Raw genomic sequence first — 72,089 nt, 5'->3', positions numbered from 1 at the left:
TTTCCTGAAGAAGAGGTGGGCAGAGGTGGGGGTAAACATGTCCTTCAGTCCAGCAACAAGATCAGCATCAAAAGTCCAAGTCCAGCCATGGGTTCTTGGAATTGAGTGAGGTAGGGTCATGCAGGGCTAGGATTGCAGAAAGAGAATCCTAGCTGGGGGTTAAAAGTGTGTCAAAAAATAAAATCTTCTTCTTAATATTTAAAGTTAACTCTGCCATGTATTAAAGAAAGATTAAGGATTTTTTTTTTTTTTTTTTTTTTTTTTTGCAATTACTAAGAGAGTCCAAGAGACTGTAGTCATTGGGGACAAGCCATTCCTGTTTTGGCTTCAAGGATGCCTTTCAGAACATTCAAGACTGTTCAGTCTCACGTACTCTTCAGTGTCCAAGCCATTTTATATATTTGCCAGCTGCCTGGAGCCTTTCTTCCCTTTAACAGGATAAGTTATTTGCTAGGAATTTTGTTTGTTTGCTTGCTTCATTAGTCTTTATGAGGATAACTTCACGCATCTTCTGAAATATTGCCTCTTGTGAGGAGCAAAGCATAGTCTTCTCCCATTGTCCTTTCCCATCCCCCAAACTGAGTTACTTGTTTCTATCACACGCATCCTGTACTTCCATTATGCTATTCCTGCTGTAAGTTCTTATTTGATTATCCCTCTTCCCCGACAGAGTGTCAGTTGTACGAAGTCAAGGGCCAAGGCTATCTTGTTAGCAGCCGAATCCCCCTTGCCTGGCACAGTGCGTTGACATAGCAGGCATTCCAAACATACTTGTTGAATAATTTGGACACAGCCCCAAAACTTAGGCGGTGGAAGAAGTGAAAAGCAGGCAACTCAAATCATAGTCTCGTACATCGGTTACACCTGGCTCAAATTGTTCACATTATTGAGGAAGAGATTGACATTAACATTAGAAATTTACTGTGCAGTATTTGTAATACATAATATATATTGGGGCTATAGTAAGCTATGTTAGAGTTCTCATTTTTGTGGTCAGATTGTAGTCATTTTCACCTCTGTGGGGTATATTATCCTAAAATTTCCTGTTAAGGAATCTGAACAAATAGTTTCCTGGAGTAAGATCTGTGGCCCTCACCTGATTATTGTTGTCAAACTTTGTCCCCAGAATGAAGACTATCATTTAAGTAAGTTCACCTTACATAAGGCAGCCATGACTAAGAAATTGCCAATATTATGAACGCAAACTCGTAGTTGTTGAGTACTTACTGTGGTCCAGGCACTGTGAAAGGTTATTTACATCAATTATTGAAGATCACAGCCCTCCCCTCAATGAGGTCAACACTATTATAATCCTAATTCATTCACTTGTATACCAGACATTTAACTGGGTTCCTGATACACATGAGACATTGAAATAGGCATCAAGGATACAGTAGGGGGAAAACATGTAAAATTTTGCCATCCTGGGACTTATGTCTTATTGGAGGAGAAGAGATAAAGACAAAAATTGAGATTTGACCAAAGAGAAAAGAGATAAGACAAAAATCAGTTATGTTAGATAGTAAGAGTGTTGTACATAAGTACAACAGGGAAGGGAAAAGGGTGTGTTGGCGTATGAGGTTTTCCATACAGAATCCCAGGAGGACATCACCCATAAGGTACAGGGAAGCAGAAATTGTGAGAGGTAAGAGAGAGAGAGCCATTCAAATACTGGGGGTGGGGAAGAATATTCCAGGCAAGGGGCAAAAGGCATCACATGTACAAAATCCCGAGCTAGGAGTATGTTGAAGTTTGGGGAGCGGTGATGAAGTTGATGTGGTTAAAATAAAATGAAGTAGGCAAGGGGGAGACTGTGGAGGAGGGGCCAGGCAATATGGCACCTGACAGGTTATTTTGAGCATCCAGGATTTATTCTGGAGACGTTGGAAGGCTTGGAGATGAAAATGACATGATCTGGTTTACATTTTAAAGGGGTGCTCTGGCCGCTGTGTCCAGAATGGACTGGATGAGTCAAGGGTAAAAATCGGAAGACCAAACAAAAGGTATTGCAATAATCCAGAGAAGCAGGCATGGCAGCTCACAGCAGTGTTGTCCTCAAGCAGGTGATGAGAACTGGCCTTGTTTGGCATGTCTTTTTAGGTGGAACCCAAAGGATTTGCTGATGGATTGGATGGGGCCTCTGACAGAATGAGAAAAATCAGGAATGACATCAAAGTGTTTGCCCTCAGCAACTATAAATACAGAATTTCTATTTACCGAGACAGGAAAGATTGAAGAAGGGACAGATTTAAGAGAAAAGATCAAGGGTTTGGACGTGGACACATTAAGTCTTAGGCTTCTATTGGATAGCCAGCAGAGATGTTAAATAGGAATTGCATGTACGTTATCTGGAGTTCAGAAGATCTGGGAGTCACACATTTGAGTCTTCAACGCAGAGATGGTGTCAAACCCCAAGAAACACAGAGGGCTTATCCAGGGACTGAGTATAGGAAGAATAGCAATTCAAGGGCCAAAGCCCGGGACAGCCCAGTAAGAAGATACTGCATCCACTTGGGGAAACAGATAGATGCTTACGCAGTGCAGGAGGCTTCTTAGGCATTTGCCTGTGAATGAGAAAAAGGAAGGAAGCAGGACTGGGCAAAAAAACATCTTCAGGCCACAAAGCAGATCTGACACCCCAGAAAAGGAAGAGTCTGGAGGAAGCAGGGTGGGTGAGTGAGCCTCTGACCATGTTGCTTTGGCAAAGCCTTTGCAAACCCAACCGGAGACGCAAAGCAAAGCTTGCCTTTTGAGCAGACGCCCACTTCGGACAAATATGGCCGGGGCTCAGTCTTTCCACTGTGGCCTGTCATTGAGGAGGGGCTTCTGGGAGGAGTGTGGCCTGAGCTTGAATTCTGGAGGGGACTCCAGGGGCACTGCAGCTAAAGACCGATCGCGAAGGACACTACTTTCCGCTGAAGACTAAATTCTTGCTTGAAGAAGGTCTGAGCAGCGTACTTTCATGACTCCCATACATATCGGTTTTGTCCATGAGCACTCTGAAGCACAGAAAGATGAGGCAACTAGACCAACATCACACAGCAAGCAGGTGGGCTTGAGCCCTGGCAGTCTGACTGCGAATCTTAGTGCTTAACCACGATGTGAGATGGCCACTCTCCAATGCACATATTTGAAAGGGTCAAACAGCGAATGAGATTTTATTTGGCATCGCACCTAGAACTCACTGAAAGGACTACCACAGTTGGTTTGAGGGAGCCTCATTGGGCGGGGGGTGTGGCCTTTAAAGGCTCCTCCTTTGTCTGTGGCCTTTAAAGGCTCCTCCTGGTCTTTGGCGAGGTCACCTTCTCCTCTTTCTTCCTCGCCCAGCTCAGCACACTCAACCACCCAAGCCCCACACTGTTGAGCCCCAGGCCAGACTCATGACGTAGTCAGAGATAACTCAAACGTGCTCCCTCCCTCACGAAGCTTTCTCCAGTTCTTGAAGCAGAAACAACCTTTGACACCTCGAAGTTTCTAGAAGACTTCATCCTCGTTGTCACCCAGGACTTTCTATTTTCTGTTAAACATCTGCGCCCTGCTTCCCCTCTCGACCTCATCAGCTCTCAGTCCTGGGACGGTAGCTTGAATCCCAAGGGGAGGTAACACAAGCACAGGCCACAGGACTTGGGGGTCTAGACGCGGTTCTCAGTCCTCTCTGCCTTTGTCGCCAGCCACTCCTTCTCTTGGAATTGTTGCTGCCTTTTCTCCAAGACTCAGATTAAGAAATTCCTTCTTCAGAAACCTTTTCCGTTTCTGCCTCCTACTCGTCTTATCTACACGCCTCTTCCCTGAGTTCCAACTCGCATCACGTTGGCATCTTCCAAACATGTCTGACAATGACCTAGAGTAGGAAACGGAGTTTACAGCACGACTTGGTACCCGGACCTGCACATACACAGCCTCCCACACAACTGAAGCACAATCGTTGCACCGGGTTCTTACATCTTTACTGCTGTGCAATGCACACTGATATATTCTGGTCTATTTTCCCTCTTTCTTTTCTTTTTCTTTTTCTTTTTCTTTTTCTTTTTCTTTTTCTTTTTCTTTTTCTTTTTCTTTTTTTTTTAAAATGCTGTCTGCAGCCCACTAAATTGATTTAATGACTTGCCAATGGGTCTCAGCATACAGCATGAAAAACACTGCCCTCTATGGACCTTCATTAATACACTCTGCTCACAATACTGACATCATTAGTATACTTGTCTGTTTTCCCCGGCAGGCAGTAAACTCTGAGGGTAGGGATCATATCTTCTTCTTCTTTTTTTCTTCTATTTTAGCACCAGTAAATGTCTGAGGAATGAATAAGTGAGCGTGTGCATGCTCTGAAGTCTGGACAACCACCTATTTTCAGTTTGAAAACATAACAGAGTTCTCGGGACTTGAAATGTTTACCTTAGACTTTCCAGAAGCTTCTCTCTTGCCTGTTGACCGTGCATCTCCATTGTGTCCCGGATGTCAATGCTGTTGTCAGGTCAGTGGCCTCCTTGTTCAAAAAAATACTTTTTTTCTCCACTTCATTTGTTCTTTTTTTTTTTTTAAGATAATTGTACATTTTTTTTTAACGTTTATTTATTTTTGAGACAGAGAGAGACAGAACATGAAAGGGGGAGGGGCAGAGAGTGAGGGAGACACAGAATCGGAAGCAGGCTCCAGGCTCTGAGCCGTCAGCCCAGAGCCCGACGCGGGGCTCGAACTCACGGGCCGTGAGATTGTGACCTGGCTGAAGTCGGACGCTTAACCGACTGAGCCACCCAGGTGCCCCTCCACTTCATTTGTTCTGTTGGCATAGGAGCTACCGTGATCTTACAGAAGTACTTCTATGGCCTTAGGTGATGGCCTGAGGGTGGGCACCCAACACAGGGCAAGCTGATTTCTAAACTTGGGACCAGAAGGTGCAGTAGTCCATCCCTCTCCAGAGATTGGGAGACATGTGTCCCTGCCAAGAAACATGTCTTCCAGCCTCCAGAGAACAAGAGTAAGGATGATGGAGAGGACTCGGAAACAAGGAGAGGTAGACCAAGAGAGGGTGTGTGTCTCCTGGCATCATTCTTGAACCCCTGGTTCCAGTTTTCATAAAGACCAGCAGATGTGACTTTCCTCCCATTGGGTTACTCAGGCCTCTGTTCAAATGCCCCAACATTTGGGTGTCCACCAACTTCCTCTTTCACGTTTGCCCCTTTGACATAGGTTTCTGTCCCTGGGAAACAAAGGTCCCGAATCGCCCATATGACTTGTCAAAGAGTCCCAGACCAGCGCGCGGTCAGATGCGCCGTGACTCGTGGTGGCAAACGAAGCTCTGTTCTAGACACACCATTACCTCAGTGCTATCAGGAAGAGGCCACAGAATGACTGGCGTGGGAGCGCGACCACTCTGTGGATTAAACCCAGGGAAAATCAGGGTTGTGCCAGGAAGGGTGGGAAGGCTGTTTCTCCTTCCCATGCATACTCCGGGAGCGCTTGGGGAAATCGTTTTACTTCATGGGTTCTGGCATTTGGGCTCTCAAGATTTTCATCTTATAAAGTCAACACAGTCTTAAGTTTTGTAGTGAAGCTTAAATCATGAGTGTGAAGGATGTAGCTCAGTTTTTGACATGAGGTAATCCATCAATACACCTCTTTTGACCCCTCTTTATCCCATAAATACCGTGGCCTAGTCTTCTAATTTTAAAATTTTCCTTCTTTTGAAAAGTTAATATCGTTATTTATTTATTTATTTATTTATGTAGTTAGTTAGTTAGTTTTGAGAGAGGCAGAGATAGCGTGAGCAAGACAGGGGCAGAGAGAGAGGGAGAGAGAGAATCGCAAGCAGGGTCTGCATTGTCAGCTCACAGCTCGACGTGGGGCTTGAACCCACGAAACCAGGAGATCATGACCTGAGCTGAAACTGAGAGTTGGACGCTTCACAGGCTGAGCCATCCAGGCGCCCCAAAGTTAATATCTTTTTTTTTTCTCATTTGTTTTGTTTCTTAAATTCCTCATGTGAGTGAAATCGCATGGTATTTGTCTTTCTCTGACTGGCTTGTTTCTTTTAGTGTAATACACTCTAGTTCCATTCATGTTGCTGAAAATGACAAGATCTCACTGTTATTTATGTCTGAGTAACCTTCCATTGTATATGTATACCTCTTCTTTATCCATTCATCTATGGATGGACGCTTGGAGCTGGTGGAGGGAGGGTGAAATACATAAAGGGGATCAAAGGTACACTTCTTGTTGAACACTGAATAAGGCACAGGATTATTGAATGAATTGAATTCAATTCATTGAATTCATTATGCATTGAATGAATTGAATTCAATTCATTGAATTCACTATGCATTGAAGTTAATAAAACACTGTGTGTTAATTCTTCTTTCTTAAAAATACTTCTTCAGTTAAAAAAACAAAATAACGGATTTGGTAAAGCAGAGATTTCCCACGTCCCAATTGTTGTTTTCAGTTAGCTTTCTAGTGTCTTCTCATTTGCTGATTTGCTCAGTCTCCCAATGACTCGGATGTTTGGTTTGGGCAATCAAGAGTGCTGATGACGCCACAGCAAATAAAGATGATTTCATTTTTAGAGCAGTCCTAGAAATGACTTGTTAACGGTCCACCATGGCACTAGATGACAAACATTTCCCTGGAGAGAGCATCTCCTACGGTCTGCCGTTACCGACTCAACAAAACTGTCTGTCCCTTCCTCCCAGACAGATAATGAAGCAGCTTGTCTTGTCAGGGGCTGATGCTCGATTGTCAGGGAAAATTGAGTTTCCGAACCTGCCGTGTTTTGTGGTGGCCAGAATGTCACTATGGGAGACAGCAGATTGTAGCTGCCGGATTTGGCTTCTCACTTCAGCGTATTTGTCTGGGACTCGGGGCTTTACTTTTGAGGCCTGGGGCAGCCTCTGTTGCCCAAGTGTGCCAGACCGAGGCTGCCTCAGGGCTGGGAGAGTGCCCTGAATTCTAGATACGCCTGGCGGCATCGAATCCTCTCTGTGCTCTGGCCCAGAGAAAGACAGTGGGTGGAACACAGGGGAATGATGGCAATTCCACACTCTCTCCAGTGTCCGCCTCATTCCTACACGTGGTAAAGCAGAGCATACAATGGAAAGTAGTGAGAAAACTGCAAATGTAGAAAACTAGAAACATGATCTAGATCGTGGTTCTCAATGGGCAGAGGTAGGGCTGAGGAGGCGTTGGGGAATGGGGATGATCAAAATCCCCTGCAAGGCTACTGTCACATTATCCAAGGCCCTCTACAGAGGGACATCAGAATGAATTTGGATTGCCTGGGGAGGGCGGGCATGGAGGAGGAGGGACAACGCTGAGATTATTCTCCTTGGAATTTTTAAAAATCCTCAGGATTACTTTAACATACCTCCTCGATCACTACCACCCTCATGAAGATGATCCTTTTCCGCAGCCCATTTTCTCGCTAAAGGCCTCCTCCTCCGTGCTTCCCCGGGATTCAATTATGCGGTTGTTACATTACATAGGTAAGAAACTGGGTGATGGTGAAGTTAATCCTGGAATTTAGTGCTTCTGGTCTTTTAATCAGATTTGTTTCTCGTATTGTCCCAACATCCCAAACTCGGAACCCTTCAACCGACCTGTCTGCCTTCTCCCTGTGCCCCAAAGATGTTGCTGCAAGTCCTTTACAATCAAGGCCACCACTATAGAGTGATTCTAGAAGATGGTTCTGAGCTCACTTTATCCATTCAACTCCTGAGACCCTGGAAACTACGAAATCAAGACGCAAAGGAAGACACCGTCTGCAAGATGAACAAGGGTGCTCCTGCAAGAAGGCCCAGCACTTAGGTTGACCTCACTGTTCTGTGTCTGTGACCCTGTTCACTGCTGGTATCCGATACTTTCTTGTGTTGCGATGCGTACTAATAGAAAAATAAGTCACCTCCACCTTATTGCTATCCCAACCTCACGCAAGTCCAGGATGAGGACTTGTTATCCTTCTGGAGAATTACTCCTCCTCCATTCCCATCCACACGATGCTAGCACTCTGGAGGGGAAAACTGTGAGCGAAGGTTGGTCTAGTAGTTGTCCAGGTAGAGCTGTGACAAATTATCACAAACTTAGTGGTTTACATTTCAGGAAGTCCGAAGTCCAAAATGGTTCTTGGGAGGCTAAAATCAGGGTGTCAGAAAGCAGGGCTAATTCCTTTTGGAAGCCCTAGGAGGAGAGTGTGTTTCTTATCAATTCCAGCTTGGACAGCATGCCCGAATTCCTTGACTTTAATCTCTGAATCCCTGGACACAATCGCCTGACCTCTGACTCTCCTGCCTCCTTCTTATAAGGATCTATGGGATTACATTGGGCCCACCCACATAATCCAGGATAATCTTTTTATCTCAAGTCCCTTAGTTTAATCACATCTGAAAAGTCTCTCTTACCATATAAGCTATCATAGTCGCAGCTTCCTGAGATTAGGGTGTGGGCATCTTTGGAGGGCTATCGATTAGCCTACCACAACCAGCCCATCAAAACATCATATTCTCCCAGCAGCAGTCATTGTTTTGGGTGAGCAAAGGGACCCAGGTTGGTCCAGTCAGTGAGAATCCTGGGACAAGTACAGGTGCTAGCCGAAGAGGCTCTCTCTGCTGGCCTTGGAATTGGGCGGGTTGGGCTCACACCTGGTCCGTGGCAACTATCGTGCTACTTCTGGGGAAGAACTGATTCCTGAGCCAGAGGCACCACACTCATGGAGACACTGGCTGGGTCTATGTCTGGACTTTCCATTTTGAAAGTAAATGTGTTTCCATTTGCTAAAGTCAGTTGAGTTTTGTTTTGTTTTGTTTTGTTTTGTCATTTACAATGAAAAAGAAAGTCCTCCTAATTATTAAAAACAATAATAATTTTCACTGAATTCTTACTTTCTACCTGGTACTCTGCTAAGAGTTTGACATGGATCATTCTCTGTCTTCACACAGCCCTATAACGTGCTGGTGATTTATATGCAAAGGGTTGAGGCTTAAAGAAGTTGAGGACCCAGCTCAAGGACGCAGATATTACAGTCTGCTTTCAGGGATTTAGCCACGGAGCTAAAAATTACTTTGAGACATTGAAGGAAAAGGCTGGGTATAAATGGCAGATACATAAAATTACAATACAATAACATTATTAAAAACACCCCAATGTAAACCAACTCTGTAAAACAACCATAACAAGAAGAGGAGATATTTATTGGGAGCACTAGGACTCTTTTTTTTTTTTTAATTCTATTTTAATTCTATTTAAATTCTATTCTATTTAATTCTATTAATTCTATTTAATTCTATTTACACATTTTTTTTTATAATTAGAATGTATCATCTTTTAATTGGAAGCTTGTTGGTTTTTTAACATTGTTTTTATTTAAGCAGAGGTGACCTCTTCCCCTGCAGAACGGTGTTTAAGTGTCAGTTTTGTGAAGAAAGAATGGCCGGTAAGAGTGGAAGCTTATGATCTCATGCTGCTAATTACTGCGTTACAACTCATTCTTCTGGGACTCGGGCTGGACGTACACATGTGTGCATCACCCATGGTGATCACATCATCTCATTTAGAAAATTCTATGAGTTGGAGAAAACTTTATTTTTTAGATGAGGAACCTGCAGCCGGGAGGTTTCACAATTTGACATACCAAGTGAGGGTGAGGGCTGAGACCCAGAATGGGTCGGTCTTACGTCCAAAGAACAGGTGCCCTTGACTCTATGTTCCTTGGTCTATAGTTCTGAAATCCTTCAGTTTTACACTAAGCATCCCAGGGCTTAGTAGTCATTCAAACGTAAGCTGTCGTGCATCCTCCTTATTGTTTCATTTATGTTTTTATGACCATACAGCTTTGTATTTATACAGCACCTCATACCGAGAAGAAGTAAGAATTAAGGGTCCATGTGAACTTCAGAATTAGATCTGAGGTTAGGTCCTGGCCCTACTAAACCCTAGCTATGTGACACTGGGCAAGTTATGGAACCTGGCCAAAGTCTGTTCGCTTATTTGAAAATGGAGAACATACAGGGGTACCTGGCCAGCTTTGTCAGGAGAGCATGTGACTCTTGATCACAGGGTTGTGAGTTTGAGCCCCATGTTGGGTGTAGAGATTACTATAAATAAATAAATAAATAAATAAATAAATAATTTAGAAAATAAAAAAAAAAAAAAGAAAATACAGGTAACCTTCAGAGATATTGCAGGGTCAGTTCCAGACCATGGCAACAAAACCAAAATCGCAATAAAGGAAGTAAAATGAACTCTTCAGTTTCCCCGATCATGTTAAAGTTATGTTTACACTACACTGTAGTCTATTAAGCGTGCAATAATATCATGCATTAAAAAACAACGTACAGACCCTAATTAAAAGAAAATATTTTCTTGGGGTGCCTGAGTAGCTCAGTAGGTTAAGCGCTGACTCTTGATTTCGTCTCAGGTCAGGATCTCATGGTTTGTGAGATCGAGCCCTGTGGCAGCATGGAACCCGCTTGGGATTTTCCCTCTCTCCCTTTCTCTCTCTGCCGCTCCCCAGTTTGCTCTCTCTCTCTCTCTCTCTGTCTCTCTCTCTCTCAAAATAAAAGAAAATACTTTCCTGTTAAAAAGTGCTAACAGTCATCCAAGCTTTCAGTGAGGCATAATCATCTTGCTGGCGAAGGGTCTGGCCTCCATGTTGATGGCAGCTGACCGATCAGGGTGGGCGTTGTTAGAGGTGGAGGGGCTGTGACAATTTCTGAAAATAAGGCAACAATGAGGTTGGCCTCATCAGTTGACCCTTCCTTTCACAAATGCTTTCTCTGGAGCATGCGATGCTGTTTGACAGCATTTTACCCACAGGCGAGCTTCTTTAAAAATTGGAGTCAATCCTCCCAAACCCTGCCATTGTTTTATCAACTAAGTTTATGTGATATTCTAAACCCTTTGTTGTCATTTTAATAATCTTCATAGCATTGAGAGTAGATTCAGTAGATTCACCCACCAGGAGTAGATTCCATCTCAAGAAACCAACCACTTTTTTTTTTTTTTTTTTTCTCATCCATAAGAAGCAACTCCTGATCTATTTAAGTTTTATCATGAGCTAAGTGGATGCAGGTTCCACTTCGGATTCTAGCTCTCTTGCTATTTCTACCACATCTGCAGTGAATTCCTTCACAGAAGTCTGGAGCCCTTCAGAGTCATTCTTTAGGGTTAAGATCCACTTCTTCCAAACTCTTCCTCATGTTAAAATCTGACCTTTTCTCAAATAATGGATGTCCTTAACAGAATCGAGAGTGGCGAATCCTTTCCAGAAGGTTGGCCACTCACCTTGCCCAGATCCATTGGAGGAATCACTATCTATGGCAGCATTAGCCTTACAAAATATATTTCTTAAATAGTAACACTTGAAAGTCAGAATTGCTCTTTGATCCATGGGAGGCAGAATGGATTCTGAGTTGGCATGGAAACATTAATCTCATTGTATACCCGCATCTGAGAAAATTGGTTCACCAGGTACGCTGTTAGTGAACAATAATATTTTAAAAGGAATCTCTTTTTTTTCTGAGCCATTGGGTTCAAGTGGTCTTAGAATATTCAGCAAACCATGTTGTAAACAACTATGCCATCGGTCAGGCTTTGTTGTTCCATTTGCCGAGCACAGGCGGACTAGATGAAGCATCATTCTTCAGGGCCCCAGGATCTTCAGAATGGTAAGTGAGCATTGGTTTCAACTCCAAGTCGCCGGCTGTGTTAGCCTCTAATACGGAAATCAGCCTGCCCTTTGAAGCCAAACATTGACTTGTCCTCTCTAGCTATGGAAGTCCTAGATGGCGTCTTCTTCCAATAGAAGGCCGCTTTGTCTACACTTAGCCATCCCTGTTGTTTAATGGAGCCACCTTCATGACTGATCTGAGCTGGATCTTCTGGATAATTTGCTGCAGCTTCTACATCAGCATTTGCTGCTTCCCCTTGCCCTTTGGTGTTATGGAGCCCATTTGCTTCCTTATACCTCATGAACATACTGCTGCCGGCTTCCGACTTTTCTTCTGCAGCTTCCTCGCCTCTCTTAGCCTTCATAGAATCGAAGAGACTCAGGGCCTTCCTCTGGATTATGCTTTGGCTTAAGGGAATGTTGCGGCTGGTTTAATCTTCTAGGGAGACCATTAAAACTTTCTCCCACTCGGCAATTAGACTCTCTTGCCTTCTTACTTGTGTGTTCGCTGGAGCAGCACTTTAATTTCCTTCCAGAACGTTTCCTTTGGATGCACACCTTCTCTAGCTATTTGATGCAAGAGCCCTAGCTTTTGGCCTCTCTTGACTTTAGACACGTCTTCTCCTTAAGCTTAGTTGTCTCTAGCTTTTGATTTAAAGTGAGAGACATGGGACTCTTACCTTCGCTCAAACACTTACTGCCCATTTGGAAGCTATTAACTGGCCTAAATTGTTGTGTCTCAGGGAACAGGGATGCCTGAGGAGATGGGGAGAGACCCAGAGAGTCTGGTCGGTGAGGCTGTAAGAACACACATTTATCAATTAAGTTCCCTGTCTTATATGAGTATGATTTGTGGCACCTTCAAAAAATTACAGTAGGGACACCTGGGTGGCTCAGTTGGTTGAACATCCAACTCTTGATTTTTGCTCAGGTCATGATCTCAGTATTGTGGGATCAAGCCCTACATTGAAGTCCATGCCGGGCATGGAGCCTGCTTAAGATTCTGTCTGTCTGTCTGTCTTTCTTCCTCTGTCTCTCTCCCCTACACACACACACTCTCTCTCTTTCCCTCCCGTTGCCCCTACGCCCACTCATGATCTCTCTTTCTAAAATAATAATAATAATAATAATAATTACAATAGTAATATCAAAGACCACTGACCACAGATCACCATAACAAATACAACGAACGTGAAAGAGCTTGAAATATTGTGAGAATTACCAAAATGTGACACAGAGACATGAATTTAAGAAATGATAGTGGGAAAAAGGCATCAACAGACTTGCTCAATACAGAGTTGCCACAAACTTTCAATTTGTAAAACACGGTATCTGTGAAGCACAATAAAGTGAGCCATGCCCTTAAGGGCTTCCTTGGAAGGTTGCTGTGAACAGTCAGAAATGCATCCAAATTTTGTCATATCGGAAGCTGGGTGAGTGCTTGCTTTTTTTTTTTTTTTTTTTTTTTTTTTTTTTTTTTTTATCCTTTCAGAATAGTTCAGGGCCCATGGCCTGATGTATTCGCTAAATTAAATTCGATTTTAAAACCTTCTTTTCTGTTCCCTGATTTCATCCGTCTTTCACAAAGAATCACGCACAAGACAAGGAAGAGCTGGCATTCTGAACGCAAATACTCCATCTTTCTGGCAAAGACAGAATTCATGCCATAGATCAGAACTGTGTGGCAGGTTCCATTTTTATAGCCTGGTGAGTGGCACATTTTGCTTCTCTTGTTTGCTTTTATCTTGAGGTCAAAGAAATGATGCAATACATTATCACAAGTGCCTGCCCTTCTCTTCCTGAACATCTGTGTTCAGAGCATATGTCTGCAAGACAAGTGGATTCATCTTGCTGCTGTCTGGTCTCTTATGTGCTGGCTCCTTTGAAGCATGGTGCATTTATTTTGACTATTTCTGCCAAATAATGACACGTTTAAGGGGAAATCTGAAAAAGGAAGTCTTTGTTTTCCATCGGGCAAGACCTCTGAGATGTTTATTAACCACCTTCTCCCTGTTCCCTCACAAGGCTTAAATACGTTCAAGAACCACCGGGCCTGAAGTTAAGTTATTACTACTGGCTTATCTTGAGCACATTTTGGCTTGTAGACAAATACCCATGTGGTTTGAATTTCGTCCATAATAGGCTTAAAATATGAGAGTGTAATTAGTGAGTCTTGAAGTTGAATGTATTTGTGAGCATGAAAACTCTTGAGATAAGCCAAGTGCCCGTGGCAATACCCCATCCTAATGAGAGGCTTTTCAGGGATTTTCTTACAAAGGATTCTCGTCACTACCCCCGCATGGTTGTTAGAAGCTCTCTTTAGTGCATCATGCAGGTAAGAAGTTTGACATCCTGGAGGTGTCCTTGATATCTCCTTCTTTCTCTCCCCCAAATCAAGTCCTATGGGTTTTACGCATTTCCGTTGTCTGCCAGTTAGGCATCCAATCTCTTTCTATGGCATGCTGTTTTACCCTCTGATCCACTCACTCTGCAGCCAATTGCGAGTTTTTCCAAACAGAAATACTACCATACAGCAAGCCACTCACTATTGCACCTCCGTTATGCAGCACCATGCCTGGCCCCTGTTAGATACTCAATAACTAATCGAGGCATGACTTACGAATGGCTGAATAAGCAAACTATGGCATTTCAGGCAAATTTCACCTTCCTGGTCCTCATCTGAGGTGACTATTGATAGATATACCATCCACATGGATTGAGGAACATAATACGCGTGATCTAGACTCATGTGAAAAGTACCCTAGACCAGCACGGTTACTGAACTCAATAACAGTTTGATATTCCAATAGGATGGATCTCTCTTAAAGACTTTTATAAAGAAAAAGAGCCTCCTCTAGTCTTAAAATAATCTTCATTCTGGTGGGCCAAGATGATACCTTGAGATTCAGCTAGAGATTTTTGAAAAAAAGAGCATATGTACTCAAAGAATCCATGCCAGCTGGCAACGAGTAAAGTCAGTAAATGGAGATCATGTTAAGACGGGTGTCTGAAACTCTGTTATACCAAAGGGTACAGTGCTGTGTGTTGAGGTAGACAGGGCTGGGAAACGGGACATACGAGGCTCAGGGATAAAATTCGGCACCTCTTCCTGTGTAACAATTTAAGTTGAATGATGCGGGAAGTGGGGAAAACATGTAATGTCTGTGCTTTCCAAAGTTTATGTTATATCCACCAAATCCTTATTTTAATTCTATGCCATTTCTTGTTGAATTTATTTTATGTGCCTTGTTTCCATTTCGATAATAAAACAAAATCATTAACTCCTACACATCAGATCAATTTCCTACAGCAATCGCTCCGATTTGACTTTTGTTTTACAAACACGTAATTCTGGTAAGTTTCATTTCCCTCCTCAGTGAATTTTCTGAGTAAGTTTGGGCATTTGTTTTATGTGATTTCAACATCGTGCTTTATTTACGTCTTTGAATTGAAACATCCTCAGTCTTGCCTTGTTCTTCCACATTGTGGATGGATATATGTGAGAGGCGTGTTTGGGGCCCCCTTAAATGTTCTTCTTGAAGCCTACTGAGTGGTCCAATATTACAGGGTTGCTTCAAATAAATATGGATTATGATTACTGATTCATGTGTCATTTTTTTTTTCTGAAAGTTTCCAGTGGCTCTTTAAAAAAAATTTCCTGAAAATTATGCTCATCTTATGACCAATCTTTCTCAGTTCCTGTGGTGCAGGGAGTTTCTTCACCCTCACCTCCAAGTTCTAGAATTTTCTTGATGGTGCTTTGTCCGTGAACAGTTGTTAGCTGTTCTTGTGAGGTGGAGTGAAGTCAGCAGCTACTGACGTCGTCATCTTGGAGATACCACACCCCACTCGATGTCTTCAAGCATTTTTCTCGCGCCAATTCATCCTTTCCACCCCCAAGACCCTTCTTTCCATTATCCTGATTGAATCTGGACACTTGGTTCCCTAAAATGGCTTCCTAGCACCTACTTTGTGGGCTTCCATTTACTGCTGTCTTGGGTTAAATTCACCACTTTCTGGAAGCTACTCTTCCTCTTGGTTTCTATCTTCATTTTCACTGGTATATATCCTCAAATAACTTCCTAAGGGTGGGTGCAAGGGTTATAAATTTCATTCATTGTGATCTATCCAGACAGTTTGGCTGCATATAAACTTCTGAATCGGAAAAGTATCATTTCCTTCATAACCTTGAAATCCTTTCTCTATTTTATTTTATTTTATTTTATTTTATTTTATTTTATTTTATTTTATTATTTTATTTTTTGCCTCCAGTGTTTCTGATGTATCTGAACATGCTCTGGCCTTTATTCCTTTATAGAGAACCTAATGTTCTCTCTATAAGATTTTAGACCCATTGTTTAGTTTAGTTATTAGTGTTCTGAAATCTCTTCTTTCTCAAAATTTTATTTTACTGTGGTGAGAATATTTAACATGAGATCTGCCTTGTTAACAAAGCTTTAAGTGTAGAATACGTTGTTGTTGACTAGAGTTACAGTGAGTCTCTAGAACTTATTAGCCTTGTCCAGCTGAAACTTTATTCCTGTTGGCTAGTAACTCCCCATCTCCCCCTCCCCCCGGCCCCTAACAACCACCATTTCACTCTCAGATTCTATGAACTTGTATATTTTACATATGTCCTATAATTTTTGTCTTTCTGTGCCTGGCGTTTTGTCACTTAGACATTATGTCTTCATGGTTATCCACTCTATCACATATGGCAACATTTCTTTCTTTGAAGGATGAATCGTATTCTGTTGGATGCATATACTATATTTTCTTTATCCATGTATCTATAAACATGCATTTAGGTCATTTCTAGATCTTGTCCATCGTGAATAGTCATGCAGTGAACATAGGAGTGCTAATATCTCTGTAATATCCTGATTGTCATACTTTTGAATAAATACCCAAAATGTGATTGCTGGACAAGATGATAGTTCTATTTTTGATTTTTTTGAGGAACCTTCATACTATTTTCCATAAAGACTACAACATTTTGCATTACCATCAGTGATGTGCAAGTTTCCCATTTTGCCACATCCTCACCAACACTTGTTTTTTTGACAACCTTTCTGACAGGTATGAGATGATACCTCATTGTAGTTTTGATTTACATTGCCCTGATGATTAGTGACATTGAACTGTGTGTGTGTGTGTGTGTGTGTGTGTGTGTGTATTTCACTTCCTGTTGGCCATTTCCATGTATTCCTTGGAGAAATGTCAATTTAAGTCTTAACCCATTTTTCTTAAAGATCAAGTTATTAGGGTTTTTTTTGTTAAATTTGTTTTTGTTTATTATTTTACTATTGAGTTGTAAGTAGTGCTTATATATTTTGGACGTTAACTTCTCATCAGATGTCTGTGTTATGGTTTGATGTCCAAAATTCATATGTTGAAATCCCAGTGCTTGGAAGGTGCTTAGATTATGAAGGTGGACCTCTCATTAATGAGATTAATGCTTTTATAAGAGAGAGTCCACAGAGGTTCCCAGCCCCTTCCACCAAGTGAAGATAAAACAAGAAATTTGCAACTAGCAGAGGGGCCTCATCTGACCAGTCTTGCACCCTGATCGCCAATTTCCAGCCTTAAAAAGTATGAGAAATAAATTTCTGTTTTTTGTAAGTTACTCAGTCTGTGGTATTTTGTTATAACATCCTCAACAGACTAAGACGTGGTTTGCAAATATTTTCTCTCATTCCATAGTTTATGTTTTTACTTTGATAAGTGTTTCCTTTGTTGCACAAATTTTAGTTTGACTTAATCCCAATTGCTTATTTTTGTTTTTGTGGTCTGTGCTTTTGGTGTCATATCCAAGAAATCATTGTCAAGACCAGTATTATGAAGATTTCTCTTAGGAATTTTACTATCTCAGGTCTTTTTACTTATATTATTTTTATTATTTTTCAGATGTTTAGTTATTTTTGAGAGATTGTGAGCAGGGGAGGGGCAGAGAGAGAAGGGGACAGAGGATCTGCTCACTGCGCTGACAACAGTGAGCCTGATACAGGGCTTGAACCCACAAACTGTGAGATCATGGCCTGAGCTGAAGTCAGATGCCCAACCAGCTGAGCCATACAGGGGTTCCTTCAGGTCTTATGTTTAATTCTTTAATCCGCTATTAGTTAATTTTTGTGTATGGTGTGAGATAAGGGTCTGATTGCATTTTTTTTTTATATGTATCATTTGCTGGGGAGACTTACTTTCCCCCATTGTGTATTCTTGGCACTCTTGTAAAAGATTAGTTGACCATAGATGCATGGATCTATTTTGGCCTGTCTACTCTGTTCCACTGTTCTATATGTCTGTTTTTATTCTAGAACCGTGCTGTTTTGATTGTTGTAGCTTTGTAATACATTTCGAATTCAGGAAGTGTGATGCCTCCAACTTTGTTCTTCGTTTTTCAGAATCATTTTAGTTTATTCATGATCTTTTGTGGTTTCTTAAGAACTTTAGAATTGTTTTCTCTATTTCTGTAAGAAATACCATTGGGATTTTGATAGGCATTGCACTAAATTGGGAAATCACCCTGGGTCATATGGACATTTAAAAAATATTGCCTTCCAACTTGTGGACATAGGATCTTTTTCCATTTGTGTCTTAAACAAGGAAATGAAACAATTTTCTTTGTCGATCTTTTCTAGTTTTCTATTTTAGCCTTTCACTTCCTTAATAAGTTCATTCCTAAATATTTTATCCTTTTTTGTGCTAATGTAAATGGGATTGTTTTCCTATTTTTCTTTCCAGGTAAGTTGTTAGTATGTAGATGTGTAACTGATGTTTGCGATGTTGATTTTGTGTCCTGCAACTTCACTGAATTCATTAGTTCTAACAGTTTTGTTTTGTTTTGTTTTGTTTTTTAATTTTTTTTTAACGTTTATTTATTTTTGAGACAGAGAGAGACAGAGCATGAACGGGGGAGGGTCAGAGAGAGAGGGAGACACAGAATCTGAAACAGGCTCCAGGCTCTGAGCAGTCAGCACAGAGCCCGACGAACTCACATACCGCGAGATCGTGACCTGAGCCGAAGTCGGACGCTTAACCGACTGAGCCACCCAGGTGCCCCAGTTTTGTTTTCTTTTTAAGCAGAGTCTAGGTTTTTAAATAAGATCAGGTCATCTGCCAACACGGACAGTTTCACTCCTTTCTTTCTGGTCTATATGCCTTTATTTCTTTTTCTTGTCTAATTACTCTAGCTAAGGTTTCAGAAGAATACTGACTGGACATGGTGGAGATGGGCATCCTTGCTTTGTTCCTGGTCTTAGAAGAAAAGCTTTCAGTTTATTGCTGTTGAGTATGATGTTGGTTGTGGACTTGTCATGTATGGTCTTCATTATGTTGAGATCATTCATTTCCATTTCTAGTTTATTGAGGGTTTTTATCACAAAAGGTCAATGAATTTTGTCAAATGCTTTTTCCATACCTGTTGGGACAATAGTGTGATCTTTATCTTTTGTTCAATTTCCTGTGGTGTATTGCATTAATGACTTTTTGTCTGCTGAACCATTCTTGCATCCCAGTGATAAATTTCACTTGGCCATGCGGTATAATTTCTTTAATGTGCTGTTGGATTCTGTGTGCTAGTATTTTATTCAGGAGTTTTGTATCTCTGCTTATCAGAGATACTGGCCTGTAGTTTTCTTTTCTTGTAGTGTGTTCATCAGGCTTTGGTATCAGGCTACTGCTGGCCCCATAAAATGATTTTAGAAGTGATTCATCCACTTCAGGTTTTTGGAAGAGTTTGAGAGGGATTCAATGAGTTATTTAAATGTTTGGCAGGATTCATCTGAGACGCTGTCACGTCCTCAGGTTTACTGTGTTAGGAGTTTTTGATTATGGATTTGGTCTCCATACTAGTGATGCCTGTTCAGACTTTCTATTTCTTCCTAATTTAGTTGTAGCAGAATGTATATTTCTTGTAATTGTTCATAGTACTCTCTTGTGATTCTTTTTATTTCTGTGCCATCAATGGTAACGTCTGTTTTTAGTTTCTGATTTTTTAAATTTGAGTTTTCTCCCCTTTTTTCTTAGTCCAGCTAAGACTTTGTCAAATGATTCCTATATTTTCAGAGAACCGTCTTCAGTTTTGCTGATTTTTTTCTTTAGTTTTCTTAAGTTTTCTATTTCATTTATTTCTGCTCTAACCTTTGTCATTTATTTCCTTCGGCTAATTTTGGGTTTAGTTGGTTCTTTTTCTAGCTTGTTTAGATGTCAATTTAGGTAGTTTATTTGAGATCTTTCTTCTTTTTTTTAATGGAGGCATTTATTGCTATGAACTTCCCTCTTAATACTCTTTTTGCCGCACCCCCTACATTTTGCTATTTTGCGTTTTCAGTTTCCTTGCTCCTAAAGTATTTTCTATTCCCTTTTCATGTCTTCTCTGATTCATTGTGTGTTCAAGAGTGTGCTGTTTAATTTCCACAGTACCTGTGCATTTTTCAGTTTTCCTTCTGTCATTAATTTTTACTTTTAATCCATTGTGATCAGAAAAAAACAAAAAACCAGAAAACACTTGATGTGATATAAATTCAATCGTCTTACATTTGCTAAGATTTGTTTTGCGACCTAACACGTTACCTATCCTGGAGCAAGTTTCTGATCATATAGTGCTCCGCCAGGGGCAGGGCCTCTGTTGAGAGGCTGTCCTCAATCTCCCCACTGGTTTCTGTGAGTCCGGTGTCACTTCTCCCAAGGCGCAGGAGGCTTTCGGTTACTTTTTGACTTCCCAGGGGGGATTTTTCCATGAATTGTTGCTGGATTAGATTGAGTGTAGGAGGAAGAAGATCCCAAGCCCTCCTACACTACCATTTTGTTGACATCGCTTCTGGCATTTCTTAAAGACATATCTCATGTGGGGATTTTAAAAAATTCTTCGCTTGTCACTCAGTAGGCCTTTTCGTTTATATCGAATTACAGATTTATTGAAGAGAAATTCACAAATTTATCCAGTCTTTTGAAGTATATTTTCGTAAGTTCTCATAGGCATGTAACATTATAAATTGACCACCGATGTCAAAATATGGGATATTTGCAGCACTTCATACTCTTCCTTTCTTTTTTAATGTTTATTTATTTTTGAGAGAGAGAGAGAGAGAAAAAGAGAGAGAGTGTGTGCAGGGGAGGAGCAGAGAGAGAAGGGGTAGAGGATCTGAAGAGGGCTCTGCACTGACAGCAGCGAGCCTAATGTGGGACTCAAACTCAGGAACCATGAGATCATGACCTGAGCCAAAGTTGGATGCTCAACTGACTGAGTCACCCAGGTGCTCCCCTTCATGCCCTTTCTTAATCCCCACTCCCTCCCCTCCGGTTCCTGGCAAACACTGGTTTTACTTCTGTTACCATGGTTTCGGGTTTTTCAGAATGTCATACAAATGGAGTCAGACAGTATATAGGCTTTTATGACTCATTTCTTTAACTTAGCATAAGGTTTCCCAGATATATCCATGTTGTTGAATGTATCAGAAATGTGTTCCTCTGAGTTGCTGTAATTCCCTATTGTTTGGACGTACCGCAACTTGTTTATCCAGTCACCTGTTGATGAACTGATGGTCATTTGGGTTTCTTTGACTTATATTATTCTTTCTATTATTTATTTTTGAGAGAGAGACACACACAGGGTACAAGTGAGGGAGGTGCAGAGAGACAGAGAGAGAGACAAAGGATCTGAAGCAGGCTCTGAGCTGTTAGCACAGAGCCTGACGCGGTGCTCGAACCCATGAACCGTGAGATCATGACTTGAGTCGAAGTTGGACGCTCAACCGACTGAGCCACCCAGGCGCTCCTCATTTGGGTTGCTTTTAGATTTCATATAAATAAAGCTGCTGTGAACATTTACTTACAGATTTTTCTTGACTGTATGCTTTTACTTCTCTAGGACAGGTAACTAGGAGTAATATTCTTGGGTCCTATGGTAATCACATATTCAACTTTATATGATGGTGCCAACTTTTTTTCCAAAGTGGAAACACCGTTTTGTTTCTTTGCTAGCAGTGTCTGAGAGTACCAGTTGATCTGCAACCTCCCTAGCAGTTTTCCATTTTTATGTGTATTATTTATATTATATATATATTATATATTACATATATTACACATATTATATATATATATTATATATATAATATATATATATATATATTATATATTATATATTATATATATGTGTGTGTGTGTGTGTGTGTGTGTATATATTTTTTTTTTCCCTTAATGTTAACTATTCTATTGTATGTGTAGCTGTGTCTTGTGATTTGGACCCTTCCTTTTGAGGATTCACATTCCCTTCAGGTCAGGAAACTTTTCTTGTATTATTTCTCTGGCAACATCCTCCCAGTCTTTCATCATTGATACTCCTTTCTAGAATTCCTTTTCATCTGATGCTGGACCCAGTGGATTGTCTCTCATATTCTCTATCTTTTTGGCTCTAGGTTCTGTGCCATTTCTTTGACTTTATCCTCAAGCTACGCATGTATATTTTTTCCCTTAAATTTATTTGCCATTTTTGAAAATGGCACAGAACACTTTCTTTTTCTCTAAGGGCTTCTTTTTCATGGCAGCCAGTTTTTCTTTTTTGAAAGAAATGTGTCCTTAGATTTCTGTCAGGATATTAATTAGATTCTGCTTCCTGGTTAGAACTATCTATATCTCCTAGGGTCTTTATTTTCCAATCAGTTATTCTTGGTCTTTCTCCATCACAGTTTCCTCAAACTTCAGGTGTTTCTGTATTGTCTAACCATATTTAGCAATTAGGCACATGGATGTTTTCTGGAAGTTCTGTGTGCCAATGGGTACACATGTTACATATGAAGCAAAGGCGAGCACACATTGCTATTATCCCTCTTTAAAATGCTATTAGTATCCCTCTTTAAAAATGAAAAAAAAATTGAAGAACAGAATGGTTAACTAATGTATCTAGGTTTGCACAACTAATGAGTGGCAAAGCTGTGTTTGAAACACAGCAGTCTGGATCCTGTGTCTTTTCTCCTAAGCAATACGCTATATGCTCTGCAGACTTTCTGCCACTGAATTCCTCCCTGAACCCTTCCAACCAATGTGTGAGGTAGGCATTATCGATGTCACTTTTCCAGAGGGAACTTTGAGGCCCAGACAGGTTGAGTGACAAACTTCATTCCACACAGCCCGTGAGGGAAAAGTGTCTGACTCCAGAGATTACAGTACGTCGCCTCAGATTTGTTCGAAGCAAAATAATTTCAAACACTTACAAATAAAGATTTCTTGATAATTAAATCAATGTTTATGTGAAGCAGGGTAACATTTGAACTCAGTATTTTGGCTTAAATGGCAAGAACAAAAAACTCGGTTACTAATGATCTGTACAAACTGTCTCTTTCACTTTGGAACCAACAATTAAGATCCGAAATATCAATTATGTTGTTTCTCAATAACACAACGGATCAATAACCTTCATTTGGTGTTCTTCTTAATTACTGCGTGGGGGTTTCCGCAGAAACATTCTGAACCAGATCTTGCATATTAACTCAGCACACAGTTCTTGTTCTTCACAATGGAGCAATCAGACCTTGATTAATGTTAGCATTAAACTAACTGCTATCTAATCAGTTGACAAAACGCTGGTTTTGACTCTAGTTTCCGTGGTCTGTTTGTTTCAGATGCTTCTGATTGGTATTTGCTATGGGGAAGAATAAGGAAATAAGACATACATTATTCATTGAAGTGAATAGAAGGATTTTGCGATATTCCCTCTGGCTTTGTCAGAATGACAGAGCAGTAACTCAAGGTCTAAATGTAAGCCACGACTCTCCCCATCCTGCTATTTTTTGAAGAACTGGGAATTTCAACCAATCATCCAATAAGTAGAATGTCCCTCTAGAATTCCACATCATGAGAAATGATGTCACCAGCCACCCAGCTGGCCCGGGGGAAGAAGTTAAAAAGCAACACAAAAATGAAAGAGGGTCTCTTTCTTCTCCTCCTGTAACCCACGTTCCTTCAGATCCCGAGGTCATTTTTTTTTTTCTCTTCTAGTTAAAAATGGCACCTACCATCTTTCTCTTCATTTATTTCCATGCGTTTCTAGTCCTCTATCCTTGCTTCCGCGTTGCCTCCATGTGCCCGTCCTGCACACGGGGGGCAGTGATTTCCCAGTACCTAGTTTCAAATCGTTCAGCTCGTGTTCCAGCTTCTTTGGTGGCTCGCTCGTGGCTCCACTACCTGTGCAGAGCTCTGGGGCTCATGAGGGTGGCTCAGGGGTCCAGGTGTGCCCTCCACCCGTGTCTCAAGCAGAGGCTTCCTGTTCGCATCTGCTTCCCCTACAAGGATTCTGAGCAACATTTCATTGGAAAAGGTGAGAAGGACTGTAACCAAAAAGCAATTTGGGACGCAGGAGAGAATCCACATCCACATTCCAGTGTCTATCAGACATCTTCCACTATGTCATACGATCACCCAGAAACCTATCTGTGAAAAGAGCCCTGACCTTCAGTCAATTCGTCTTATCCACCTCGTCTCAGGAAACCCTTTAAAGACAGAATTAATTATTCTAATTCACATGCAGCTCAGCGGACAACCTGTGTTTTATCGTGGCTTGTCCCTGCCTTGGCCCATTTAGTTTCCTCTGTCTAGAATCTCCCGCCTCTGCTGGTTTGTCTGGAAATTGCTATTTAATCTCCAAGTCTGAGCTCAAGAACAACATTCAGGGAAGACTGTCTGATCCTCCGGACGGGCACTGTCCCATTGATCAGTGTACAATAATGGGAATGTCCTGTAGGCTGCACTGTTCACCTCAGTGGATGCTGGCCACACGTGACTGTCAAGTCCTTGAAACGTGACCAGTGCAAGTGGGCGACTGAAGTCTTAATTTCACTTACCAAAAACTTTCAATTAGTTAACTAACCACACGTGAACAGAAGAGCAGCTCGAAAGGGACCTGCCTTGAGACTTCCTTCTGTTACTGTGCTTAAGAATGTGTTTTTCATTATAATTCACTGACATTGGCTTTCCTTCTGCTTGTCTACCGGCATCTGTGGGATCGGACTGTGGGTTTGCCTGTAGAAATCCTTCTGCTGCTAGCTCAGCGTTTGGGTCATAGTAGAGATTCCTTGAATACTGGGTGAGTAGGTGAAAGGCAGTAGCATAATCAAGCAGGAAATGCGGCACATTAAGGGAAAATTACAAGGGCTTTGTGATCAAACCCTCCTTATTTGGAGTCCAGAATTTTTCACTTGGTGGGTGAAAGGTCTGGGTGAGTTGCTTTTCCTGAGTCTTTCTTACCTATATAATGGTTGATTGGTTGACTTTTTTTTTTAAAGTTTATTTATTTATTTTGAGAGACAGCGTGAGTTGGGAGGGGCAGAGGGAGAGAGAGGGAGGGTCCAAATCCCAAGCAGGCTCTGTGCTTGTCAGCATGGAGCTGGGCACAGGGCTCGATCTCACTAATGGTGAGATCGTGATCTGAGCTAAAACGGAGTCGGATGTTTAACCGACTGAGCCACCCAGGTGCCCCACCTATTTAATGAGTTAATGCAAAATTTCGCCTCATTGGATTTGTTGAAAGATTTAAAGGAGCTAGGGCATATGAGTCATAGACATGTTAATTAGCTAACATTAGTCCTTTTTAAAAAAAAATTATCAAGCGTTTAACTGCTTGTATTTATTGTTCTGGAGCATATTTCAATGACCTGTCATTCAAAATTCGAATGAGAGAAATGTTTAAAACATCCACACCGGGACATAGCAACTTGTGATATATATTAACAGCCAAGAATACTTTTGAAAGGACTGCAGCTGGTGAGTTGCAGACCCAGGTAAGCACAGGGGTGTTCCCAACTTCAATGAAACCACATCCACCTCTATGTGGGTGAAAGCATTTACAGAAGCATGCCAAGTGACAGGTGGTGAGCTAAACTTGCATTGTTAATGGTGGGAGAAAAGAGGAAGGCAAAGAGAGAGAGAGAGAGAGAGAGAGAGAGAGAGAGAGTCTGTTGGTGGAAACACAGTGATTTATTATTCAGTGTCAGGAAGTATAGGGTCTTGGCTGACATCAGCGCTCTGAATCAATTGAAACAGTTTTATCCGGGTGAGCTGCGGCCAGAAACAATTGTCCACCTTTTGTCATCACTTTGCATGCCTAAGCACAAAATGAAACGAAGGCTGCCATCAGCAGAAGGGAAGGAGGCCACCAGCACAAACAGGTATTCGGGTCTTGTCTGATGCGTGGAGAGACAGCAACCCTGGAAGCACTGCCGTGACTTATATAAAGAAACACACAAATACGTGCACGAAAATCACCTCCTTTCCAAGTCAAAGCCGCGAATTCGTCGCAGCGCACTCTAGGGGTAGGCTGGTGGCATCGCTTTCCCCAGCGCCAAGCCAGATGTCCATTTGGAGTTGGAGCACAGATTCAGGGGGAGGAAGCCTGCTGTCGTTAATCTAATCACTGCATTTCCGTAGCAAAGCAACTTTGGTAACTTACAACGCTCATGTAATTACTGAGGTTGAAAGTTGATGGACTCAACCATGAAGTGTGCAAAACGGCAAGACTGCCCTTTTCATTTTTCAGGAGGCTTTCCTTTCTTTCCATTTTGTGACACTTCTCTTCCATTTTCAATCTCTTCTCCTCTGGATGAATGTCCATGAAAGTACTGCAATTCATTGCTTTATTATTATGCTATCGTTTAATCTGCAACCTGAGGTATTTCTTTCACCAGGCACACAACTAAAACAGAGTTTCAAGCATCATCATCATTGAGACTGAAGTCAGTCCTACCTAATAATGAGTACAAGCACTGGTTATTTTTTATATCAGATGCTCCGCTAGGCACTGAGAAGCCTATTGAGGCTCAGCGAATAAGGTTCACTTTCCATCTGCAGTGGGCAGAATTTCTAGGTACGGCCACCAAGAGTCCATGCTTTAATCCTTGGAATCTGTGAACGTGAGATACCGCACCTGTGACTGTGCTATATGGCAAAGTTGATTTTAAAAAGGGGGTAATATCTCAGTATACCTGATATAATCGTAAGACCCCTTAAGCAAAGACCTTTCTCTGGCTGGTGGCCGAAGACAGAGCTGAAAGAGAGTTTCAAAGCATAAGAATCAATGCATTGTAGTTGGCTTTGAGGATGGAGACGGCCTGTGGGAAAACGTGTGGGCAGCTTCTAGGAGCAGAGACTGATACTCAACTGACAGCCAGTAAGGAAATAGGAAACCCAGTCCTACCACCACAAGGAACTAGATTCTGCCAAGTCAAATGAGTTTGAAGTAGATTCTCCCCAAGGCCTCCAGTGAAGAGCTGGGCTGGTTGACGTCCTGATTTCAGTCTTAGGCGATCCTAAGCAGAGAAGAACCTAGTTGAGCTCACCTGGACTTCAGATCTACAAAACTGTAAGATAATAAACAGGCGTTGTTTCAAGCCCCTGAGGTTTTGGTAATTTGTTGCACAGCGGAAGATAACTACTCCAACATCCTCGCAGAGCACAGAGTTAGTTTGGTAGGAAAGGAAAATATTTGAATAGTAATGATAAGATAGTGGGATATATGTTGGCATCGAGGAAAGCCAAAATGTGCTATAACAGTTCAGAGAATACTGAGGCTCACTTTGGGGCATCTAGATGACATTTGACTTGGGATGTGAGGAATGTGTAGGAGTTTGGCAGGCAAAGATTGAAAGGAAATGCCATCCAGGCAGAGGGCACAGCATCTGTGAATAGCCGCTCTCAGATGGGTTCTTTGGGAGGCCCACTTGGAGATGGGGATAAGCCTGGGGGAGGTTTTTGTTTGTTTGTTTCTGTTTTTTTTTTTTTTTTTTTTTTTGGAGGAGTGCCCTTGGGACCTCTAGCTGTGTAAGGGAGAGAGAAGAAGCATGTAGTTGAAAAGGGAGAATTTAAGGTGTGATCCAGTCCCCATAAAGTCTTCAGGAGCCCCCCGGGAGAGTTCTGGAGCTGGGATGGCTCATGGGAGATGTTTCCAGTTGAGGCATGGGAGCTAGGACTTCATGCCCTTGTGTTGATCAGCCATGGACGCAGGCCGTCCCGTGGAAGGTGTGACCTCCTCAGGTTTTCCGGACCTGAGACTATTCCCAGTGAGCGAGCATAACGAAGAGCTTCTATCAAAACAGACTTCTGGAGTAGGGACTGGTGGATGCACACAGAAGCATGGAGAAGTCTGGCCTTTTCTTTTTTTTAAAATTTTTTTTTTCAACATTTTTAATTTATTTTTGGGACAGAGAGAGACAGAGCATGAATGGGGGAGGGGCAGAGAGAGAGGGAGACACAGAATCGGAAACAGGCTCCAGGCTCCGAGCCATCAGCCCAGAGCCTGACGCGGGGCTCGAACTCACGGACCGCGAGATTGTGACCTGGCTGAAGTCGGACGCTTAACCGACTACGCCACCCAGGCGCCCCTGGCCTTTTCAAAGATAAGTGAAAAATTCAGTGTAGGTAAGGATATGCAGAGAATTAGAGAAGATTAGTAAGAAATCTTCCCAGAGAAAAGACAGGATCTTAGTTCATGGAGATGCCTGTGTGGCAGGCTAACCAGACAGATATGCATTCTACGGTCGTTGGGCACCATTGGAGGGTTTTAAGCAGCGGAGTTACTTGGATTTTTATGAGTTAAGTGTTCTTGTGGCAGTGGAGATAGAATGGGTACCTGATTTTTTAAAACGTCTATTTATTTATTTTGAGAGAAAGAGAGGGTGTGAGTGGAGGAGGGGCAGAGGGAGAGATAAAGAGAATCCCAAGCAGGCCCCTTGCTCAGTGCGGGGCATGAGGCAGGGCTCGATCCCACAACTGTGAGATCATGACCTAAGCCGAAACCAAGAGTAGGGTGCCCAACCAACCGAGCCACCCAAGTGCCCTATAGTGGGTACATGGTTTAAAGCAAAAGGAGTGGAGAGGAAACAAAGTGAATCAAGGGATACTTAGAAAAGAGTCAACAGGGTTGGGTGTGAGATGTCGGGGAGAAGCTGGACTTGAGGACTATCTTTGTGTTTTATATTTACATTGGGCTCCCGTGATATATTTTACTGGGTAGGAGCGACCGAGTGCATGTTAATGGCATCTACTCAGCTAAGAGCAGAGATGAGGTAGGTTCAAAGGTAAAGGTAGCTTCCGTGTTGAACACGTTTTGGAAGACTTGGCAAAGCTAGAAGTCACTGGTAGGAAGTAGGGAATACAGAAATGGAACAAAGGAGGGAGAACCACAACAGTGATAGAAATGCAGAAGTCAGTGGCAGAATCAGGTACTCACTAAAGTCTCTGGAGGGCTAACGATTTGCCAGCTACAGCTCGTTGAGTGAGAAGAGGAAGTGGCTGAGATAGAACCTTAAGGAAACAATATTTAAGAGGCGAGTCAAAAGCAAGAAGGGAGTGAAGAACTCTGAAGGAGTCTGAAATGTAAGAAGACATAGAAAGGCAGGGGTTATCCCAGAAACCAAGAGGAAGGAAATAGGAAAGAATAAATGGCTGAGAATGTCAAGTGCTGGGCACTGGAGATGTTAATGGTGGGCAAAACTAGACCCATCCATTGCCCTCGTGGAGTTTACAGTCTGAGGGAGGGATGGCCATGAACTGAAAATTACACACACACACACACACACACACACACACACACACTATATATATATATATATATATATATATATATATTATTGCCATGGTCAATCCAGTGAACACATAGCGTAGGATGCTGTCATAGATTGTATTGGGGAAGTCTTACCTTGTCTGGCATATCAATGAAAACTTCTCCAAGGAAATTGATATTTGAAGTGGAATAGGAAGGATGGGTACTATTATGGGCTGAATGTATCCCTTCCCCCTCAATTCATACGGGGAAGTGCTAACTCTCAGTACTTCAGAATGTGATTGCATTTGGAGACGGCGTCTTTAAAGAGGTAATTAAGTTAAAATGAGGTCATTGGGGCGGGTCCTAATCCGACACAACTCATGTCCTTCTAGTAAGAGTTTAGGGCACAGACACGCGCAGAGAAGTTGGGCATGAATGATCCGAGGAGAGACGCTGCGGAGGAAACTAACCAAGCCAACACCTTGATCTCAGACTTTTGGTCTCCAAAACGGTGAGAAAATACATTTCTGTTGTTTAAGCCACCTGGCCTCTGATACTTTCTTGGGGCAGCCCAAGCAGACTGACGGAAGTAGGAGCCACCCACCAGAGTGAAATGATGAAGGCGTAGAAATGTGGGGGGAATCCACGGATATTTGACCGGGGACATGAATAGGACTCGATGGTGGTGAACTGGATACTGGGAAACAAAGGGTGTCATACGCGGTAATACGGATCATGATGACAGTTTACCGTGAGTGGCCGGCTGAGTCCAGGATGCTGGGAGGTCGGGAAGCTGAGGAGTAGAGAGGAGCAGACGTTACGATAAGGAGTGTGGTGCATACGTTCGAGGGCTCAGTTTTGCGGGCCCAGCACCTTCTAGGTGGCAGGGCCTGGGGCTGCATTCTCCTTACACGAGGCACACAGACATCTGCTCTCGTGGAGCTTGGACGAGTCAGATGTTATCCAAGGAGCTACACTCATAATTGTTTCTTGCGGCGTTAAGTCCTTAGAAGGAGAAAGAGGAACTTGGTGACAGTGCCTAATCAGGCAGGGAAGTATATTGGCCTATAGCTCAGGCGGTTGTTACCAAGGGAGGGGTTTTTAGGAGGAGGACGAATGTGATGATTGGGCTGATGGAGTCACGTGATGGGGAGGAACCATAGGGACAGGGGGAAAACGAATAGGTGAGGTCAGGGTGAAGGGAGGGAGCATTTGTAATCATGAACCCACCACATCCAACAGCCCTGCGAGAAGGAAGGTCATCTGAGCAGGCAGGAAGAACCTCGATGTTTGTCACCCTGGAGCCCAGCAGAAAGGGACCCTGCTCCGTCCTTGTGAACAGCACACGTGGCACCATGCCGTGCAGCTTGCGTGGGGACAGCTGTGACGGAGTCCTACCGGGCTGCCCCGCTCAGGGCACTGGCTTCCTCATGATCCAGTGGAAGAAAGTGGGATGCTCCCGAAGTCTGGAGGCTGCAGCCCTCAGGGGCAGAAGGGCCACCGGGCAAGGATCTGGGGTCAGAGAGGGAAAGTCTGAAAGTGACAGTGCACCCAAAATACAGTGTACCCACAGTAAAGTGACCCAACATACATTTGATGAATGCCCGGGAGGGAATAAGTGCTATGTTTGTTGGGCTTGGGGACTCAGAGGGTCCCCGGTAGAGTGAGGGGTGTTTGCTCTCCATAGTGGGTTGTATTATGCCTCTCCTTCAAAAAAAGTATGTCCACGCCCTAACCCCTGGAATTGTGGAGGTGAACTTATTTAGAAGTAGAGTCTTTGTAAATTAAATTAAAAATCTTGGCATGAGGTCATCCTGGATTTAGGGTGGGCTCTAAATCCATTGGCTGGTGTCTTTAGAAGAGAAAGGAGAGGGATATTTGACACAAAGGCACACAGACACAGAGGAGGGGGCTGTGGGAGGATGGGGACAGACACTGGAGGGCTGTACCTACAAGCCAAGAACACCAAGGACTGCCCACAGCCACTAGAAGCTGGGGACTAGCATGGAACAGATTCCCCCTTAGAGCCTCCATAAGGAACCAATGCTATTAACACCATGATGCCAGACTTTTAGCCTCCAGAAATGTGAGTCAATCCATTTCTGTTGTTCTAAGCCACCTAGTTTGCGGGGCATGTTACAGCAGCCCCTGGGAAACGAACATAACCTCTCAAGGTACATTTTAACAATGGATGTAACAAACGAGCAAGTAAATATAGCAACAGATGTCCAGATCTTTGACAGGCAGTATGTAAGAGCTAACGGGGGTGGGGGGGGGGGGTGGTGGTGGTTGATTCCCAACCTCCTCCGGACCCTCCCAGATGTGATCTGAAACCAGACACCTGTATGCAGGGGGCAGGGAGAGTCGGAAGAAAGAGACAGGCCACTGCAGGGCTGGGTGGCGGCCGGTGTCACAAGCAAGGAAACTTCACACACGAGCCTTGTCTTCAGCCGCCCCAAGAGGAATAGATCTCCACACCCACCTACCAAATCTTAAAAGTATCTAGAGAAGACTTAATGGTGTTCAGACATGTACACAGTACAAATAGTCTCGACACCACATTAGTATCTTAAGGGCGTGTCCTTGGGGTAGCTTCTGGGAGCCGGGAAAGCAGGTGAAATACACATTCCAAGGACAGGGGAGGACGGGAGCCAGCTCGCGGCTCAACCAGAGGTCATGTCCTCTCAAAGACCTCCCCAAACCGACGTGATAAAGGCAGAGGTGGGAGGGAGGCACACACAGCATGAGATATTCAGAGAAGATTCCTCTAAGCAGGTGGCATTCGAGCAGACTCTGGCAGGGTGATCTTAGTAGTTGGAGGGGGCACATTTAAGGAAGAGGTGGCAGCGTGCCCAGATGCCCTGAGTGGAGGAGGGCAGGATGCGTTTAGGGGAGCAGAAGGGGAGCGGGGCCAGAGCTGGTGAGGGGGCTGCAGCCGGGGGTCGGGCTCTTGCAGGCCGTGGTGCAGGTTTGCACTGTGTTGTTAAGGGTGCAGGGCTTGGTGCTGGAAGAGGGAGGAAGGAGAAAAAAAAAGTCTCAGAGTGAGCCACCGGCAAGTCCTTACGATGCGGAATCCGCCTTTGCAGAGCTAGCGGGACCCGCAGGGAAAGGGCGGTTTTCTCTTCCCAGATGCGTTTGTGACTGGCTGGGATTTCCACCTGCCAGAGACCCTCCGGCACTGATCCTTCAACACCGCCTGGGCACCGGGTCGCGGCCGAACTGCTCTGAATGCGAGTGGAGCCAAATGCAACCAGGTGGCCTAATGAGAAGAGCACGAGAATGGACATTTAACACGTTTTCTGGAACATTCAGAATAGAATCCTGGGGCTTCTCTAGTAATAATCATAGGTACGCTGATTATATGGTTCTACGCGTCTCGCATGGGGTCACTGCCAACCCCATGATTTTCTTTGGTGAGGAATAGAGTGGCATTTGAGAGCGTGCCTGGACGACTCAGTTGATGAAGCATCTGACTCGGTTTTGGCTCAGGTCACGATCTCGTGCTGTGTGGGTTCGAGCCCCGCGTCGGGCTCTGTGCTGACAGCGTGGAGCCTGCTTGGGATTCTCTCTGTCTCCCTCTCTCTCTGCCCCTCTCCCAACTCACGCTGTCTCTGTCTCTCTCAAGATAAATAAATAAACTTAAAAAAAAAAAATGAAAGACCTGATGTGGCTTTCCCTAGGGGATGACAGTAACTAGGCAGAGGAAGAGAGAAATGAAGATTTTTGGTCAACTTACTGAGTTCCAGGCTTTGTGCTGGGTATTTTATACACAGTAAATCACCTGCCTTTCATACCCCGCAGGAAGTTGGCATTATTATCCACGTCTTGATACAAAGGACCCGAGTCTGACAGGGTGGGTGTGCCCTTGTTGGTGCCAAGCTGTATTTCCCTCCCCTGCCAAAAAGATCCCGACTCAGCAGACGCCACATCAGACACATCTCTAAATGCCTCAGTTTCCTCACCCGTTAACTGAGGAGCTTAGACGAGACAGCTGAAGGTAGGGTTTGCAGGGGTTTCCGGAGCCCAGACCTTTCCATTTACACTGTCTGTGCTGGTACATTTCCCACATCCAGTATGCAAAGTGAAACATGTTCATTCTTGCTCTGAAAGCTCTTGTGGTTGTAATTCTTATCTTTATTGCTACCCCTGCAAGGAGGAGTAAATCATTATGTGTGTATTTTTGTTGGCTTTCCTTCCCCCCTCGTCTCTCTTTCAAAGTTAATCGGGTTACTTGCACGTAATTTTTTACCAAGTAAAGTTCCAACTACCTTTAACCACAAATTAGTCATCACATTGAGCTTTTGAGGGTTATATGAAGTCATTCCTCATCGATGCTGCCGATAATAGTTAGCTGAGGCTAAATGCTTCCTCGTTCAGGGTATTTATCACATCCTGTACTTGCCATGCCTGTGAAATGAAAGCAGCCAGGGTGCGAACTTGTTCATGGGAAGCGCAGGGTAATGAATGAAAGCTGGGTAAACTGCCAAGGCCTCTGTCGTTAGGGGGTGGTTATTATAGGAGTTATTACATCCCTTTTCAGCACGTTTCACCCCCGAAGGATGGAAGAGGCCAAGAGGAGGCGTGTTCGGCTCACAAGCACGGAGGGGCTGTGTAGGAAGAAGCGGGGCTTTCGTGTCGGGGAGCCAAGATTTTCCTTTGACCTTGGGCAAATTGTGTGCCCTCCCCCCACTTCAGGATCCTCACCTGTGACGTGTGGATGGGAACCTCCACCCCACGGGGCTGTTGTGAGGTTTAAATGAATGCGTGTCTGTGAAACACTAGACCAGTGCCTGGCTCGTAGGCTTTGGGGAGAATTTGGCTTCCTTGTCACTGGATACCTGCCTGGACAGGAACCCCTGAAGCCTTCAGCGGGACTGACTGTACCACATCACGTGTCCCTAGTCCTCCATTCTGGATGGGTGTGCAGACTGGGGCTTCGTATCTCCCCAAGAAATCATAGCTTCCGATGTACCCCACGAATTTGGACTCTCCCAGTGTGCTGTCCGGGTTTCTCATTCTGGTTGTTGGTGTTGTCGTTTTGTTTTTCTTCTTTTAATGTTTTATTTCTTTTTGAGACAGGGAGAGGCAGAGCATGAGTGGGGGAAGGGCAGAATCCTTGGCAAGCTCCGGGCTCTGAGCTGTCGGCCCGGAGCCTGATGTGGGGCTCGAGCTCAGGAACCATGAGATCGTGACCCGAGCCAAAGTCAGATGCTTAACCGACTGAGCCACCCAGGCGCCCCTCGTTCTGGTCCGTCGTGATTCTTTTTTTTTTTTTTTTTTTTTCCCAGGAAGTCGTTTTTGGCACCGAGTTCACGCTCTCATCTGTGAACCGACCCTCCGAGCAACGCTTAACTGGTTTCCAGTACACTCAGAATAAGGGACAAATAACTCCAGGATCCTTGCCGTGGCCCATTGGCCCCACGTGTGGCAGTCCTGAGGACGTGCTTGACCTTCCCCTGTCATCTGCCTTCTCCTTTTCCACGCAGCTCTAGAAAACAGCAGGCCTTCCCGGGGCTCTGGCGCCGCCCTCCCAAGCCTGCTCCGACCTCAGCTCATTTGCACATCTCTTCTTGCTGGAACCCCCGCCTCCGCGTCATGGCTTCTAATTCTGCTAGCTTCGCGTCTTTGCTCAGACGTCGTCCCCTTACGGAAGCCTTCCCCCAGCCCCCCAGTTTAAGGTAGTAGAACCCCCTCCATTACTTCCCATGTTCTCAGCCTGTTCTATTTGTCTTCCCGGTCTGTATTGCCACCTTATACATGAACCGTGTCTCTTGGCTGATTTGCCCCACGAGGGTATGAGTGACACGATGGGAAGGGTTTTCTTTGTTTTGTTTTGCCCTGTGTCCGCAGGGCCTAGGAAAGCACTTGACACGCAGTGTGTGTGTTCTCAGTATTTGTTGACTGAGAGGTGCATGAACACACTGGCCTTTGTCAATAGCCGTGTCCTGAAACTTGGAATAAAGGGATGGGGCGGTGAGTGAGGGGCTCGTCCCTCTGATGCATTTTCTCTTTGGATAACAGTCGCTTTGCTGGGTCAGCTGGGGGGTATTATGCCCATTTGACAGATAAGAGAGAACAAAGAGGTTCAGCGATTAGGATTTTCAGGTAGAAGGAATGTACATAAAAGTGCCTCCGTTTCTCCGACCGTAAATGCTCTGTAAGGGCTTCTTTAGTGAAGCATGGGTTGCATCATCCAGGTTCGGAAACCACATTTAATCTTTTGACTGTTGGGTTGATTGTTGTGTTCAGGGTTGTTGTTCTTACTATTAGTATTAGTCTTTGAGCTTGATTTCATAATATCAAGTTATCAATACCTTGTATCGTAATATCAACTATCATAACCTCCCCGAGGCTATATGAATGAGGACATAACATACATTCTGTACACAGATAACATTGCATTAAATCAATCGCACACGTAGAGAACAAGAGTCAGGCTCAGAGCTCGTGCCAAGTACACGCGGCCACTATCGTTTCCTCGCCCTGCACTCTCCTCGTGTATATGAAGGCACCTAGGCCCGAGGTCACGCAGAGGCACAACTCATAAAAGGCCTGCGGTCGAACGAGTCCCTCAGGCTTTCTGTCTATCACGAAATGCCGTTATTTCTTCATCACAAGCCGCTATTTAGCAGGTCCTGGGAAACGGATGATTCTCCGCTAGCAGCCCCTCTCGCACCCTTTGCAATTGGGTTCCGTTCATTCATCCATTCAGCAACTATTTCCTGGACGGTTACTATTTCCCAAGCCCTCAGCGGTAGCCGCGGGATGCAACGGTGGTGAGCAAGGGGCAGGTGTCCTTGGCTGCAAGAAGCTTACACTCCATTCCCACATTAGCACGATGTATATTGTTTCATACACTGCTTTCTCCACACTGACGCAGGGAAATAGAAAACAAGAATGCTGGATTCAGTATTTTTCAGTTCGCCGCTCTTATTCCAAGAACAATTTTCACTCCAATTCTCTGGCCTTTCCAGTGTTGCCGAGCGGAGATAATTCTTAAAACACCCAGCGAGATGAAACACATGGTGTCTTTCTTTTGATGAATACATAACAATGTTTTTTCAATCTATTTTTGGATACAACCTTTTTTTTTGTGCAAATAAATTTTATGTATAATGCTTTACAGAAAAGAACAGCTAAGGCGTATAAACAAGAAGCTTTGTCTTCATATATCAAGTGGTTCATAAAAACATTTAGCTCTTGTTAAAGAAGCCAAAGTGCTCCCTAATTACCATCAAGTGATATCTCCTGAGCCAACCGCATAAGGCATCTGCTTTAAGATATGAGAGAGCATAAATATAATAGGCCGAGCCAGCACATTCAAAAAGAAATCAACTGGGCAACAGATGTATAGAAAGTACCTACTATCTGCAAGACGATAGTCTAGAAATCGATTCAAACAAGAGAGACCCAACCTTTGCCATTAAAGAGCTTACGTTCTAGAGCCGAAACAGAAAACATGTAACCAAAAATAAATCACGAGGATAACGTGAGGTCCTGATAAGTGTCACGGACCAAAGAACATTGATCGGCGTGTTAAAGAGCGACTGAGGGTGTTGGCTCAGCTGGAGGTGGAAGGTCCTGAGATGGTTCTTGTGCTGGAAGCTGAGCCCTGAGAAGACGGTTGGGGACAGAGTATTCCAGGTGGAAAGAACAGCCCGTGCAAAGGCTCTGAGATGAATGCACGTGTTGTACTGTTCCAGGGAGAGTAAGCAGGACGTGTGATTGAAGCTTAGAGGTGAGGGAGAAAGTGGCCGAGGGGGTGAAGTCCATAAAAGAGACAAAGACCACATCGTGGAAGATCTTGTAGGGCTCAGTGAAGGGCTTGGAGGGTGCCTTCATGCAGAGAAGATCACGCCGGCTGATTACAAAGCTCTCTCTGGCTTCTGTGTGGACAGCAGCCTGTAAGGCACATCCGTGAGGCGGGGACTTCGGGGAGCGTGGTGACACTAGAAAGCCCTGGCCTGGATTCAGGTTTCAGAAGGTAAGAAAAGACAGGGGTTGGGGGGTGTTTGGAGGAAGAGCTCATAGCGCTTGCTGATGGATCGGATTGGGGGAAGAGGAAAGGGGAAAAAAAATCAAGAATGTCTGCTAGTTTGGGGCTTCAGTAACTGTTAGTGCTGAGACAGGGAGGTGTAGGGGAGAGGGGATTTTGGTAGGGGCAGGGGTGACGTGGGGAAAATGTGCTCTGTTCTGAGCCGACCCAAAGTTTAGATCCCATTCGACTGCCCGCTAGAAATGCCGAGGAGGCAGGTAGGTGCAGGAAGCCTGGGACTCGGAATCATCAGGGCTAGAAACGCATGTTTGAGAGCCTTCCTGTATCTGGAGACAGGAGGTGGCAGAAAACCACCTAAAACAAAGAGCAGAGCTACAGAAAGTAAGAGGTTTGGGAATGGAACACTAGACACTCAAAAATTTCGGTAGAGGGGAAGGAGACAACATCAAAAGCCAAAGTGAGGGGTGGCTTAGGAGCGAAACAGTGTAAGGGACATATTAGTTCCTATGTTTCTTCCCCTACGAATCCTGGTGAAAGCCTTGTCTTCCTATTTGTCTCCTGGGTAGGCTGCTTGACATCTCTTGTCATCCTGGCTTCACACTCAGTTATTTCAAGTCAGCAAGCTCAGGGTTTCTAGTGGTGGCCTGTTTCCACCTTGATGATACTCTTACAGATTTCTGGGCCCTGCTCTGTCACGGAATCTACTTCTTAGATGCGCACTTTGGATATCTGTGACCTTAAAGTACTTGTGGGTGCATAACTGGAGCCAGAACCACAGGCTCTCAAACATAAGATGGGAAGAAACAATAACAACAACAACAAGAATACACTGACCACAAATATGGAAGCTTCTCTGGCTATAGTCATTCATTTTTTTCCCCCATCCATTAGGAGTTTCTGTGTTGACTTGGGGCAAAGAGAGATTGTAGTTTTAATTTTGGGGGTCTTCTCTGAGTCTGATGCCTGGAGTCTGATATGATATCTCATAGGTGAAAGGCCATGGATCTCTGGAGGAAAGATCTGGACCAAAATGTCTTATGGTATCTGTAATAGACGGGTGTACTTCATTGTCCATATGTGCCTCTCTCTTAGACTGTCAGTGTCTCATGGGTGGGAGCCTATGTTTTAAAAATAATAACAGTCACAATAAGCATGATAAAACAGTGAATATTAATCGAGGTTGCGTCTACGCCAGTTACTGTACAATGAACAGCTACGTTTCATCCTCAGAACAAACTTTAGAGGCAAGGGTTCTTATGATATCCGGGTTTCAGATGAATTAGCAGGCTTATAAAGTTGAAGACATTCCCAATACCATAGAGCGTGTCAATGCCAAAGAGCACATTGAGATTCGTTTGACTCCAAGCTTCCAGGTGACTTAAACATTGGCTTAACATACAGTCTTAGAACCAAACAAACCTTGGGATCTTGTTAAGGATACACATTCTGATTCATCAGGTCTAAGACAGGGGCCACGAGTCTTGCCACCACCTCCCAGAGGAGGCTGAGGCTGCTGGTCCGTGGACCACGCTCGGGGTAGCCAGCCTCTAAGCGTCTATACCATACTCCCTCTCATGGCCCGCTTGCCATGCTATGTGAGTCCGGCAAATGCATATTGACAGAACGAATATGGGGAGATCGTACAATAGGTGGTCTCCCCTCTGGCTTAGGGAGACTCAGATATAATGGTGTAGTCTGTCCTCTACATTTCATAACTCCCAAGTAAGGTAGGCGAGATTTCAGCTCTCTTGTTTTTGTGATTGGGTTATTACACAAGGCTGAGGGGAAACTCACTTCAATCACATTTTGGCTAAAACTTAAACCTAGAAATGAAAGAGGTCCCGAACTGGGTCAAGAATCCTCTGGTTTGTACCTTTGTGTGTAAGATCCGGGGGAACTTCACCCGGCTTTCTCAAGCTTAACCATAAATTAGGTTTTGTGCGTGTGCATGGTAATTTTTTCCTGCGGTATTTTTCTCCCCGGTACACCTGAAGTTCTCACAGCCTTGTCTCCCTCTCCTTCACGCTGCTGATAACACAGGCTAAGGTTTCTCTGCTTTGCAAAGGAAAAACAAAAAAAAAAAAAAAAAAAAGGAAGCACAGATAATGTCAGTGGTTGGCTCAAGGTCATACCAGGAATCAGGGGTGAAAGATAAAGAAGCAAGTGGACTCCATGCCCCCAACTCCTGGCCCACCCGCTCCCTCCCTCTCTACACTACTCTTTCCAGTGACAGGCATTCTTTCTCAAGGAAACAGAATGCTGAACAAAGAGATGGAATACACAACCTTACAAACTTGGGGGGGGGGCAGGATATAAAGGTTTCTAAAGGACTGGTAATAACAAAACTCTACTGTACTGTCCCCATGAATTCAAGTGGGTGTTCAGTTCTCTACCACGGTGTCCTTGTGGCCGGACTTGTACGTGAGCCCGCTTCTTGCACCTGCCCACTGACACATGGAGAGGGGTGACTCTTCCCCATTCTACCGACCACTGCAACATAGTTTAAAGGAGGCAGTACACGCAAAATATTGGACACATTATGGAGAGTTTAAGAGGACACTTCCCCTATACTGGAGGTGTGTGTCTCATCCTTTAAAAATGGCCCAGAGGCAACAAGACAGTCTGTCAGAATGAGGCTGGAGTTTGCCATGCTCTACGTTGAGCCCTTCTTTTTTGTTTTGTTTTGTTTTGCCTTTGTTTTTTCCTTCTTCTTCTTTGCCTCCCCCCGCCCCCCGCCCCCTTCGTCTTCTCTAATCTAACCTGGGGTTTTTATTTTACATGTGTGCATATACTATATGACATACCTGTGTACCTGGCATGTCATTTGACTTATCTCTTCTTGACTCTACCCCCAACCATTGAAACTGTACCTTAGTTTTATGCGGTTACTCCCGTCATGAGCATCTGTTCTTGGTTTTGTTCCCGGCCCACAGTCTCACTTCGTGATTGGCTCAAGACAGCGTGTTCAAAAATGGAACCCAGAGGTGGCCTCATTGAAGCCAGTCTGAATGTTGCACATTACCTATATGATCTGCCTCTTCCTTGCTTTGGTCCCTGGCGACACTCACGAATCCAAAGCTCTCTCCTCAGGGTGGAAAATGAGGGAGCAGTTCTCCTTCGCTGGGTCACAAGAGTGAAAGTCTGGAGCACACTAATTGACTATACGGACCGGCCAGGGGCAAATGGATCTGGAGATTAGGAGCAAAACTAGTCCCAAGGGAGATTGTCAAGGGTCATGACATATTTGCCAAGCCCACTGTCAGGTTCCTGGAGCCAGAGATAAAAATTGAAGCAGAATATCAGGAGCCAGGTAAACACAGGAACAAAGCAGGAGACATGAATGGAAGAGGGTGCAAGGCAAAGGCATTTGTGTCCTTGTGCACACAGTGCTAGAGGACTGGAGCTCCATTATTTGGGGGCTGGCCAGATTCAAAACACAGCATCTTAGCAGGTGCCAGATCAGCTTTCTCCACCAGGCTATGAACTCCTGAGACAGGGGAATGTGTTATAATTATTGTGTATCTGCCACATCAGTTAGCAAAGTTCTTAGGACACACGGGGCGCTTGATGAATAGTGCATTTTGGTTTCTGTTTTGTGTATATCCTGTTTCACTTATGAAACCTACTGTTCTTTTGAGAAAAGGTTCCAAGACGTGGCGCTCTTGGCGTGAAACGATGGATTGGGTCAGTTAACCTCATACGAGATTGATTTCAGGTGGTAAAATGTGGTCTGGAGCACCCATCTTCCAAGGCTTGAATCTAGCCTTGCCACTTGCCAGCATGTATTGGGGCGGGGGGACTTGTATGCAATTGTGTAGCTAGTTAAGCAGTGTCTGCAAGGTTGTCTCCGCATATCTGATCTGGACCGATAAGCACGACATGGAAGTCCGCAGAGATGGACCGAAAACCTGGTCCATTCTTGTTGCCTCTGACCTGGGTTGCAACAAGGGTGTTCTGTAGAAACCAAGGCCATTCATTCAGAACAAAATACACACTTGACCTAGAACTCGGAGAAGCTGCAAGGGGGATCCAAGGGAAGGTAGGGAACTTGCAGGCTCAGCTGCTGCTTCGTGCCAACGAGGAAGTCACGTGGTCGGTCCTAAGCAACAAATTGGTGGCTGCTTCTCTTCTGCCCTCCCAGATATCTCAGGAATCTTTTCTGTGACTGACCCTTGGAAACACATAGGAAAGGGAATCCTGGGAAAGGTACTTCAGCTTAGCAGAGTTGACAGATGACAAAGTCATCACGGTGACAGATTCAATAATTTTCGTTAATTTCGTAATATGCAAAGCCAATTTAAAATCTTCCTCATCTACAATTTAAGTGATCATCCTGGCAGTAAATTAGAATTAAAAGATGGAAATGTTAGAGTGTGGAGGCTTCTAGCACTTTAATGTGGGGGCCATGTGGCCATGGAATTTATGTTGTATTTATTCTCCCTTCTTCTATCCCGAAGGCAGCTCAAACTCAAGTTTTCTAAGCAGCCCAGAGTTTGTGCAATGCTCCATGAAGTCATGAAGGACCCAGGCCCTTCTAGCTTTCCAGTCCACCATGTATGGCACATCATTCTCTTCCTTGGAGTTGTAGATGGCTCTTCTTCCCTAGACATTGATGTCATCCTCCAGGCAGAAGGAAGGAAGGGAAGTTCCTTTGGTCCGGGAGGGGGCGGCATCTGGGGTGGGGGGGCGGGTATCCTGGAAATCAGCAGGAGACCACAGTTTCTGTCTCCCTGATCACAACAGATCAAATGTTTGCCTTTAGGAGCTTGGAAGGCTGGGGGTTGACATTGCGGATTTTTCTCTTCTTACGGACACATGACCGCTTCAAACAAAATTAAGGTTGTGGTGGTAGGGAAGAAGTGAAGAGAGATGGAGCTTGGTTGGGTGACTGGCATTGAATTCCAGAGGGGAAAAGACAAAAACAAAAGACAAACAAACAGAAAAACAAACAGGGAGATCAGGCAGGAAATTTCTGAAGAAGGAAGTCTGGAGACTTGGAAGGTGGGCCATGGATGAGCATGGTTGGAAGTGACGGCATCAGGATGCATATTGTGAAGGTAAAGTGACTAGGCTTTGCAGACGGATTTTATGCTCAGTGGTATGGAGAAAAGAAAAATCCATGAGGCTTCCTTGATTTACAATAAAGGCTGGATGTTGAGCTGCCTGGACCCAGTGATGATGTCACAGGAGTCGGGACATCATGTTTTACCCTTTTGCAATATCGCGATGATGTAGCTGGACGCAAGGAAGGTCGGACCAAGGCCAGGAATGGATATCTGGTATGCTGGATTATTTCATCCTAAGGGCCGAAGGAATAGGGCCAAATCTAGGCGGCTATCTTGGCTGTTTGGCACGGCCAACACCCACCATTAGCTCTTACCACCTGTGCCTGCAAATGACCCAACTTCCCTGAGCTTCCCCCTTCTTCTGTATACAATTTAGGGAGGGAGATCTCTGTCATCTTGGGCTTTTTTTCTGAGAATTGCTTGAGATCTTTAAGAAATGATTGAGATTTTCCCCTTGGTGCCTGGCCTGGGGAAGGAAGCACCCTCTTTTCTGAAGCCCCAGAAAACTCTGATATCAGACTTACATCTTATCTCCGAGGCCACCTGATGTTATGGAAAGGGCTAGAGTTCAAGCACACTTAGATATAATGTCAAAACCTGCTTCTTGTCAGCAATGTGACAACTTTTCCCAACCACAGTCTCACCAATGCAAAACAAAGATAGTAACCCTGACATCACCGACTCTCTGAGAGGCTCACTGAGAGCTCGTTGGGAGAACTAAGGAAGCATAAATAAAATATAGCAATGAAATCTCTGGCCCAAGACCTGGCGTGGGGCAGGTTCTTGTTCAATGTTTATCCTCCTTCATCAAATAAATGGGGAAACATAAGCAGACACAGATTATTCAGTTTAAAACTATGGGGTTTTCTGTGATGCTGAGTTCTTAGCCCTGGCCTGGTCGACACATTTTTGCTAATTCCGTTTGTGTGTGTGTGTGTGTGTGTGTTTGCTTTGTTTTGTGTTGCGTTTTTGAGAAACTCTGTGTCTCATCTTGCAGCCTCTCCTGACTGTTGTCACAGCCCTTTGGAATTAGAAGATCTGGAGACTTTCAGTGGAGAATAACCCATGACTTGACATAGTTGGTGTGTTCCACAATACTCCACAAATATGGTAAGTTCTGGAATGATGCAAGCGAGGGACTCTTAAAAAAAAATCAGGGCAGGAAGGAAAAGACGGATTTCCCTTGGGACACATTCCAGTGAAGATAGACGCCTGTATTTTCAGTGACATGCAAGGGATGCCTCCTCGTTCAACCTGCTTCCTGCTTGGGGCCGTCAGTGTGGATCAGAACTGAGATGGCCTGCCAAGGTAAGACGGGCTGGCTGGCGTCTGACAGAAAGACTGTCAGGCACTTCAGTCGTGCCTCACATTTAGAAAGCCTCCTGTCATCAGACTAATCACGGAGCCTTTTCCTTGTGACTAATGGGTAGTTTTCTTTAATCTCCAGAAACCTCTGATCAATTAACCGCTGTTTAAGCCAATCAAGGAAATTGAGGTGTGGGGCTTAATTCGCTTTCTGAAGGTTATGCGCAGTATCAGGCAGCAGAGGGTCGTGAAGTGGAACTCAGGGCAGGGCTGGAAGACGCGGCGAGAGTGAGAACGAGGAGATGTGCAAGTGGTGCCAAAGACGTGAGCGGGAATCGGAGATGAGGCGTTCTTGCTCGCACCGGGAAAACGGGGGCTCCTGCCTTGGGGCTCCGTTTGTTTCTCCAGCTGTGGCACTGCAGAGATCCTGGGGTGGATTTCTGTTCTTGGCATCTTCGGCTGCCGTATGAGTTTCCTATTGCGGCTGTCACAAATTATCACAGATTTAGTGGTTTGTAGCAACACATGTATTGTCTTCCTTCTTCCCTTTTTCCCTCCTTCCCTACCATTCTTTCTTCTTAAAAGATATCGTAAGAAAAGGATTATAATTTAGATAGGGGGCGCTAGAGCAAATTTATTTATGAGAAGCTGCATGATGTCAAAGATTGTATTGCGTGCATGATCTCGACGGCCTCTGAGGAGTTCCCGCAGGGGTGTGCATGCTCTTCTCCTCATCTGCAGGTGGTATTGTCCTCACTGCAAATGTGAGATGGCCTGACTAAGGTCATTTACTCATTACATGAAACCACACTCCAGATCTTCCAGCCCTCAACCTCCTCTGACGAGGCCATCACATCTCCCAGGTCCCCATTCCACCCATGACGTAGTTTTCTTCTGAAATATCCAGCACGTTACCATATCTCCGAAAACATCTTTGGAAAGCTCTTCATTTAACAGGCAAAACACACGTTCTGGAAACTATTATTGATGGAATTTTCATAACCAGGGTCATAGGTTGGTGCTATTTATTATCGAAGGTGTGCAGTTTGTTTTTCCCTTTTGCAAAAATAAATGGAACAAAAGGAAAGCCGATGATCTGGAATCCATAGGCATTCACAGTCTAGACCCTAGGAGTCCATCATCCAACCTGTAGGCCAAATAAGAACTGCTTGAACTCAATACGTCTCCACCCGAGATTCTTAGTACATTAAATATTTTTCCTAATTAGCCAGCCCACATGAACTCAGAGGCCAGCAAGACTCAACCACCTGCCCAGACACTACGTGTCACTGACACCACAGACATGAGGCCATGGATCAATGAGTAATTGTCACTGAAGCCGAATGCTTCATTTGGAACAGCCCAGCTTGACTTTCGTTACGATGAAAGGTCTGGAAACAGAAGCTATAAGGAGACTGAAGAGAGAGGTAGGAAGTTCCAGGAGAAAGAGAGCAGGTTCTGGGTTAGAAGTAGACAGTCCATGGCTTCTCAAGCTCTGTGCCATGTAATCCTGCCACCATGGTTATAAGTGATTATGTTGTGGGGCAGTTTCTGGCCTCAGGTGACCGCGAGTATGCTTAATGTTGTCAATGCTGATCACTTATGAGGTCCATTTGCAATAGACTGACCAATGGAGACATTTTATATTAGATGTGCACCAACTTATTCGCCAGCCCACTGTTTATTGGAGCATAACAACACGAAGGACAGTGAAGGATACAACTGACATTCATTCGTACCGATTCTTGTCTCCTCATACATCCAGTACCTCTATCCTTTTCCTTACATTCAGCTGAAGATGTCACATCCGAGTTTATCGAGAAAATAGAAGTCCTCAGAGCGTGTGAACTTTTGAACAAAATGGCTCAACTTTTCTATCCAGCTGCCGTGCATACTCATAAACTCTATTTTTCACTCCTGCTAATTTCCAGAGATAAATTGTCCACCTTCCTATCTATGGCTAACTCTTCCCCTTGAGCACCAGACCCCAACTTGGTGTGCCTCTGTGAGGACATCACTCCATGATGGTTTTCCCCTTCTTTCTGTCACAACATTTCCCGTTCGATTTCCTCCTTAAGCTTAGGATTCCTACAATATAGAACGATATAAAATGAGCCTCGTACAGGGTTGCGAAAGTACCGAAGGCAATGTGCCCGAAATACTCCTGCGGGGCCTGGGGTATGTCAGGTGGTCTCTCCTTACTTCACTTCCAGCAGAGTCAGAACCAAGACTTACATTCTTCTGAGTCACACCACATATTGACAAATGCAACCAACCACAGGACAGGTGACAGCCTGTTGATTACTAACCATGTGATGTGTATTGGAAACGTGTATTCATCCCTGCTTTTGACAATACATGTTCTAGTCCAGGAAAGTCCATTGGGGGAACCAAGCTAGTTCCTATCAAATGAAAGATTTTTTAATGTTTATTTATTTTAGAGAGAGAGAGAGAGAGAGAGAGAGAGAGAGTGCAGGGAAGGAGCAGATAGACAGAGGGATACAGAGGATCCAAAGTCAGCTCTGCGTTGACAGCAGAGGGCCTGGTGTAGGGCTTGAACTCATGATCCATGAGATCATGACCTGAGCCAAAGTTGGATGTGTAACTGGCTGAGCCACGAAGGCACCCTGGTTCCTATCAAATTAAATGAGATGACAACCTCTGGAAATTTGGTGCTGTTTTTGGAATAGATTTCAACACATGCACGCACACACACACACACACACACACACAGGTTTTCAATTCTGTGGTATAGCACTGTAAAATTATAAACAGCATAAACGATATCCCTTGGGCTTTTTCTAATGTTATTAATATCATTCTTTTTAATCAAACTGGAATTAAAAAATAAATAAGTAAATAAAAAGAACTCAGAAAGGGCACATATAATGTTTCATTTGGAGTTTAAAATAGACCCCTGGGGCAAGTATCAATCCATTTCCCCTAAATAATAAGAGAGATTTTGGTTGTGCTTGACTGATGGGCTTCCTCCCCTTTCACCGGGGCACGAAAAAGCTTTTCTTATTAACTTGGCATCACCAAGATAGATGTTGTTCTTGGACTTGACTCTGAAAGAAGCTATTTCTAGGATATTGTGTTATTTCTATAGTTGTTATTGCAGAGTTTCCAATAGATCTCATTTCCTATGAAGGGAACTTGGGTGAGGCACACAATTACCTGTGGTAGTTCTGTCCATCCCTCCCCACACTCCATGGTGAGCCCAGGGGCTCTTTCCTCCATTTTTAAGGAGAAACACTGGGTTCTTCTTACTTCTCCAGAAAGGATTGGGCTTGGAATCCCTTATCCTTTGTTAAATGAGCACATTCAAACACCGTATTTTTAGAATAAACTAAATTCATGGTAAGCTCTTGAGGGTACTTTTAACGTTTATTTATTTATTTTGGGAGAGAGAGAATCTCAAGGAGGCTCCACACTGTCAGCACAGAGCCCGACGTGGGGTTTGAACTCACAAACCATGAGATCATGATCTGAGCCAAGATCAAGAGTCGGATACTTAACCGAATGAACCAGCCAGGTGCCCCTTTGGAGTTTTGATAATCTTTCTTCTACTTCCCATCTAGCCTCACATCTTCAGCAACTCTTCTAGAGATAATCCTCACTCCACCTTATAAAGTTATGAGCTGAGTGTCCTCAGAGATTTTCTTTTATGCTCCAAACCTTTCCTCCCCCATTTGCCCAGCTAATTTTTACCATCCTGTGGTGGGGACCTCAAAAATCCCCTCTTCCAGGAAATCTCCTGTGTTGGTTTCCTGTGACTGTTGTAACAAATATCACAAATTTGGTGGCTTGAATCTTTTATTCTAATACAGCTCTGGAGGCCAGATGTGTGACATCAGCGTCACTGAGGCTGTCAGGGTGTCCAGAGGACCACTCCCTCTGGAGGCTTTAGAGGAGAATCTGTTCTTTGTCTCTTCCAGCTTCTGGTGACTTCCAACATTCCTTGCCTTTTGACACATCACCCTACTTTTGAAAGCCAACATCTTCCGGGAGCCTGGGTGGCTCAGTCAGTCGAGCATTCAATTTCAGCTCAGGTCATCATCTCCTGGTTCGTGAGTTCAAGCCTGGCGTTGGGCTCGCTGTTGTCAGCACAGAGCCTGCTTAGGATTCTCTGTTCCCCTCTGTCTCTACCCCCAACCCCCCCCGCTCATGGTCTCTTAAAAAGAAATAAAACATTAAAAAGCAATTCAAAGGCCAACATCTTCAAATATCATTCTATCCCCACCCCCTGATACACTGCCTTCTCCTCTGTGTGTTTCTCTGTCAAATCTCCCTCTGCCCCTCTCTTATACAGGTACTTGTGATCACATTTAAGGCATACCTGGATAATATAGAATAGATTCTCCATCTAAAGTTCCTAAGTCAATCATATCTGCAAAGTCTTGCTTTCTCCATAAAGCAACACTTACAGATTCCAGGGATGAGGACCTGATATATTATTTGGCCTGCTATATCTTCCTCGTTCTGTTCCTCCAACTCTAGCTCTGCTTCCCAGGCTGCGTGATGGATTTCTTATGTGAATACTGGTGTAGAACCTTGTCTTTAACTTTATCGTGGTACATGGTGATGACGAGGACGATGATGGTATAGATATTGATGATAAGCTGAGATATGTCAGTTGCTTACACTCTCCTGGGAATGACTCTAAAAATTTCACAGGCATTATGTCAATTAATTCGACAATTTTAAGCTGTAGGTGCAACGACCGTCCCCATTTTTTTGGACCGCAGAACTCAGGTACCATATCTGGTAAGTGGACTTGGGGAGATTTGCACACAGGCAGTTTGATACAGAGTCTGTGTAGTGTTGCTCTGCGGATATTGATTCACCTGCTGTCTCCCCAGGTTACTGTAAGGATCTTGGAACCCGGGCGACCATCCCAGCTTCTAGCATACAGCTGATGTTCAATAAAGTTTGGGAAATACATTTATAGACAGATTCTAAACCATCTCTACACTTTACTGAGCCACAGGGCTTCAGACACACGGGCAAATCTTTCTGGACCTCAGCTACTCAATTAGGATGTTAGATTTGCATGATAGCGATGGTCCCTAATGCTTGGAACAAATCATCTCAAAAGTCCATTGGAGGCCTAGACTCTGGCTATTAGATTAAGGGGGCTGATTCGCTTTGACCATATTGTTGAGAATGGTGAGCACACAATCAAGGCAGTGTTAATGATCTGTCGCACCATGGGAGTTAACTCTTGGAGTAGGATCGTTATAGAATGTCCATGTTCCAAAAGCGTGTCAAAAGGTTTGATAACCTGTGTTTGCCTATGATGGGTTAGTCACTCTTACTGGTGGTGGGAAAGACTTTAAGCTTTTCTGGACTTTCTTGGAAGACTGCATTTTATTCACTTATTGCCTGTCACTCCTACAGCCTAACGACACAGAATCTTTCGCCTAGGTGACCTACTCACATAATAAATGAATATTAATATCTCAACGCTTGGGTTTGAGGACCGAGGTCACACCTGTATAACATTCTGCCAGTGGGTTAATGAAATGTGAATGAAATAAATTCAGAAATTAACCTCAGATGTAAGAGTTGTATGCATGCGCACACGTTCAGTGCCTTCTACGCAAGCCACTTCATAAAGCATTTCTCAAATACCGGGATGTGAACTTCTAGACACTCATAAATATTAATTGATAATAAAGGGAAATGTTGAAAAAGTTATCAAGAGCATTGTGTCGTGCTGACTTGGCCTCTGAGAGCCCTCAGAAACCCTCTTCAGTTAGAATAATAATTATGGAAGCATGAAGCAAATGCAAGACTGGAGACTAAACTCCGAGTGGAGTTTCTCGTGATTAATCTTCATTTTTCACTCATGTGTATTACGGTCATATCGCCAGCGACTTGTGGCTGAGAGGGGCGGTCTTTTAGTGACTCGAGTGTCTCATGTTGTTGCTGTTGTTGTTTTGGTGGGGGATCCTGGTGAGACGTGATGCTTGCACACACTCAGAGGTCGCTTACTCTGGTGGAGTAAGACAAGTCCGCTTACAAGGTGGAGTCTCCCCACTTACAAGTCTCCCCACTTGTAAGTCCACTTACAATCTCCCCAAGTCCACTTACAAGGTGGGGTAAGTCTTTGGAGCCAGACAAGTCCGGGCTCGAACCCCTGTCACTGCTGGCTGGTCGCGTAACTATGGGGAAACTGCCTGACCATTCTTCCTGCAAAGTAAGGGTCACAGTGCTCAGTTTGGCGGAGAGATGAGATGATGCCCAGGAGGGAGGGTCCATGTGGCCACCTTTCCCATACCGAGTTTCTAGAATAGACTCCTGAGGGGGAAATGCTTTGAGAAAACCCAATTCTCAAGTCCACACAGAAAGTCACTCTCTTCACTACTAATTTTGGTTTTGGTTCCAAATCGGCGTCTGGATTTTTTTTGATCTTAATTGTTGTTACGTTTTTGTTGAGATGTAAATCACATACCATGAGGCATACCTTTTTAGAGGATACAGCTACATGATTTTTAATATATTCTTAAAGTTGTGCACTGATCATTACTGATTCCGTAATATTTGAATCATCCTTTTAAGAACCCCACACTCCTGGGGAAGTCACTTATTTCCTCCTTCCCCTCATTCCCTGGCAACCAGTCATCTCCTTTCAGTCTCTATGAATTTGCCTTTTCTGATACTCCATGTAAATGGAGTCAAGTGGCCTTTGGCATCAGGGTTCTTTTATTGGCATAATGTTTTCAAGGTTCATCTAGTTTATACCACGTATTATACTTCATTCCCTTTCTTTTTTCTTCCTGTGGAGTCTAAACAACAAAACATGAGCCAACAGACAAAGGAACAGACTCTTAAATACAGAGAGCAAACTAGTAGTTGCCAGAGGGGACGGTGGTGGAAAGGATGGGCAAGTAAGTGAGGGGAGTGAGAGGTACAAACTCCCAGTTATAAAATAAATGAGTCAGAGGGATCAAGGGAACAGCACAGGGAATAGAGTCAGTAATACTATGATAACAGGGTGCCTGGGTGGCTCAGTTGGTTGAGCCACTGACTCTTGATTACAGCTCAGGTCGTGATCTCACGGTCGTGGGGCTGAGCGTCATGTTGGTTTCTGTGCCGAGCATGGAGTCTGCTTAACATTCTCATTCTTTCTCTCCACTCCTCTCCCACACTTCTGCCCTCTCTGTCTAAACATAAAATAGTAACAATAATATTGTAATAACGTTTGGTGACTACATTTATCATGGTGAGCCTTGAGTAATGGATAGAATTCTGGAACCATTGTGTTGCATGCCTGAAACTAATATAACACCGTAAGGTATTTCTAATTCAATACAAAAAAAAAAAAAAAAAAGCTTTATTCCTTTTTTGAGCTCAATAATATTCTACAGTATGCAGATACTGCCTTTATTGATCTATTCATTAGTCAGTGGACCTTTGAGTGATTTCTACTGTTTCACTATGAGTAAGACCTCTATGAACATTCCTATACACATACTTTTTATAGACATATGTTTCCAATGATCTTAGATATAGCTAGGAGTGGAAATGTGGGATCACATGGTGTGGTGATATGAATAATGTCCCCACAAAGAGGTCCGCATCCTAGTTCTTGGAACCAGAGATAAGTTATGTTATACGGCAAATGGAAATTAAGTTTGCTAACTAACTGAGTTTAAGACAGGAAGATTATTCTGAATTATTGAGGAGGGACCAACGAAATTGTAAGGGTCCTTATATGTGGAAGAGGGAGGCAAGGCAGAGTGTCTCAGGGAGATATGACTATGGGAAAATGGTCACGGAGATTCAGGGATGCCGCACTGGAAGGAAGGAGCCACAAGTCAAGCAGGGTGGTCCTTGAGAAACAGGAAAAAGCAAGAAAAAGATTCTCCCTTGGAGCCCCCAGAAAGAATGCCACACCTTGATTTGGGGCCAGGAGACTGGGGTCAGACTTTCAGCCTCCAGAACCACAAGACCATAAATGTGCGTTTGCTTTAAGCCATGAGATTTTAAGTAGTTTGATCAGACTCTTATTAGCACCAACTGCTAATGCCACTGGGGGCAGCTGTGATGTCCGGTGACTGTGGCGGATGGTTTTTGCCAAATTCCTCATGGGCAGGGCTGCCGGCACAGAGCAAGCTTCGAGTCAGGTCAAATAAAGACAAGCTCTGAGAATCAGGCTTTTCTGTGAGTTTCCAGACACATCGAATTGTGCTAATTCTCCAGGGAAGAGGCTTTGGGGCGTCCAAGCATGCTCTCCCCCCACCACCCCCGCCTCATAGGCTGCCAGTTTTCACAGCTACTGTGTTGCAAGGCTGCTGACTTGCAAAGCTGGGGAGAGGGTGATGGTATGAGGGCAACTCAAAGTGCCCCAGGCTCCCCGTTCTTACTAGATTCAACCATTTCTCCTGAATAAACCCCCCTTCGATTGTTAAAAGCCCACGTTCTGAAAAGGTGGTAGCTTTCGGCACTTTTTGCCAGTGTTCTCACTGCTTTGTAAAGGAGTGGATGTTCCCGAGGCTCCTCTCTATCTTTCTGGAAGCCGAGCCCTTGTTTATCTGGATTGCTCCTCTGGAGAGCGGGGCCAATTAGAATGGGACTCAAGCTGTGCCTCTTCAAAGACTGTATTTTCCTCTCGCCAGATCTGAGGGGCCCACGTCCCAGCCCCTCTGTCCAACAATCCTACCCGGTCATACTCCTTCCTCTGGATCTTCCCCCTTCAACATTGCTTCCTTCTGCTGAGACCAGGGCCCAGGTGGCTAAGCTGCCTTCCCCGGCCATGCCTGGACCTCAGTGGCCTCTGGAAGATCATGGAGGCCTGGGAGGGTGGTTGCATTAGCTCTTTTCTTTGGAAAACAACAAAACAAAACAAAACAAAACAAAAAGCAAAACAATACACAACAAAACCCTTACCAGTGTCCGGTCTCTGGCCTAACTGGGAGGTCTAAGAGTTCCCGGGAAGCCCTTCTTTGCCTACTCTCCCGGTAGATGGCTGTACCTGACCTCCGATACTTTTGTGATGAGTTTGATGATAATTTTCAAAATTAATTTCAGTCCCCTCGAGATCGCTCGTAGGATTAACACAGCTCTACACAGTCCAAGCAATTTCCTTCCTTACGGTTGTGGTTTATTCATTTATTTTCTCTCATGTCATCAGTTAGTATTACGTAAATCGTGGGAAAGGAACCAAAGCAGAATTTAACACGAAGGCGATGAATTTATTTCAAATAAAAACTGAATGGCATCATAACTCATAATGAGTTGAATAGAAACAAATGTTGGAGAAATTGAATTATGAAGTGACACCAAATTGAGAAAGACAGCACACACACACACACACACACACACACACACAATTAGCCAAAGCAGGCATTGCTACAGTCACATTTCAAAGGCACTCTTAGTTTCAACCAAATGATATCTGCTACATGTGGATCTAATGCTGATCACTTGGGTGATAATGATTCCATAGTCTTGTTGGGACCACATATTTTGGGGGTTTATACTAATATAACAACTATAAGCATAAGGCGGCTATAATGAGTTTATATGTGTGCGTGTTTAAGTTACATTAAAACAAAATTATCCAGACTGCACTAGGAGGTCCATGAGAATGTTTTTCTTGCAGGTGGAGTCTGCACGTTCCTGAGGTTTGAGCACCAATGCTCTGGCTTACGGAAACCAGGCAAAGCTCTCGAGAAGCCTCCAGAAGGAGATTCTGTGCAGGCCACGATGTCAAAGTAGAGGTAAGAGACACTTGCACGTTACCAAAAGACACATAAAACTTGGGCAGAAACTAATTAAAAATAACGAGGAGAGGGTGGTTTACTTGAAAGGAATAAGCAAAAGGAAAGACCATTTGGGGGGTCCGTTTTCAAGAGTGTGGGCCTGGGAGAAAGAAGGCCTGGTTGAGATTTCTGTTTCTACCCCATATCCGTCAATGTATCTCCTTGGCTATATTGTGTAATGTCCCTAAGCCTCAGTTTCTACATTTTAAAGTGCCTCCTTCACAGATTTGTTACGTGGGTCAAATAAAATGACACACATAAAAGTACTCTGTGAGCCACAGAGCCCTGATGAGTGAGAGTGACGCTGCTGTATTTCATGTTGTTAGATGTTCACCAAGGGTCCCTGGAAATTTTTCTAGTTCTTCACAACTGAACATCTCAGCATGAAGATTAAAAGCCCTAGAAAGCTCAAGGTCAGTGAAATAAGCAATTCTTGCATCTAATCGAGGCTGAAATCTTGGCAAATGCAGAGCTGATGTATTCCATAAAAACAGAACCTTAGGGATATGGGTTTAGCCCGGATCTCTAACTGACGGGGAACTTTTTTTTTTTCCCCGATACATTTTCTTTCTGTGCATCACAAAGTTTCTTTCATTGATTTAAAAACCTCGCATCCCTCACATCTGTGCATACATATGTCACACATGCATTCAGCCATGGAAACATCCAGACCCATCCAGGTATTCACTTTTCCACAGAGACACACACACATTGGTGTGCACACACGTGCTCTGTGCACTTTTTCTTTCTTGTTTAAAAATATTTATTTATTTATTTATTATGGGGAGAGAGAGAGAGAGAGAGAGAGCACTAGCATGGGAGGGGCAGAGAGAGAGGGAGACACAGAATCAGAAGCAGGCTCTAGGCTCTGAGCTGTCAGCGCAGAGCCCAATGGGGGGGCTCGAAACCACGAACCGTGAGATCATGGCCTGAGTTGAAGTTGGAGGCTTACCCGACTGAGCCGTCCAGCCGTCCTGCTCTGCTCACTCTTGATGGACCCAATTTCCATCCACCATAGAGACCCCGAGTCTCTCCAGGATAGGTTTCCAGGCTGCTTTATCAGTAAGGGATGAATGTATTCTGATAACCTATCTCACATCCTCTCTCATATTTATCTCAGCCACGGATGCCCCCAAATCCAATTGTTTACATTTTCCTTAGAAAGCATTTTCAAGAGCTACAAAAACAGGTTTCAAGGTCAGTGGTGATCAGATTCGAATTATGAACTTGTGCTAGTGACTTGTTCTTTCTGAGACTCAGTTTCCTTGATTTAAAAGGAGGATAGTGAGGGGTGCTTGGGTGGCTCAGTCAATTAAGCGTCCGACTTCGGCTCAGGTCACGATCTCGCGGTTCACGGGTTCGAGCCCTGGGTCAGTCTGTGCTGACAGCTCAGAGCCTGGAACCTGCTTCGGATTCTGTGTCTCCCTCTCTCTCTGCCCCTCCCCCACTTGCACTCTGTCTCTCTTTCTCAAAAATAAATAAAAAACATTTAAAAAAATAATTTAAACAAATAAAAGGGGGATAGTGAAGACTCCTCATGGGCATGAAAGCAGGTATATGAGCTCCTTCTATGCCCTTTTGGTTTCATTTGAAGGTGATTTTTTTAAAAATTTTTTCTAACATTTATTTATTTTGGAGACAGAGAGAGACAGAGCATGAACGGAGGAGGGGCAGAGAGAGAGGGAGACACAGAATCGGAAGCAGGCTCCAGGCTCTGAGCCATCAGCCCAGAGCCCGACACGGGGCTCGAACTCACGGACTGTGAGAACGTGACCTGAGCTGAAGTCGGACGCTTAACCGACTGGGCCACCCAGGCGCCCCTAAGGTGATTTTTTTTTAATGGCGCATATATGTGGATAGTAAGAGCCACAGAAATCTCAGATAAAGTCAGAGATACATCCTCACGCCGGCTGGTGCAGGGAGAGACCTCGTCCAAAATGACACCAGGATCCTCAGCTGGAGAAACCCATGGATATTCTTAAGGCTCGTTTCTTGTCAGCTCAGTTCCTGTCCGTGCACATTCCTGGTTCTCAACTTTCTAACACTAAAGTTGCTTTGCTTTTTCATATTTACTACTCTCTTCTGATTTTCTGTGGCCTCACTGGACATGGCTTTACCTAAAGGCATTTGGTCAGCTTCTGACCCCATTCCAATGGTTATGGCCTCTCCATGTTGTCAAAGTCCACACTGGTGACAGAATTTCACGTCAAGACTCATCTTTTTCACACCAGGCCCTACAAATTCAGCTCTGAAGCCACTTGGACCTCAGATAAATATCTAGCTTGAACATTTATTAACCCTGTGGCCTTAAGCAAGTTTCCAAATTCTCAGAATCTCCATTTTCTCATAGTCACACAGGGGTAATTATGGCTCTTACCCCCTTTCCATTGTCGTGAGGAATACGTCACAGGATGTACGGCAAGTGCTTACTTAGCTTAACCCGTTGTGCATATTGAGACATAAAGAAACATCAGGTACTATGAGTGTCAGATCTGGCCATAGACCAGAGGTCAACCTAAGGATGGATTGTCTTTTTGTTATGAGCCCACCCTTGGCACATCAGTCATGGCCACCGGACAATAGAGGTGATGGGTTGTTCCCTTAGACAAGAGTGTCAGCAGGCCAGGCTTTCTGTAGCTACGTCCACTCAAGAGATTGGGGGATGCGGTTTCCTTCAACTCTACATGAAATTCAAAGCTAATACAATAAAGCCAGTAGAGGCATGAATGACTGTCAAATAATTTTGGAAAAATGCATTGTCCTTCAAAAAAAAAAAAAAATTCTTTTCCCTCACATATTTACTGCCAAGAGAACAAAAGCATCTTAGAGAAATACTAAGAAGGAGACATTCACTGGGTGTAATCCATCCTCTGACAAAACCTGGGGACTGGATAGAAAAGTGTGGCGCTCCCTCGAGGCGACATAAGCTTTGAAGAGTGAGAAGAAGTTGATCAGGTTAACAGATTTGACAATATGGCGACAGAAGTACTTTCCAGGGAGAAGATGGCACACCTATGTGTCCAGAATGGGAACCCCCCACTGCACGCCTCCGTTTCCGTCAGAAAAGTGAATCACAGCCTAATGATTTGAGTTTGTCAACACGTATATGTCCCTTCACATGGTGGTTTGAGTTCAGAAACAGGGCAATCTAGATATCGTTAATAATTACCACTTCAGAGAATTCACTGAGTACTTGCCGAGGGTCCCACCCATGGGTGGGGCCAATCCTTACCCAGTATCCTACAAAAGGAAGCTTCCAGAAAAATTCTTGATCCACGATGCAGTCAAACAGACATCTGGGCTACTCCGAAACTCCCCTGAAATATTTCTGGGTTTCTCAGTGGCAAGTCAGGCAAAGGCTCAGAAGAGTCCTACTTCCACAGGGTCCCTCGAGCTCCTCCGGGCAGTGAAGACCCCCCTCTGGGACTGCTCCAAACCTGAGAGAGGATGGTCAAAGTTGTGCTGTCTGTGGTGGGCGGAGGAGTGCCTCACTGAGCGGGGGTGTGTGGACTAATGAGGGTCCCAGAGGACTTGTGCTGGGTTCCCAGTGTGAACTTATCAAACAGTTCTGCTTCTGTTCTTTGGAAAAGCAAAAAGGAAAAGCAAAAGGAAAAAGAGAATAATTGAACAACCCTCTGGGCACCTGCCATCCGTAATTAACAGGTGTTAACATTTTATAATCTTGCCTTCACACATTGTTGTAAATAAAACAATACTACCATAAAGTTGAAATCAACTGCTTAGCCTCATTCCACATCAGCCCCTCCTTCCCAAGAGACAGCTATTAGCATGAATTTGCCACATAATTTACTGGGCAAATATTTATACCTTGTACCCATAAACCGTATGCCGAAGTCTGAAAAATTTTTACAAGTATTATCATACAATGTTTATCTTTGTGTAATTCGCTTAGATTTTTATTTCCAACCTGATGTTGTTTGGAGGTCTGTGTTGGTACATATAAACCTAGTTCCCTTGTTTTCATTGCTGCATTGTATTCCACTGATGGATGTTAAAGTTGTTTTTGTTGTTGTTGTTCTTTTTTTTCTTTAATATTTTGTTTTATGTTTATTTATTTTTGAGAGAGAGGGAGAGACAGAGCGTGAGCAGGGGAGGGGCAGAGAGAGAGGGAGACCCAGAATCCGAAGCAGGCTCCAGGCTCCGAGCTGTCAGCACAGAGCCCGACGCGTGGCTCGAACTCACAGACCGCGAGATCATGACCTGAGCCAAAGTTGGATGCTCAGCCAGCTGAGCCACCCAGGCGTCCCATTCTTTGTTTTTTTTTTTTTTTTTTTTATATTTTACCTATAATAATATCTGTCTTCCAAGGATCCAGGTATTATGTACTGGACAGAGACTGCATAGATTAAGAATAAGGGATAGATACCCAGCATGTGATATTGAGACCTCCACAGTTCTCTTGGGGATGAAGACTGGGTTTTGGGTTGTTGTTGTTGTTATTGTTTGTTTGTTTTTTTGTTGTTGTTGGGGCTCCCTTCCCCTCCCCCCCCCCCCCCCCGCTTTGAATCAAGTCGTATTTACCATGTATGTACCACATACATTTGTTTTTAGGCTGTGTCTTTATTTTGTGCATAAAATGTATGTACTATATACATTTTTTTTTTTTTACTATATACATTTTTAAGGCTGCGTCTTCATTTTACACATAGTGTTGTATATTATCTTTATAAGGCCGTGGAACAAGTCTCCTGATATTTCCACATATGTTTGAACCCCAGGGAGCATCATAGAAGCAGATTTCCATGGTTTGTCCCTTCAATTGGCCAAATATTTTATTTTTTTCTTTTTCTTTTTTCTTTTTTTTTTTTTTTAATGAGAGTAGGTTAATTACAGGATAAAGGTGCCTAATATTAGGCACCATTTTAATTTTTTTTTATTATATGAAATTTATTGTCAAATTAGTTTCCATACAACACCCAGTGCTCATCCCAAAAGATGCCCTCTCCAATGCCCATCACCTACCCTCCCCTCCCTACCACCCCCCATCAACCCTCAGTTTGTTCTCAGTTTTATTTATTTATTTATTTATTTATTTTTAATGTTTATTTATTTTTGAGACAGAGAGAGACAGAGCATGAACAGGGGAGGGTCAGAGAGAGAGGGAGACACAGAATCCGAAACAGGCTCCGGACTCCGAGCTGTCAGCACAGAGCCCGATGCGGGGCTTGAACCCACGGACCGCGAGATCATGACCTGGGCTGAAGTCGGACGCTCAACCGACTGAGCTACCCAGGTGCCCCTGTTCTCAGTTTTTAAGAGTCTCTTATGCTTTGGTTCTCTCTCCCACTCTAACCTCTTTTTTTTTCTTTTTTTTTTTCCTTCCCCTCCCCCATGGGTTTCTGTTAAGTTTCTCAGGATCCACATAAGAGTGAAAACATATATGGTAGCTGTCTTTCTCTGTATGGCTCATTTCACTTAGTATAACGCTTTCCAGTTCCATCCACGTTGCTACAAATGGCCAGATTTCATTCTTTCTCATTGCCATGTAGTATTCCATTGTGTATATAAACCATAATTTCTTTATCCATTCATCAGTTGATGGACATTTAGGCTGTTTCCACAATTTGGCTATTGTTGAGAGTGCTGCTATAAACATTGGGGTACAAGTGCCCCTATGCATCAGCACTCCTGGATCCCTTGGGTAAATTCCGGGCAGTGCTATTTCTGGGTCATAGGGTAGGTCTATTTTTAATTTTTTGAGGAACCTCCACACTGCTTTCCAGAGCGGCTGCACCAATTTGCATTCCCACCAACAGTGCAAGAGGGTTCCCGTTTCTCCACATCCTCGCCAGCATCTATAGTCTCCTGATTTGTTCATTTTTGGCCAAATATTTTCATACATGCCAAAAATCAGCAGCAGAGGGGAGCGGAATACCCAAATTCACTAATAATGCCTCAGAACTGCTACTCTAATTCACTATCATTTAATTGTTCCCTGTCTGCTATAGGAATTCCCACGTACAAAACTGCTTTTCTAAAAGACTCACTATCACTTTCCTTTCTAGAATTAAGTATCACACAACTGATCATGTAATATTTTTTTTTCCCTGACCACATGGAAGCTCAGAACCAAATTTGCTGCTGGATCACTGTGGCAGTTGAAGACTTCCTGTTGGGGCTGAAGGTTAACGTGGGCTTCATTTCGCTTTTAGAACATAATCCACACTGACTCAACTCATTTGTAAGAACAGGCCATAAGATGTGTGACCATATAATTATTGTGCAAATCGGACAGAGGGGCGCCGGGGCAGCTGAGTCAGTTAAGCATTCGACTCTTGATTTTGGCTCAGGTCATGATCTCGCAGTTCGTGAGTTCGAGCCCCATGTTAGGCTCTGCGCTGACAGTGCAGAGCCTGCTTGGGATTCTCTCTCTCCCTCTCTCTTTCTGTTCCTCCCCCACTCATGCTCTCTCCCTCTCCCTCTCAAAGTAAATAAATAAAACTTCCAAAAAAAAAAAAAAAATGAAAGGTGACAGCAAAAGTAGTTAGCACTGTATTCTCTTTGGAAACATCGTGCTTTATATAGAGTGCTATGTAAATGAACCTTCCACACTTCCAAGCAACAAATGCGCATCTTCAGAAATGGTTTTATTTAAATGACTTCCCATTTTTGAGGAAGATGCTAACGTTTCTTTCGTGGGTTTGGGTCTTTAGGCTGTGACATCACTGTGGGCTCTCTCTGACTGGTACTAAGCACTGTGTATGATCGTGTCATCATTTTTTTTCCTGTCCTGGGATATGGTTTTATTCCACTAATGGAATAAAGAAAACACATAAACCAAGCATCATTATCATTCACAACAATAATGATAACAAAGTGCCTTTTGGTGGTATATTGAAAGCTGGTCTTGGGATATGGAGACTTTTTATTTATTCAAAGCTTAATATGGCCGACACCGTGCTAAGTACTTTGCCTATATGGCTTATCATAGATTTTACTCTGCGACACATGTCTGTGATACAGATATGATTTCCTGGTTTTACAGAGGAGAAAACTTGGGATCACAAAGGAGGTTACTTTGCCGGGGTCGCCTGGCAGGTGCGTGGCTCAGTGGGAATTTAGAGTCTGATATCTTCCTGCAGGGGAGTGTTCGCAACCACTAAGCACTCTTAAGTCAGTAAAGTAAGCCGTATTTTAAAATTTTTTAAATCCGTAATGTTTCTTATCAGCAGAGCCACGTCTTAATCATAAAGTTGGAGAGGGCATTGCATTTTTCAGTAGTTATTAACTTAGGAATTGTAAGTTGAAAAGAGGCTCGTTCAAGCCGGAGACCTGATTAATACCAGCCCTTATCTACGAGGCTCGTGAATCCTCCTTGGGAAGGAAGACAAGTTCCTCTTCCGTCTCAGGCCAGGAGGGGGAGGGAGCTTGGCTGCACATGGAGCAGATTCTCAGGTGGCAGGGGCAGGGAAGGTGGGAGAAAGCTGGTCTCCGCAAACTGAGGCTGGTGGGGCTCCTCAGAGGCCAAGGTCGTCAAGGGCCTTGCTCTGTCCAGGGGTCAATAGCCAGGGTTTTAGATTCCAAGAGAACAGGGTCAGATCATACCTGTCTCCCTCACATTCCCTTCTCAGTGCTGGGTGCTTCCCTCTGGCTTTCCCATCTCTGATCTCCAGGATCACGCTAAGCTCTGTCACTCTGAAGACAAAATGGCGTCTAAGATGGCTTCTGCTCTAAATGGCGCCAGCTGAGTTTTCCCAGGTGTCAGGCAGTCCGTCCCCCAAAACAAACTGTGTAGGCCCCTCACGTACCCTCTGTGCCTTTCAGCCCTTCGGCTTCCCATGCTGAATGCTCCCCCCTCTTCTGTCGTTCCCAAAGGTGCTTCCATCCTTAACGGCCTGGTTTGACTCATCCAGCTTCTCCCTGTCCTTTTACCTTTTCCTTGATTTCCCATTGGTACCTTTGGCCCACATCCCCCCGGGGCCAAAGGGGGATGTTCAGTACTCAAAAATTGGTTCTATTAAAACATTTAAATTTTTGTAAACATTCCAATTCCAATTCATTGTTTTAATTTGAAATTTTTATTATTGTTTTTTAAACTTATTCTTACTTTGTTCTCATTTGTCTCATTATGTGTGTCTCTCTCTTTATCCGGATTTTGTCTTGGGCCTTCCGGACAAGACTTACTTGAAGAGACGCACTTCCCCTCCCTCTGGCCAGCCCAGAGATGTGGCCACGGAGGATACTGTCCTTGGAGGTGTCTGTCTCTGCGTATTCCCGAGGACGGTCCCCGATAATCTCTTCTCGGTGGCCACGAAAGGGAATCATCATTATGGGTAAAAGCAGAACCTCCATAATTCGATTAAATATCAACAAGAATTTAAGAATAGGGACATTATTCACAGAGCTGACTGTATAGCAGAGCATATAGTCCATGCATTGTCTAGATGGCAAAGGATATTCTAGACGAAGTCTTGAATTGCCAAGGCCAAGAATTCATATGGACAGAGCCTATTGACAGAGGCAAAGGCAGGCTTAGTGACAACTGATGAAATCTTTCTCAATGCACAGCTCTTCTGACTTTTATTCTTTCCCCCGAGCAGACCCTTGTTTTCACAGCACATTTACTTTTATTGTTATCTTTGTTTTAAGTTTATTTATTTTGAGAGAGAGAGAGAGAGAGAGCACAAGTGGGGGAAGAACAGAGAGGAAGAGAGGGAGAATCCCAAGTGGCCGGATGCGAGGCTTGAACTCACAAACCGTGAGATCATGACCTGAGCCAAAGTCAAGAGTTGGATGCTTCACCTACTGAGCCACCCAGACGCCCCTCACAGTGCATTTACTGAGAGCGGTATTTCATTTGCCGGTCTTAAATGCAAACACAGATGTGGGCGCACATACATATTTTAGGATATAATTGGTTTTTTTCTTTTCGTTTTTTTTTTTTCCTCCAGACAAATGGCTCCTTTGATGTCTAAGATGATGCCTTTGACAGTGAACTGGTCTATTCGCTCAGAAGGGGGTTGTGCTAGTTGCACTGCACACAAAGGATTCCGAGGGAGCGGGGGCTGGGCGCTGGGATCAGCCTGCCTGCGTTTTGAATTCCTGCTCTGCACTTTTCAAGCTGCATGATGTTTGTTAAGTGACTTCAGCAAGTTCAGCAAGGTGAGGCTCACCGTCACCCTTTTGGTAAAACGATAGGAACCACCCCGGGGAGTTTGCGAGGATGCCATACAGTTCTTCCAGGCCAAGAGCTTGGTGTTCCAGACAGTGAGTACCCGGTCAATGCTAGCCATTTTCCCTTTGGTCAGAAAGCCAACAAGGTTGACAGGTGTCAGAGGAAAGGCACAGGCTCTACGGTCACACCAGCCTGGGGCCTCGTCTTCCGCCTTCTCTGGCGCATTGCTTCCTGGGATCTCAGCTCCTTCATCTGTAGACAGACGACAAGGTAATGAATGTGTCCAGAGAACATGCGAGTGTTCCCTTTCCCTTTCATCTCTTCCTATGGGAAGGCTTTAGAGTTTTCAGTGACTTGGGTCTCTCCACGCCTGTACTCCACCCCACAGGCGAATTCCCAGTTCAGTGTGCCTCAGGCAAGTTGGTCACTTTACAACCAGGAAGTTGACACAAGTAGCTGCAAGCTTGAGGAAGTCCTGAGGTCAGAGGACAGAGAGCGAGGCAGAGAGGGTTCTTGTGCGGGAGCCTTTGGGGAGCCGCCAGGTGTCTAATAAGAAATGAATGTCCCTTTATTGACAAAAGGAAATGTACTTTTTCCCTCACAGAAGAGGAAGGAAAGGCTGTCTGCTCTGGCCGTGGTTACCAGTGCTGCCCCTCTGACTGGAGGGTAGCTCGGGTGAGGAACGGAGGTGACAAACGCAGGCCTTGGACAACCTCCCGGATAACTGAACACGGGAGGGAGACAAATGGGTGTTACTGGAAGGAATGACCTAGAACGCAAGACAGGGCATTGCAGCATAGTCTTGCGTGTGTAATGTGCCCCATGGGCTCGTGGGCCAGAGTGAGAAGCCGGACCAGCTCTGCTTATACTCACCTCCTGGCTGTGGCAAGGGTGGTCAGACTGTGGTACCTCACTTTCTCCCCTCTGTATTTCCCAGAGTTCCCTGTGGTGAGGTTGGGGCCCCTGTGACTGAGTTCTGCTCAATGGAGCATGGACGGAAGTGCCTCTTTCGATTTCTTAAGCACCTTCTCAGGTGTTCCTGTTCTCAGCCTTGGGGATTCAGCAGGAAACACAATCAACGTTAAACTTCTGCTTTCACGGTGTTTATGTGTTCTGGGAGGGCGGGACAGACAATGGGCCTGAGGAACAAAGAAAGCGTCTACTAAAATGCATGAATAAGTAACATACATAAAATACACTCATTTATAACTTATATGATGTGTTAAATATAAGTCAAACACACATATTTGTATATAATTTCCGAAATATAAGAAAAATTACATATATACGTACATATATGTATACATATATATGTTGTGTGCATATGTACTGCAAAATATGAACATAGTCACAACTGCTAAACCACAAAGTTAATTAAGTAAGGAGGATCAGAAGTACTGGAAGAGCAGCTTGAAAAAGGACCCCCATGGAGGTCTCAGCAGGAAAGTGAAACTTGAGTCAAGAAGGGAAGGAAGAGGGGAATCTGTGTGAAGCCGACTGACGCCATCTTGGACAAATCCTCTGTGATGATCTCTCCGTGGCCTGAAGCAAAGCACCCTTACCCCTATTCTTGCCTTTTGTTTAGCCACACCTTAAGTATCCCTGTGGGGGCATAGTGTCCCGCTCTAGAGATAATGACTATGGCACATTCATTTTCAAACGCTCTCCTCTTGGAGTCCCCCAGCCTATACTCCCGGGCTCTCTGGCTGTAAGAGGAGGTCTGACAGGAGGTAGAGTCGTGGAGATCTTGTCTTGAGGAGCCAGGACATGCTTCTGTTTTAAGGTTCCCTTAATAAACTATTTCTTGTCAAGCCACACTTGTCAGCCTTTTCTTTTGGTCTTCTGGCTCGTTCGGCCTTGGGAGGTCATCGTGCATATATCTTCCCTTTCACAGAACACCCTCCTAGCCGTGAAGAGCATTCCATGGTTTTTATGGCATGAAAAGAGGCCAGTGGCTGGAGTGGAGGGTGGGGATATCACAGGGGAGAGACCAGAGAGGGGACAGAGTTTGGCCACTTTAAGGTCGTTGGCCTGCGGTTGGAGGGAAGAGTGAGATGCGACATATTTCAAACAGTTGCTATTTGGGGAATGAACTGAAAGGAACATGGAAGGCAGGGGTGGGGAGAGAAGCAGGGAAGCCACTGGGGAGGCCCTTCTTGTGTTTCACTTCCTGGCTTGGACCAGGAGGTGGAGTGGAGGTGGGAGATAAAGTAGATCTGGATATATTTTGAAGGTAAAGCCAATGGATTTGCTGATGAACAAAATGTGTGGAGTAAGAGTGAAGGGAGGAGTCAAGGTGGCCCCAGGGGTCTTGCCTGAGCAGCGAGAAGAATGGAGTTGCCATTGCTGAAATGGGAAAGGCTAGGCGAGGGGTTTGTGGGGGTGGCGGTGGCTTATCAAGACCTCAGGTGTGAGATGTCCAGTGGACGGCCAAAGTTTGGGGCAGAGGTCCAGGTGGGAGATGCGCAGACAGAAGTCATCAGTGACGGGAGCTGTCACATAGCACTTAAAGCCTTAGGACTGAATGCAATCACTTTTTCGACTTGTCTTCATTCAAGGTAGAGAAGTCACATGTGCAGTGGCAGAAAGGGAATGAGTCAGCTTCAATGACAGTAATTTATCATGGAGAATGGCCTCAGAGGCAGCATCCTCTGAGGGGAAATTTTCTGGACTTCCCAGCAGAACCCTGAAAGCTTTAAAACAAGCAAACAAAAGAAACACTTCAGGAGAGTTTTCCTAACGTGAAAAAATAAGATAAATTATTTACCGAATCTTTTGGTGGAAGGTACACCTTACAGCGTTGATATGGACATAATAGAAGGTATGGAAGTTCTAATGACTCATCCACTTATCCTAATCATAGGCCTTCTTGGAACTCTGGGGTCATCCTAATGCCTGGCTTAGTTCTGAGCCAATTTAATAAAATAAAACAAGATCTCTTCTCCATCGAGAGCTGAATATTGCTTGACAGGTTAACACAGAACACACATAATCAAATGCATGCATGCATAGACCAAACAGAAAATGCAAATACGTTTAAATGACTGGATGTGTAGACCGGAGTGGTGGTCCATCATGACAGATGGAGATAACAGTGACTATTCAGTTGAGGGTTACCATGCTGCAGTAGGGTCCCAATATTCTGCAAATTTTCAAGAGTCTAGAAATCTGGATTTTTATCTGGGAATGCCCAATATTTCAATATTGACATGTGTTTTTAAAATTGTGTTATGTTTATTTATTTTTGAGACAGAGAGAAGCAGAGCATGAGTGGGGGAGGGGCAGAGAGAGAGGGAGACACAGAATCCGAAGCAGGCTCTGCGCTGTCAGCACAGAGCCCGATGTGGGGCTCGAACCCACCCACTGTGAGATCATGACCTGAGCCCAAGTCGGATGCTTCACCAACTGAGCCACCCAGGCACCCCTGGCATGTTTCTTCCTAAACATTTGCATACATGATGCAAAGCATGTCTTCTGTAGAGATGTAGCTGATTGGACACAAATTTCTCATTTCCTGAGAAACTATGTTCTTTGTGGACGTAAGTGAGAGAGAACTACGTATGGCCTGATTGATTTCACCTAGTTGGGCAGGTAGACAGCTCTGCCTTGTGGTGCCATGCTTTGAGCCTGTAAAAGATGGGCCTGAGGCAATGTAGGAGGAAAAGAAAATATTTCTTCAGGGACAAGCCACTGAAGATTTCATGGAAGGAGTGGCATTTGAGTTAAACCAAGCTTGAGGGATGAAGGAGTGTCAAGGTGTTAGAAATTTCCCAACTGTTGCGTTTGGTTAATTTAGTCTTAATGATGAAACTGTACTAATCTATTTTTAATGAAGGTGGACTGCTTATCTGTCATTTTTCATTACGATCTATGATCTTTCTCAGCCACTCACTACAACTTTTTAAAAACAGCTTTATTAAAATATAATTTACATGGCACACAATTCACCCGAAGTATGTTATTCAAAGTGTTTTAGTGTAGTCACGGGGCTGTGCAAACATTACCAGAAGGTAACTTTAGGACGGCTTTGTCCCACCTCAAACAGATCCCACACCTGATGGCGGTCATTTCCCCCTTCTTCCTCCCCAGCCCCAGGGGCACCACTCATCTACTCTCTGTCTTTATCGATTTGGACATTTCACAGAAATTGAATCATACCATAAGTGGTCTTTTGTGAATGCTTTCACTCGGCATAATGTTTTCAAGGTTCATCCATGTTGTAGCATGCATTAGTACATTATCTCTTTTCATTTTCAAAGAATATGTCACTGAAAGAATGGGTCATCTTTTATTTATCCATCCATTGATGGACATTGGGTTATTTCTACCTTTTGACTATTATCAATAACTCTGCTATGAAGAGTGGGGTACACAGATACCACATGTCTTTTTGACTGTAGTCAGCCAGTTGATATGAACTTGGATCGCTTTCTTGTTTTGACTTTCATCTTTAATAATTTAAGATATAAAAATACTTTCCTGTAGTCGTTGAACACACATATATTCTTTGGAAAAGTAATTATTTAAATCTATTCCATTAAAAGTTTTTTTATTTTATTTTACTTGTGTTTTGATCATTGAGTTGTAAGAGCTCTTCATATAGCTTACTTCAAAGTTCATTATCAGACACATGGTTGTAAGTATTTTCTTCCACTCTGTGGGTCATCTTTTCACATCTTGATGGTGTTCTTTGCATCACAAAAGTTTTTACTGTTGATGATATGCAATTTATCTTTTCGTTCATTTGTTGCTCTTGATTTTGGTGTAGTACCTAAGAAACCACAGCTTGACTCAAGGTCATGAAGATTTACACTTCTGTTTTATTCTCATAACTTTATAATTGTTGCTCTTCCAATTAGGCCCATAATAAATTTTGGGTTAATTTTTGTGTATGTGGCGAGGTAGGAGTTCTAAATGATAATTCTTTTGCACATGCCCTGGAACAATCTATTGAAAGACATTCTCTACTGAATTTTCTCTGCACTCTTGTTGAAAATCGATTGAGTAAAAATGGAAAGATTTCTCTCTGGACTCTCAATTCCACTCTGTGACCTCTATGTCTAGCCTTTGCCTGCACTACACTGTCTGAATTACATCAGATTTGTATTATTTTTTTATTTCTAATTTTTAAAATGTATTTATTTATTTATTTATTTATTTTAGAGAGAGTACACAAGTGAGGCAAGGGGGAGAGAGAGAGAGAGAGAGAAAGGGAGAAAATCTTAAGCAGCCTCCACACTCAGCACATAGCCTGACTCAGGGCCCCATCCCACAATCCTGGGCCTGGGATCACGACCTGAGCCAAAATCAAGAGTCAGTCGCTCATCCTATTGAGCCACCCTGGTGCCCCAGACTTGTATTAAGTTTTTAAATCAGAAAGTGTTGTTAATCCTCCCACTTTGCTCTTTAAGTTTGCTTTGGCTATTCTTGGTAGCTTGCGATTTCATGTACATTTTGGGATAGACTACTCAATTTCTGCAAAAAAGAAAAGGCAGCTGGGTTTTGGATAGCGATTTCACTGAATATGTAGACCAATGTGACAATATTGCCATTTTAACAATATTGGGTCCTCCATTCCGTGATAATAGGATGGCTTTCCATTGATGCGAGGTTTTTAAAATTTGTTTCAATGATGTTCTATAGTTTTTCAGCACATAAATCTTACATCTAATGTTAAATTTGTACCAAATGATTCTTATGGATGTTATTGTGAGTTCAGTTTTCTTAATTTTATTTTTGGGATGTTTGTTGTTAATGTGTATAAATATAATACAGGGGCGCCTGGGTGGCTCAGTTAGTTGAGCATCCAACTGTTCATTTTGGCTCAGGTCATTTCACGGTTTCTGAGATCAAGCCCTACATCCTGCTCTGTGCTGACGGCACAGAGCTTGCTTGGGGTTCTCTCTCTCTCCCTCTCACCCTGCCCCTCCCCCACTCATGCTCAATCTTTCTCTCTCTCTCAAAATAAATAAATAAACATATCTATATCTATATCTATATATACATATATACATACATATAAACATATACATATACTTATATGAAATATATTCATTGATCTTATATTCCTCAGGTTTGCTGACCTCCTTTATTAACTCTAATGGTGTTTTTAGAGGATTTCATAGGGTTTTCCTCATACAAGATTATGTCATCTGCAAATATAGACAGTTTTTCTTTTCCAGTTTGGTTGCCTTACATTACATTCTTCCTGACTAATTACCCTGGCTATAAGCTCCAGTACAAAGCTGAATAGAACTGATGAAAGCAGACATTTGTTCTCGTCTTGTTCCAGATCTTAGGGGGAATATATTCAGTCTGTCACTATTACATATGATGTTACCTGGCGGTTTTTCTTAGATACCATTTAGTGGATTGAGGAAAGTCCTTCCATTTCTAGTTTGTTGAAATACCCAATACCATGAATGAATATTGGGTTTTCTCAAATGTTATTTCTGCACCTATTAAAATGATTGTAAGTTTTTGTCTTTTATTCTATTAATATGGTGGATTAGATTAATTGATTTGCAGATGTTGAACCCAAGTTGTATTCCTGGGAAAAATCCAACTTGCTCATGGTGTATATATATATATATATATATATATATATACACACATATATATATATATATACACATATATATACACACATTCATTATATTTATATACATATGTTGCTGGATTTGGTCTCTTAGTATTTTGTTAACAATCTTTGTGTTTACATACATAAGATATTTGGTCTTCTTTGTTATCTTTTTTTGTTTGCTTTGGTATCAGAATATATTACCCTCATAGAATGAGTTGATAAGTGTTCCCTTTTATTTTATGGAAGAGTTTGTGAAGAGATGATTTTATGTCTTATTTGAATGTTTGGTACAAGTTAAATGAAGTAACTCCATCTAAGCCTGGGCTTTCCTTTAATAGAAAGTTTATAAAATTAATAATTCAATCTCTTTATTTTTATGGTCCATTCAGATTTTGTTTCTTCATGAGTAAGTTTCAGTAATTTTTATCTTTCTAGGACTTTTCTATTTCATCTAAGTCACCTATTTTGTCGACACTCTATTTTTATAGTACCCTATGATCTGTTTTATTTCTTTAAGATCACTAGTAACGTCACACTTTTATTCCTGATTTTATTTATTTGTCTAATGCCAGAGACTCTTGCTTTTCTTACAAGATTTAGTACATTTTCTTGGGTGGATATCTCCCCCATTTGTTGTATGCCCTTAGGAAGAATTGCGGAGATTTTAAATGATTTTTCCCCAATTTTTTTAATATGGTAAAATACACATAAATTTTGCCATTTTGATCATCTTTAAGTGTATCCATCAGGAGTACTGCATACATTCTTAAATTTGTTAAAATGTTTATTTATTTTTGAGAGAGAGAGAGAGAACAGGGGAGGGGCAGAGAGAGGGAGACACAGGAGCAGAAGCAGGCTCCAGGCTCTAAGCTGTCAACACAAAGCCTGACACGGGGCTTGAACCCACGAACCATGAGATCATGACCTGAGCCAAAGGCAGACGTTCAAGTGACTGAGCCACCCAGGCACCCCTATTCTTAAAGTTGTTCTAGCATCCCTACCATCCATATGCAGAGCTCCTCTTACTGGTAAAACTGAATCTCTATACCCATAAAACAGTATCTTCCCATTCTTCATCCCTCAGTTCCTGGAGACCACCCTTCTACATTCTATCTCTATGATTTTGACTACTCTAACTATCTCATGTACGTGAAATCGTACAGTATTTTGTGATTGGTTTATTTCACTTAGCATAATGCCCTCCAGGTTCATCCTGTTATAGCATATATCAGAACTTCCTTCCTATTTAAAGCTGGAAAGTATCCCATTGTATGTACATGCCACATTCTCCTTATTCATTCATCTCCTGACGGACACATGGATTACTTCCATTTTAGCTGTTATAAATAATTCTGCTATGGATGTGGGTGTACAAAATATCTCTTCAATACCTTACTTTCAGTTCTATTTGATATACATCCAGGAGTGAAACTGTTGGGTAATATGGTAATTCTATTTTTAATTTTTGGAGGAATTGCTGCACTGTTTTCCACCCTTTTACATTCCCACCAATGGCTCGCATGGCTTCCATTTTCTTCACATTCTTGCCGAATGTAATTCTTGCTCTGGGCTTTGTCTTTGATGGTAGCCATCGTAATGCATGCAAAGCGGTATCTCATTGTAGTTTGGATTTGCATTTCCCTAGTGATCAGTGCTGTTAAGAATCTTCTCTGTTGCTCTTTCAGAAATATTTTTTTGTCTTGGCTTTCAAACGTTTGATTACGTGTTTCACGGTGGGTGTCTTTATCTCATTTGGAGTTGTGGGGGGGCTTCTTGGATATTTATATTCATATCTTTCATTGAATTTGGGAACTTCTCAACCATTATTTCTTCAAATGCCCTCCTTTTCCCTTTTCTTTCTTTTCTCCTGGGAATTCTATGATCCAGACTTTGGTCCACTTGAAAACACCACACAAGTCTGTCAGTCCGTTCCCTTTCCTTCAGTCTTTTTTCTTTCTGTTCCTCAGATGGAATAATTTCCATTGTCCTGTCTTCACATTTGCTGACCCTGTTGCCTCCTGACATCTTCTCTACATTCTCTTTTAGTTCTTTGAGCATCTTTACGTAAGCTGTTTTAAAGTCTTCGTCTAATAAATGCACCATCAGCTCTTTCTTTAGGGGTAGTTTCTATTGATTTTCTTTTTTCTTCGAATGGACTAAACTTTCCCACTTTTCCAAATGCCTTGTGATTTTGTTGTTGTTGAAAACCAGATATTTGAATGAAATAATGTGACTCTGGAAATGAAATTCTTCCCCTTCCCCAGGGTTTGCTGGAGTTACTTTTGTTTGTTTTGTTTTGGTATTAATCAATCAACCAATTAAGTTTTCATTGTTGCATGTTGTCTTTGTGTAGAGGGTCAGCCTGAGGTATAAATTTAAGGTCTTCTCGGGTCTTCTATGAGCCTCAGCCTTTCCCCAGACATGCATGATGGCTTTCTAAATTCTCCCCCTGTATGCAGGTGCTTTTGAATTTCCTAGTCCTTAATGTCTGGCTCCCAAAGCATGAAAAAGAGAAAAATGAGAGGAGGAAATAAAAACAACAGAAGTCTTCCCAGTCCCTTGGAAGTCACTTAAGCCAGAGAGGAAAGGGGTTGCAACAATGAGGGCGATGCCGTAACCACAACCACCACGTGTTCTTCTGTTCTCAGTGTCAGTGGCTGCAATGAGTGATCAGGAACCTAATATTTGGAGGACAGAGTCCTTACTGCCCACTCCGGCTATCACAAGTTGTGTGCAAGCTGTTCCTGCAATGCATTTGTGGCTGCCTGCCCCTGGGCTGGGGTGGGATATGGGTAGCCACTGGGGTGCTAAGAGCTGAAATTGACCAAAATCAAGTGCAATTTACTATCCAAGCCTTCCCCTGAAGGTTGCAGGCCTTTAGTAGACTTTAGTGTTCCAAAATAGTTACATCAGACAGATTCTATCTGATGCCATTGCTGTCGAGGTGGGAAAGGAGGCTCCTGGTGCTTCCTACTCTGCCATCTCCCCAGTCTTCTCTCTCTCTTTTTTTAAAATTATTTTTAATGTTTAGTTATTTTTAAGAGAAG

Source organism: Neofelis nebulosa, chromosome 3, assembly GCF_028018385.1.
Source record: "Neofelis nebulosa isolate mNeoNeb1 chromosome 3, mNeoNeb1.pri, whole genome shotgun sequence".
Taxonomy (NCBI): Eukaryota; Metazoa; Chordata; class Mammalia; order Carnivora; family Felidae; genus Neofelis; species Neofelis nebulosa.
Note: the sequence above shows the minus strand (reverse complement) of the source record.